The 72089-nt window shown below is 39.4% G+C and overlaps 4 protein-coding genes across 4 annotated transcripts in view; all 4 read right to left on the reverse strand.

Annotated features, from left to right (window-relative positions):
- Positions 1–19154: 19154 nt before the first annotated feature.
- On the reverse strand, positions 19155–20096 carry LOC128124246 (vomeronasal type-1 receptor 4-like). Its single transcript, XM_052760424.1, has one exon. The coding sequence runs from the start codon at positions 20085–20087 to the stop codon at positions 19155–19157; it is 933 nt and encodes a 310-aa protein (XP_052616384.1). The 5' UTR covers positions 20088–20096.
- An 11856-nt stretch (positions 20097–31952) lies between these two features.
- LOC128124247 (zinc finger and SCAN domain-containing protein 4-like) lies at positions 31953–35590 on the reverse strand. The gene is made up of 3 exons (XM_052760425.1): positions 35195–35590; positions 32731–32890; positions 31953–32644 (listed from the first exon to the last, which is right to left on the reverse strand). The coding sequence occupies exons 1-3, from the start codon at positions 35588–35590 to the stop codon at positions 31953–31955; spliced, it is 1248 nt and encodes a 415-aa protein (XP_052616385.1).
- Positions 35591–54977: 19387 nt separating this feature from the next.
- LOC128094521 (vomeronasal type-1 receptor 3-like) lies at positions 54978–55919 on the reverse strand. Its single transcript, XM_052712933.1, has one exon. The coding sequence runs from the start codon at positions 55896–55898 to the stop codon at positions 54978–54980; it is 921 nt and encodes a 306-aa protein (XP_052568893.1). The 5' UTR covers positions 55899–55919.
- A 13005-nt stretch (positions 55920–68924) lies between these two features.
- Positions 68925–72089, reverse strand: part of LOC128124248 (zinc finger and SCAN domain containing protein 4C-like) — a 4804-nt gene continuing 1639 nt past the window's right edge. Inside the window, exons 2-3 of the mRNA XM_052760426.1 lie at positions 69988–70147; positions 68925–69904 (exon numbers count right to left, since the gene is read on the reverse strand). Coding sequence (XP_052616386.1) covers positions 68925–69904; positions 69988–70147 — 1140 coding nt within the window. The remainder of the gene's footprint in view (positions 69905–69987; positions 70148–72089) is intronic.

The raw sequence follows: 72089 nt of genomic DNA on the forward strand, positions 1-72089 counted from the left end.
CATCTCCATTGCAGAAAAAATGGCAATGTGCCAACTGATACGGATCCAGAGTGGCAGCTGAAAATTCTACATCTTAAGCCACAGGCAACGGAAAATGAACTGAGTCCCACAATTGGTATAGCTTGAGAATAGAAAACCTCAAAGCTCAACTCCACACTGACACTCTTCCTCCAAAAGTCCACCCATACTCCAACAATGCCACTCCCTGTAGTCCAGGCATTCAAATACATGTATCTCTGGAGAACATACCTACCTATGCTAACCCACACAACAATCAAAGTAATTTTTTTGTGTCACTGAAGAAATTTGAAATTTACAATCCAGCAATATTCTTAGACCATCACCTGCACATCATCCAGAAGTGCTCACTAACAACCTATTTTCAATTAATCAGAAGACACATAATAGATTTCTATATGCATGGAGAATATTGAAAATCTTACACTATTGCTTTTTCCTATACCTACTGGTTTCCAAGTATGTTTCACTTGGGAAATTGCTGTGAAATGTATAACCTTTATAACCATGAATTTTAGTCCTTAAAATGAAACAGTAAGAATCACAAACAAAAGAAGAAAATGATTGTGGGTTTAGTTTGTTTGTTTAATGGGAGCTGACATTTGTGCATGAAACTCATGCAGTCAGTGTTTAATAACAATATTCCAACAAACACCATCTGATATTTGTGAACATTAATATTGACTCATATCGTAATTCATTCCAATGTTGATCATAACAGTATCACAAACATGCTCTTTATACATGCTTTTGCTGCTTCATATGATAATCATATATACAGGAAATCTGACATTTTTAGAGAGTTCAACAGTAGACACATGAATAAATAACATCCATGGATGCTTTTCAAAGTTCTACATACCTGACATTTTTTCCTTGATAAAAATGGACCTACCCTGATGCATCTGTGAGGACAGAAAAATTAAAAATGTCAGCAAGATGCTTTATCCTAAGACCATTTATATATAGTCTTGGAGACACGTTGAATGAAAATGACCAAGAAATATCTCTACCATATCTAAGACAATTGAGTATTTCAGGTTCTACCTTCATTAAGTGTACTGAAGTAAGAAGAAATGTTAAAGAAAGGAAATAATGACCAATGACCACCACTGTATGAAAACATTCCATGCCCAAATCTGTAAGGTCACTCTGCACAATTATGGTAAGGAATATTTGCCTTCAAAGCCACAGTATTCTGCACATGAAGACATAGAAGGTACAGGTCACATCTAATGAACGCCAATATTCTCACTAGTAAATAATCACTGAGTTTATTTGTTAAGAATTGAGCATGTAAGGACACTTAATTTTTATGATTTAAGTGCATATATTGAGAAAGCAGTGACAATTGATGAGTCACTGATATCTTGTATGTTTGACACCTTCCTTGATTTTTCTAACTGAATAATGTAGACACTGTCATGCCAAGACCATGGAAACACTGAGGATACACGACTCTCTAAATCCAACGTGTATACAGGAAATTAATGAACTTGGATAGTGTGACACAAACACAGTCACCTCAGTCTGTGAACACAAAGTCATGAGAGATGTTCTCAAACACATTTACAGTTTAGGTTCCGAACCTGATATTTTCATTTGTTGGTGTGTAACTGTATGCATTTTGGTGAAAGCATTCAATTGAGGGGACTAAGGAGATGGCTCAGTAATAAAGAATGCTTACTGCTTTTGCCTACGACCTGGGTTTGGTCCCCAACACACACTTGGTGGCCCACATTTAACTGCAATTCCAAGTCAGTAGATACTGACACACTCTTATGGCCACTGTAGGCACCGAATTACCATATTGCACATATATGCATACAGGCAAAACATTCATACACACAATATGAAAATAAAAAAAAAAACTACATCTTTTTAAAAATAAGTTTCTACTTCAACATGAACATTCCCTCTACAGGAAAATGCAAAGTGCAAATAAGACTTTCAAGATTTAATTAAATACAGTGTTCTGAGTGTTAGACATAATGGAAAATTGCCCCAACTCTCAGGTTAATTTCTCAAGTATGAGATACACTAGGAGTTTATGATTCCACAGGAAATATGCATTGCTATTACTACAGAGATAAAGGCTATAGTCGTAACTAATGAGGAATTACTATTACTTTTACTCTGTACCAAATGAATGTGATATACTAACATGTGAATAACAAATAATTGCATGAGAAGAAAATTGAGTGACTAAAACAATTGACTTAAAATTCTGCATGTATTTGATAATAATTTGTTGTTGTTGTTGTTTGCAAGCCAGGGTGTTATTATATAGCTCTGGCTAATCTGGAACTCACTATGTAGATCATGTTGCTCTCAAATTCATAGAGACCTTGCTATGCTTGCTTTACAAATGAGGAGATAAAGTCATGCACGTCGACAACTGGATTATTTTATTATGGTTATATTGATTTATCTACTATAATGAAATTCATGATGATTTAAAATTAACATAGTGTATGTTAGATTATAAAGAAAAATTAAAATAATGATTCCTTAAATATTGTCCAATGTAATATAGCACTAGTATAGATAAATAGTAGCCAAGTGGTAGAGCCCAGGACTGCAAATCACAAAGCCCTTTGTTTTATTAGCAACAACAATAAGCAGCAAGGAAAGGCATGGTATCAGGTTCTGCTTAAATTTGGAGTAAGAATAATACAGGGGAGATATCTGGAAATGGAAATAAGGGGTTAAAAACTGATTCAAGGAACAGAAAGAGAAGACACAAAATAGTTCCATAACTTAGGTGTGACTGAGAAATACAGAAGTGTTCCTAACCTTGTGTCAGTCCCTGAGGTTCTTAATGTAATTTAAGTTCCACACTGTGGGTGACTGTGGATATAGCAGGATAATGCAGGTCATCTGTAAGGGTGCTAAAGTACTATTGTAATAAGTCAATATGAAAATTCATCCTACCCTCCATACTGTATTGATTAGCTTGGAAATATTATGGTCCTGGTTGTCATTGCCCAATAGTTACAATCTACCTTCCATTCCATGTTACCTATCCAAGTTCAAGAGAAAGAGTTTTCAAACCAATTATTTTACCACTGGCCATTCAACACAAAGTCACTACAGCCTGTATAACCAGATGATAAATGAAGTGTCACATAATAATACTTTTTTACTCTAGAAACATATTCATATTTGGAATATTCCCAGGGTTGTGTGCTTCTTATAGTCACATTTTATTGTCCACCATGGGAACGAAACCATGATAAGTTCACTCATAATAATAATACTTCAAAGATAATCAACACTCATGGAAGGTAAGCAGAATTATCACATTGACTTATTACAATTGTCCTTCAGCACCTTTGCAGATGTCCTACATTATCCCTTTCCACCCACAGTCACTCTTGGTGGGGACCTTACATTGCAGTAAGAACCAACAAGGAGGGGTACAAGGTTAGGAACACTTCTGTATTTCTCAGTCACTCTTTAGTTAATGAATTAGGCCTGTGCCTTCTCTCTCTGTTCCACAGACCTGTTTCTACCGCAGAATCCCATTACCAGACATGAGCACTTATGCAGGTCTCGCCCTTTTGCTGGATCTTACACTCCACCTGAAATACAAAGTACTCACCACGTTTCATCATCTGCAGGATGGTGGGGTAATTGCTGATCCTGACTCTTAAGAAGCAATTGCAAGAGAGTCAGCTTAAACCTGAAGGAGAGGTCTGTGACCTCACCTCCCTCCAGAACTGCAATTTTCATTTCTTCTCCAGTGACAATGACAGTGTTGGCTTTGGGAGACAAAATAATTCATGAAACTTTTCCAGATGCTCATTAACAAAGACACTTATGATTTTCTTATTATTATCTCTCCAGAGGCAAAGTGTTGTTAGGAGGCATTGAGTTTTCATAATCTCTCAAGGCTGAATAAGTCTTCTGCGAATGACATTAAAAACTTTAAGGTCTATTTCAAAAAAGTTAGTGAAGTCTCTGACTCCTTGAATAGAGGTTTCACTGACTTCTTGAGCACAAATCAAATTTGTTTAAAGAAAGATTTATAAAATTTATTACTTAAAATGTTTCTTTCAGTATTTCATCCATGTATATAAGTTTTAGGGCAGTGCACTCCCATTATCTCTTTTCCATATTATTTTTCATACCCTCCACCAGCATTCTCTCCAAATCTCATGTCTTCAAAACAAACACTGAGTCTACTTACTGAATCTAGTGTGTGCCTAATCCAGGGACACACATGGAAACACTGTTAGCCTCTTAAAAGTTGAACACTCAAAGAAATCTGACACTTTGTCTCCCAGAAGTCATCTGTGGCCAATAGATATTCAGCCAGAAGTTGTACTTCCAGACCTCCTCCCCTAACAAAAGCTTTAAGGATTCTGTCCCCAAAGCTTTCTCCCTGTGTCCAGGAAGACTCTACAAACAGCTAGAAAACTCTACTTATCTGAGGGTATGAATAAATGTATGCACACCGTGCTCTTTCAGTCCATCCATTTTATTGTTTCAAGTAAGCTTCTGATCTCTCTGTTGTTCTCTCTTTGTTCTACTGTTTCTCAACATCTTCTTTTCAGCTCTTATTCGTAGCTCCAATCTTGTCTATCCATCCTTTCATTTATAACAGGAGACTCCGTGCAATCCTGAGAAAAGTTTTTCAAAAGCTCAAGTTCATTGCACTTTCCAGATTAGATCATAAACTGCACAGTTGTTACCATGGTAATCCAAGGTTCCAAGGTCTAAGGACAGAGGGAGCGGGTGCATTGCCCAGGACGACAAAAGCAGAGACATAGCCTTTCATCAGCATACTTGGCAAGCAAAGAATTTGCAGGGTTTTCTTAGGGTGTTTTGTGTTAATATCCTTGGTAAGACCACTGAAAATCTGACCTTGGTCATAGCTGTACATTTTTAAACTTATGATCTACATACAGAGGTATTTAGTCTAGTTTGAACATGTTCTGATGTACAAGTGAGCTAGCTGCATGCAGTTTGTGTTAGACTGATCAGAGATTATTATGTTCTGTTAGTCTGAGGGAAAGGAACAGAGCAGGTTTAAGTGTCTACAGTCTTGTGGGACAATGGATCTGTCCATGAGGTATATCCTAGTATATTCCCTATATATCAACAATATACAGCTACAAGAAATGTCATCTTCCTGACCACCCACAGATATATGTGCCCGTAAGATTGACACGGAATCATGAGATTACATATACACATTGCATGAAGATGCAAGGTAATGGGAAGATATCATAGCTGTAATTGCATAAAAAAATCTACAACAAGAAACAGCCAGTTCATTCAAAAGGTAATAAGTCAAACACACAATGAGTGAAGGCTTTGTCTCCTACCAGAACCTTTGGTTCTGATTGGTTAACATTTTGAACACTAGTCATCACCTGCTGTATATGCCCATGGCCTTTTGCTACCAGCATCTCTCAATACTTCACTGTGCTGGGATTTTGTCTGGCTTGATTTTGTGCAGGTTTTGTACATACTGTCCTAACAAGTAAATTCATAAATGTAAGTGCCCTGTTGAGTCTGAACAAAACCAGTTTCCTTGGAATCATCTGCCACCTCTGATTCTTAGACTCTTTCTGCCTCTTCTTCCATGACGATCCCTGAGACTTTTGAGGAAAGGGGGTGATATAGATTCACCATTTTAATCTGAACCCTCCAGAATCTTTTATTCTCATAACCTAGAATAATTGTGAATCTATGTGATAATTACCATGGAGTGCAAATGAAGCTTTTCTGATGAAAGTTGAGAGTTCTACCAATCTCTTTGTATGAACATAAGAGTATAGAAAGCAGATTGTTACTATAAAAACTTATCAGAATAATACTATTATTTGCTTCCCCAGCGTCTATGTACTCTCTACGCACTTATTCTTATCTCTGGTAGTGGTGCCAGGCATAGGTTCCATCTTATGAACTTGGTCTTCAAATCAATTATAAAATGGTTTGGATACTCCCATGATGTTCATGACCCTATTACAACAGGTTTGTTGTTATAGCTCTCAGGATTTACTCATGGGTAAAATTTATGATTACTTCAAGCACTATGAAAACTAGCAAGTAGGGATGAAACTTTCAGTTCACCATCAGTATGATTCTTCATGGTTTATGGCTCAAGTATATGGTATCTTCAGCAACAGGGACATGCCATCTAAGTACCATAGACCCCTAAACCTTATAGGATATTGACATTGTTCTTGGTTGTCTTCAATTTATTTTTGATTCTCAAATGTCTAATCAGACACATTTTAGAGGACTCAGGAAAAGAACATAGTCAGTTAAATTTGAGAAGACGATCTACTAAAGTAGAAGTAAAAGGAAAAGCATGATATCACAATTAGAGAGCACAGCATTAAAATACTTATTATTATGTAGTACAAATTAATTTTATAATGATGGCATGAAAATATTCTGGGAAAAGTAAAAAAATGTGGATTTTGTCATGAAGCACACAATTTAAATATTAAGATTTATCTCTTTTATTTATGAAATTTAAGCATAACTGATTATGCTCTAATCAGTTCCCACTCTCTTTACTGCCTCTAATCCATAACATGGAAACCACATGATTTTTTTCAACATTAATCTGCACACCTATAAAAACATGATTTTTTGACAAAGAAGCCAAAACTGTACCATGGGGGCAAAAAGCGTCTTCAAAAAATAGTACTGTCATAACTGGATGTCAACATGTATAAGATTGTAAATAGATCAGTATCTGTGGCCATGAACAAAACTCAAGTCCAAGTGGATCAAAGACCTCAACATAAATCCAGTTACAATGAACTTAAGTGAAGAGAAATTAGGAAATAATCTTGAATGCAATGGCACAGGAGACCAATTCCTAAATATAACACCAGTTACACAGTAACTGGTAACACAGACACTGAGAGCAGCCATTAATAAATGGGACATCCTCAAACTGGGCAGTTTTTGTTGGGCAGAGGACACAGTCAGTATGATAAAATGACAGCCTACAGAATGGGAAAATATCTTCACCAACTCTACATCTGACAAATGGCTGATCTCCAAAATATATAAAAATTCAAAAAACTAGACATCAAAATACCAAACAATTCAATTAAAAATGGGCTACAGAGCTAAACAGAGAATTCTCATCAGAAGAATCACAAATGGCTAAAAGACATTTAAGGAATAACTCAACATCCTTAGTCATCAGGGAAATGCAAACCAAACAACTCTGAGGTACTACCTTACACCTGTCAGAATGACTATGATCAAAAACACTGATAACAGTTTATGTTGGAGAGGATGCGGAGCAAGAGGAACATTCCTCCACTGTAGATGAGAATGCAAACTTGTACAGCCAATCTGGAAATTAGTATGTTGGTTTCTTAGAAAATTGGAAATCAATCTACCTCAAGACCCAGCTATACCACTCTTGAGCATATACCCAAGGAATGCTCAATCATTCCACAAGGACACTTGCACAATTATATTCATAGCAGCATTATTCATAATAACCAGAACCTGTAAACAGCCTAGATGCCTCTCAACCACGTTCCTTTGATGAAGTGTGAAGCCTATATTATTCTCTGTGTATAAAAATAGACATCTAGAATGCAGTAAGCAATTATTCTAGTTTAGTAAAAATGACAATACAAACTCTCCTCTAAAATCGATGAACTGACTAGTTCTGGGTTCAAGCACCAAGGGTGATTTCCCTCCATAAAGCAGTAACATTTCAAAATTCCATTTACACATCCATTATTTTCAATGAAATGAAAACCAGATAGAGATCCAACAAAAATGGATTGTATATACTCCATAGTTTTCTTCTCAACCATTAACTGGGGCAAATTTATATTGCTCTTGCAAAATTGATGTAAACATTAAGCAAATACAGACCGTCATAGATAAAGCAATTACAGCATAGGTATGACAGCACATACCTTTAACATATGTATTCAGGAGACAAGGTTGGCATATTGGTGAGTTCAAGGCCACCATGGTTTATGTAGTGATTTCCTGAATAGCAAATAAATGTAGAGAGACACTGACACAAAAAAAAATGAAGGAAAGAAAACAGAAAGGAAAAGAAATAAATGAAAAGAAAAGCCAGTCACACATATTCTTTTCCTGTTTATGGTGCATAGATGTTATATAGATACATATATATGTATGCATGTATATGCAAAATTGTCCAGGGGAACAATGCAGACCTACAGAAGGAGCAAGAATATGGCAGCTGAAGAATGTGAGGGAAATGTGTTCAGTGAAATATATTTTTGTATGAAAAGCTCTACTGTAACATGGATTCATGTACAATGAACATTGATAAAGCCAAAATCAAATAATATAAAGTTAAATAAAATAAAGTGGTGTTTGTTTCCTCATCCTAACAAAACTCCAGTTATCAAGGGTTTCTGTAGATGTAACCAAACATTTTATTAAATAAGAAACACAGAGCCGATTCCGAGAAGAAAGCCAAGAGGTCAGGACTAAGAGCCTTACCCTTCCTGCTTCAGCTAAGAGAGCTCTCCGAAAGGGAGCTACTTCCTGTGTGTTTGTCTTTATAAAGACTTTAGGTTCTGCCTTCTCATTGGTTGTAAACCCATGCCTCGTCACTGCCTGTCTGTAAAGACTTCCAGGTCTTCTATGGTTGGGATTGAGATTAAAGACGCTTGGTTACATCTACAAATGGCATCCAACGTGGTGGCAAGATTTTCCACCTAGAAACTGAGAAGAAAGATTCTTGAGAGAGATTTGTCCTGACTATGGACCAAGCTCGAGCTACAGGTTTCATTGTCTTTTGCTCATTTTGCTGCTGTGACAAAAAGTTTTGCCTTCTGTGCAGAATCACTGAGTTGGACTGGCATAGTTACCTTGACAGGAATGCATTATAGCTATTTCAGAGTAGAGTCCATGGCCCCTGTGGCACTGGGTGCCTTTCATGTCCTGAGAAACCAAGGCAAAGTCCTTCAGACTTTGAAGCATTCAGTCCACATGAGTATCTCTGTGTTCACTAGAAGTCAGGGAAAACTGTAGAAATATGTCTGAACACTAATCCTGTGCACCCCAAATAGCTTGCCACCGTCATAGTATCCTGGTGACCCATGTAACATTCAGTGTTGATGTATGTATAAAAGGTCTGATGGCTTGGAAGGAGAAGCAACATTTGTTGGCAGAAGTTCTGTGAACTTGGGTGCCAGCAGAAGGAGTTTAAGCAGAAAAACATCAGTTTATAGAATCTGTAGTTCAAGAGTGGTCCTCATTCTTCTTTTCCTGAAAAGAAATCTCTGGGGACCAGGACTTGGTCCTGGATAGAAAGAGTAATTCAGGGGAATTTAGAGCAAAGGAGAGGTGAGGGGAGAGGAGAGGAAAACAGGAGTAGGGAGGAGTTATGACGCTAGGGGAGAGGATGGAAGAGACAGGAAACATTACTAGATGAAATGTAGAAGAGCATTGAACCCACGACAAATCTGTGATATTAAGCTTCTCCTGGAGAATAACCTTGGCTATTACTTGTAACCAAATTTTGTCGGAGTACTGCTATTTTTCTTACACTGTTCTCCTGTTGCTTTAAATATCCCCTGCATTATTTCAGAAAATAAAAATGTTCAATTAAAAGTCTCTTTGCATAAGCAATTTCATTCTCCTTCTGCACCTCTGGGCATTGATTTCTTGTTTCCACGGACATGAGGAGCCATAGGAAGTGGAAGCCCTCTGTGTTGTTTCAGTGATTTATGTATAAACCTGAGTGTGGAAAAGATACAACCTAATGGTTTCCAGAAATACCTTAGAGCTATTTATTTATGGTTTAACTAACACTCCTCCTTTACCTCCTGACATAGCTGATTTTGTGTAAGTTTATTTCAGGTTTCTCTTCCACAGAATTTTAAATCATTTCCCTCATCTTTTTGAGGTTTCTTTATCCAGTGTGGGCCAAACACTTTATTTCACCATATTTTTAAATGCTCATTCTTAACGATTTAGAACCCTACAGATCTATCAATTTCACAGTGCAACACATGCTAAACATTCAATTTGACCATATAGTAAAAGAATGAACATGTTGGCCTCTGAGATTTTGGTCTCTGCGAATTGCAATTTACATACAGAAGTACGATAATTTACTTACAGAAGTAGATTCTTGCTGGTGTACAGGTCCAGATGAGGGATGGGTGAATGCAAAACTGGCAGCAGACAAATCAGACATGGTATACTTCTGAGTTTCATTTTACAAGAGATTGACAGAGAGAAAGCACATCTCAGTATGACTCTTCCTACTCTGTCTGGCAACCCGTCTCTCTCGCAGGCTTTACTTATACAAAGAATCATTACCTCTTGCACATCTTTTAGTCATCATTGATAAACCATAGGAGAACAATTATCTTTTCCAAAAATTTTCCCTCAAGTTTTAACATCACTGATAAACAGAGTTATCATTTTTATTCATTAACTCCATAACCCAATTTTTAAGAAATATAGAGGCATATGACAGTCCTTTCTCAGGCTGTTATCTCTGGTTGCTTCAAGACACTAGACCAAAACAAAATTCTCAAGCCGGCCCAGGCATACTGCTATGTCCCAAGACATGTATTATTAACTTTTAATGGTCAGAGTGCCCAGGAAAAAAATCCTCAGGCCAAAGCAACCGCAGTTATTATTCAAATTCTGGCCTGTACTATGTTCACATTTCTATCTTTGTAAATTTTGTTTATATGTCTAATCCTGGCGTTCTGTTCTTCCTTGGTCATGTGTCACCATAGAGGTGCTGCATGAGCTAACTTTTCTAAGAAAGAGAGATCCTGATGTTTCATACTTTTATCATCATTCTGCATCATTCCTTGTCCATAAGTATAAGTCTCTGTGTATGGCAGAGATAACCTAAATTGTTACTACCACATAATTGTCTGAGTGTAGACTGGGAAGAGGCTTGTAATCTGATCTGTAGGCAACTCCTCTAGCCCACCAAATCTCATTGACACAACCTCCAAGGCATAAGGAAGACCTTCAAGTAGATAAGGATATCTTCTTTAAAGCAGGGACAATAGTATGTTCAAGACTCTTCTGGGAAAGCTTAGAAGCAGCATTCTTGGGAGAAGGCATAAATGATTTATAAGAAATTTTCCATCAATCCAATATTCCCAATTGTACAAATATTAAAAGTGCCTCAAGTATGCAACAGGTAGAGATGAAAATAGGTGGCATGGCAGCCATCATGGGGCTCAGCATTCCTGGATCATTGTCAAGCAGCTGTGCTGGCTTTATGACTTTTTCTGTTCTCATCAGATATGGCCATGCCAGGTTCTCATTCAATACATTTAAGGTTTCAATTACTATGCTAAAGATGCATATATGAAACTAAAATATCCATAAATTGTAGAACCTTTTTTAACAGCTCATTCCCATTTTTCCAGACATAGAAACCTATTTTTAAAATAGATTGAGCTTATAAAATCTCATGTTCTTATGAGAAAATAGATCATAAGACTAATGGATACTTCTACTTTTGTAATCAAACTTCCTTACTCTACTCAGAGAAATGACTAGGACATATACAAGAAAAGATTTTGAAATAAGCCTCTATCTACACAGAAGCAGAGTATATGTCTTGTGAGTTTTGCCTTTACAATGTCTGGATGGATAGGGTTAGTTCTGTATTTTAGCAGAGCTCTCAGGTGCAGACCAGGCCCCCAATCACTCCAGAAACTATATAAAAAGCTTCTACTTATTAACATTTATTCATAGTCAGGGTGAATCTCTGAGCAATCCTAACCCATAACAGAAGCAAGCTATGCTACGTGGTTTTCATTTTCATAGGGAATACTGAAATTGTCAAATAGAATAAGAATATATTCCCTAGGTTGTGACAGAACTTGAAGAAAGTGGCATTGTGTAATCCCATCTTGTTCCTATAAAAAATTGTTGTGGGTGGTGTTTGGCATCCTGGGAAAATATTTTGGTTTGATATTCTGTTTGTGTGGGGGAGGTGGCCACTTTCTATTGGTTTGTTCAGTTATTTTGGTGAGATTGGCTCTACATTTCAAAACCCATCCACTGCTTCCCTTTTCACCATCACTCACTCCTCCTCAAAATCCATCCCTATTCTCCAGCTCCCTGGTTTGCCTTTGTGTCCTAACACCCAGCAGAGCAGATTGCAGACAATCCTCAGCATGTCCCTCTGCAGATCAATAACATGTGAATCTTTCTAAGTGTTTGTGATGGAAATAAGTTTTATTCAGGGGTGACATCAATTCCCTCAGAGGGCAATGCCATGGTTACCTTCTATGACCTCATCTTGACCAGAAAGGACATGAGTTCATGACATAACGACATATCAGTCACACTCTATCAGGAAATTCCACCTATATGGAGACAGGCTGTTTGTAGCTAGAGTTTTCCTGCCTGGCCCACAGTCAGGACAAATCTCTCTCACCCGCCAGTCCCACAGCTGCTCAGAACCGACCAAGCAAACACAGAGACTTATATTGGTTACAAACTGTATGGCCGTGTACCAGGCTTCTTGCTAACTGTTCTTACAGCTTAAATTAATCCATTTTTATAAATCTATACCTTGCCACATGGCTCGTGGATTACCGGCATTTTCACATGCTGTTTGTCATGGCGATGGCTGGCAGTGTCTCACTATCACCTTTCCACTTCCCAGAATTCTTCTCCTCCTTGTCCCGCCTATACTTCCTCCTGTCTGACTACTGGCCAATCAGTGTTTTATCTACTAACCAATCAGAGCAACACATTTGCCATATAGAACATCCCACAGCAGGCTGTCTGTCCTGTGACCACTGAGGTCCTATGCAGGCAGCATCAGCCATCACAGAAATCTGCTTTCACAAGTAAGTCTTAAATTCTTCCCTCAGAATTATAGAAGCTAGGACAGTCCGGTGCATGCTACGTGAGTGCAGCTCTGAACTGGTCTTTTCCTTTCCCTAGAGACACAGCAAAAGGCAGATTGTAAGCAGAGGGAATGATCCCACATGTGCTTCAGAATAATAAGGGTTAAAGAAACCTGTACATGAGATGCTCTTACAGTCCTATTCAGCTCTTCTTGAAACTATTTGCTATAGTTTTAGCTATAGGTCTGTACTAGAAAGAGGGAAGTAAGACCTTTATGAGTAAAACAAAGTGTGACAGTGCTTATGGGTTCACATCGTCTCCCTTTCCCTTTGAAGAAATATCAGTTGGTATTCAGAAAGATACTACAATGCACAGCAGCAACAGTGAGTTAAAGGAGGAGATTCGTACAGACTTGAGCCACCCCTGCTTAAATGTACAAACTCTGGCTTCCAGAAGTTGATGGTTTTCTTTTTCCTAGTGCAAAGCTGAGTGTCCAGTAGGAATTGAGGACTGTGTTCACATTGTAAAGGAAAGCAATAGTAACAAGGATCTAATGTCATATTTTTATATATATATATATATATATATATATATATATATATATATGTATGTATATATATGTGTGTGTGTATATATGTATGTATATATATACATACATATATATATATATATATAATGTAAAAAAGGCAGACATTGGTAGAAACCAATAGCAAGTAATTCTAATGGGGTTTCTCTCTCTGTACCAAATTCACATTTTCATAGCTGAAGCTGACCATTCACAGCAATGCTACTGTTTGAGTTTCTAAATGCTAGATATTATTTTGTCTTCTGTGTACTTCCTTGGACATATATACAGAAAAGAACATATTGTTGTCCCTTTTAATATGAAATATTCTATATTGTGAATATGTATGTTTAATTTAATTTGCAACATGTTTAGACAACTGTAGTATTTTACTTATCGTTTTTTAGGTGTGAACAATGGTACCTTAGTTATAAAAATATAGGTAAATTTCACAAGACTGCAATTCTGACTATGAGACTATTTTTACCTTTAATTATTTCAGTTTGTATATAAAATTTATCTTCACATGACCAACATTGTTGTCCTGGGGTTATTTTATTTTATACCTTCATAATACAGGTCTAAAAATATTTTAGGTTTCAATAGGATTGTTTGGTAACACAGGGAAGGAATTTATAAAATGGAACAAAGAAAGAAAAGCCAGATGAACAATTTTTTTTATATTCAAACAAGAAATGTTTTAAAAGGTGATGAATGGTAGTGTTGCATGTATTCCAAACACTGTAATCTCATTTGCTGCAGCTGTTCTCAGTCCAGTTTAGTCTTCTACCCTTGTTGGGATCTGGTGAATCTGGAGTTAGAATGATGGTGCAGTGAGTAAAATGCATGCCTCCAATGCTGAGAATTCCAGAGACATACATGGTTGATAGGGAGACATGACTCCTGTGAGCTGTTCACTAACTGTATCCATCTATCAGTGCTGCAACAAATTCAAATCAAATATTGAAATGAGGCACTGTGCAACATGCCAACTCAAAGTGAAGGACACTATAGGGATGCCCGTTCACCACAGTCTGCACACTTTTAAACTCAGGAAGCTCCTTCTGAAAATGAGACACTTGCTAATTCCTCTAGATTGGAATGTACTGGTTGAAGGTGAACACAGTATTTAGAATGGCATGAAGAGAGTAGTCCTGCATGTCTATCAAGTGTTCTCTGGATCTCACATTAAGTGATAGTCACAGTAATATAACAGAATGTCATCCACAGACACGGCCACGGGGATCCTCTTCCTGTCTCAGAATGCACTGGGGATGCTGTTTAACTCAGCCTTGCTTTGCTGTTTCATCAATGATGTATTCTCTGAAATAAGAGCCAGGCCCACCGAACTAATTGTCAAACACCTGACCGCGGTGAACTTCATGGTTCTTCTCTGTAAAGGAATCATTCAGAAAATGGCTGCTTTTGGTGAGACATATTTTCTAGATAACATTGCATGTAAACTGCTTTTTATAGAGTTGCCAGAGGAGTATCCCTTGGATCCAAATCAATCTTAAATTTATTCCAGTTTATCTTGATCACCTCGTGGACTGCCAAATACAGTTCAAAGACAGAGACTCATCGTTAGAAGTTCTGACTGCCTGTGCTGGCCCTGAGATTAATGGTAAATGGGTTGATTGTTGTGCTTGTGACAGACAAGAGGGATGGAAGAAACTGCACTGGGATTAGAAAATTTCTATATTGTGGTATGGACACAGCTTAAAAATCTAATCTACACGTTATTTGTCATCTTATTCAGATCTTTGGATGTTATGTGTTTGGTAATCATGATACGGTCCAGTGGTTCCCTGGTGCTTTTCTTGCTGAAGCACAAGCAGAGGGTCCAAAACTTTTCAGAATTCTGTGTCGTTGGCCATCTCCTGTGACTAGAGCCACCTAAACCATCCTTGTCCTGGTGAGCAGTTTTGTGGTCTTTGTACAACTCCTGGCATCTTAACCATGTTTATGCTTTGTAAATGGAAACGCCAGGTGGCTGGTCAATGCCAGTGCACCAACAACTGCATGCTTCCCAACATTTTGACCCTTTCTTGTCATCAGACACCAAACCTCAATTTCCAGCCTCTGATGGACTTGCTAATATCAAACAACAAATGTCAGAATTCAGCGTTCTCACATTTACACTGCAAATCCTATTCCCATTCTTTTGGTTCTGTCCATTTATTGTGCTTATAATGTAAGATTTAAGCTATAAGCTTACATTTTCTAAAATTTCAACAGGAAAATGCCTATTGTCGGGTTAAAATGTGAAAAGTGTTAGCAATTCTTTCTGGTAAGATCATTACCAGTAGAAAAATGTCAACACCAGGACTACGTGTATCACACCAATATATAATTCTCATGAGAGTGCAACTTATTTGATGATACATCATGTATGAGTGATGAATTTATACTCAAGAAAAAAGAAAAAAATCACCATGAAAAAAGATGAATAGAAACAAAAGAAAAAAAGTAAAGCCACAGGTAATTAATGAGCTCAGAAAGAGGGAGAATTAGTCTTCCCTGGGGATGAATCCATTAAATGTTAATCCAATACCAAGTCCTCAGCTTTAAAAATATAAACATATGATCAACACTATGTGGACTTGTAAGATTATAATTATCCATATATATATATATATATATATATATATATATATATATATATACATATGTACATATGTGTGTGTATATATATATATATATATATATATATATATATATATATATATATAAATTAAAAGAGTCTATGAATTTGGGAGGAAGCAGAGGGGACCAAGGGAAAGTTGGAGTAGAGAATGGGAGGAAAGGAGGTAAATACAGTCTGCATATATAAAATATTCAATATAACAGGGTGCCTATTTGATATAATAAAAGATGGAAAGTTAGAGAATGTAACATATCAAAATCCAAATATAATAGAACATAGTGTAATAGAACTTAGCAAAGAAGTAGAAACAAGGAGATAATGTTTGAATCTTAGATGGTCTTTTAATAAAAGACCCAGAGCCAGATATCAGGGTGACAGCTAAACGATCAGAGAAGCAGAACAGCCAGCCACTAGTGCTTACCTCTACAAAATCCCCAGCCTAAAGAGAGTGAGTTCCTGTTTCCTCATGCCTTATATACCTTTCTTTGCCCTGCCATATTACTTCCTAGGATTAAAGAAGTGTGTGCCTCCCAAGCGAAGGCATGAGATCTCAAGTGCTGGCATTAAAGGTGTGTGTCACCACTGCCTGGCTCTGTTTCTCTCCTAAACTGGATCAATTTCATGTAGCCCACTGTGGCCTTGAACTCAGAGAGAACCAGAAGGATCTATCTTTTGATGTGTTCCAAACTTACATGCATTATATATCTTTAGTGAGTTTCTTTTCTGAATATGTTGACAAGGATAACAATAACTATAACTATCTAATATTCTATTCCCTATTGCCTCAGAGATCCAAGAAGAAAATAATGGTACCTAAGAAAGCAAAGAGCAAGCAAGCAACTTCCAAAAAATTGTGAGTTATGACAAATAACTGGCTGCCTGGACAGTCACCCAAGAACACTCTGCAATGTTGGAGTATTCATCTTTGGCCTACAGACCTAGCATATCTGACAGAGTCCTGTGAAATAGGATTTTTTAATGGGCCTTCCTACCTTGTCTTGGCAAGGACTGGCAGTCCTTCAATTTTTGTCCTGCTTGTCCATTTTCGACAGCATACTGTCAGGCGTTGAGGCAAGGACACATTCTCGCCCCATGGCTAACATGCCACAAAGAAAGTAAACTCCATATGGAGTTTCTTTGATGCTCATCATCTTCTCTGAAGTAGATTGGTGCTGCCGGGAGAAGATATGTCTCATTTTCATAAACAAAAAAGAATCTACATTATTAAAACATCTTAAATGCCATATTCTGTAGATCTCTGAAGTGTTTGAAGATGACTTGTTTATCTAAAATACATTTCTGTTTGACTTTGAAACATACCTAATGTCACTTCAGTTGTAATAGGTGAGTGACTAAATACAACTTGCATTTCTTTATATCCTAATTAGTAGGTAATAATAATTTTTGAGTTCTAGCAATTTGCATTACATTTTTAATTGTGCTGTATAGGTCCAATACCTTGAACAAGATTAGAAGTATGTGTACAGTATTTTCTAGCAAAATCAACTCCATTTTGTATCAATATACATAATTTGTATACAATATACAAAAATCTATTCCAATGTAAAATATTAAAAACTAGTAACTGCTTTCTAGAAGTAGATTCAATAACATACCTTTTTATCTTGTCATATCTATATGATAAGTGACCTGGCTGAATATTATCCCTTATAATTCCATCAATTTTCCTGCACATTTTGTAATTTCATCTTCACTATAGTCAAATAATATTCCATTTTGTATATGGACACAAATGTAATTATCAATTTGTCCATGTATGGATATGTAAGTGGCCCACATTTCCTTTTGATAATAAATAGAGCAGTAATGAAAATAGAATTGCAAATGTCTCTAGGGAATGATATGGAGTTCTCTGGGTATATGCCCAGGAGCAGAATGCTGGGACAAATAGTTGTTCCTTTTTATGTTTATTTGAGAAACAACAAAATGTTTTCTATCATGGATGTTTTAAATTCTATCAAACTCTTTTGGTGAAGCCAGCAATACACTGATGCCTGTAGATGTAGCCAACCGTCTTATTAAATAAGAAACACAGAGCCGATTCAGAGAAGAAAGCCAAGAGGTCAGAGCTAAGAGCCTTACCCTTCCTGCTTCAGGGGTCCTCTTCAGCCAAGTGAGCTCTCCAAAATGGGGCCTAATTCCTGTGTGTTTGTCTTTATATAGTCTTTGTGTTCTGCCTTCTCATTGGTTGCAAACCCAAACACATGACTGCCTCATCACTGCCTGTCTGTAGAGACTTCCAGGTCTTCTATGGTTGGGATTGAGATTAAAGGCGTGTGTCTCCAGTGCTGGCTGTATCCTTTTACATACAGAGATCTACCTAGCTCTGTCTACCAAGTGCTGGGGTTAAAGGCATGCACCACCACTGCCACATACTTGCTATGGCTCTAATAGCTCTGACCCCCAGGCAACTTTATTTATTAACATACAATTAAAATCACATTTCAGTACAAATAAAATACCACCATAGATGCCAAAACAGATGAAGACAGAACAGCAGCAAAGGACTTACAAGTCAATATCTCTGATAATTATAAAATTCTCTATGAAATACTAGCAAACCAAATTCAGAATTACCCCAAAACCATCAGTCATTTTGAATTGATTTTTGTATAGATGAAAGATATTAATCCTATTTTCTTCTTATGTTGGTGCAGACCACAGCAGCTGTGATGGGACAAGGGCACCCTGTCCCAAGTTCATGGCCATGCCCTATTTCCATCCTGGTGCAGTAAGAATATAGAAAAGAGACCTACCTGTGAAATCACCAAGCAGCCAAGATTCCCAGACAGAATGAAAGCCACATAAAAGATATTCTATTGGCATCTTTTTGCTGGCTCTTTAGTGTATCAGGTGGGCAAAAGGAAGACTGTCAGCCCTTCAAGTGGAAGAGTACAATGCACCTCACACATTAGGATTTGATCCTGCAGGCTGCTATTTAATCACCTAACAAATGGACATAATCAATTCAGCTACTCCTAAAAACACAAAAATCTACCAATTTAACTTCCTGTATTGACCTTTTGAGTGTGAAAGGTGTGTAAACAACTAAATACCAAGCAAAACATATCATTTCAACAGTTAAAATGAGATTATATTCTTTTTATTCCTTATCCATACCAAACAATGTTTGGATACAATAGAATAATGATACATGAGAAAAAAGGGTACAAAAGATGGAAAACAGAGAGAAGTTAAGCGATTGATGTTTATCAGCCACCAATTTTGATAATACAAAAGACTAATGAAGCCTCTTAAGATGGAGAAGAAAGTATAAAAAGCCAGAAAGGTAGATACTAGGATCAGAATGTTCTGGGTAACTCTGGATTCAGGGGAATTTCTGCTGGAACCATGAGTGCTACGGATGTGTTGGACCCTCTGTTTATGTCTGTAAAGAATGACAATCATGGATCCACTGGACCAGGCCATGAGCACAGAAAAGAAGACTTCAGGGAGCACCACCAGTGCTGCATAGAGATATTCAGAAATTTCATATTGAACTACAATGGAACAGTATGCAAAGTCTCGTCTTCTTGTCACATTTTTGCTGTTCCTGTTGACAAAAGTGTATGCAATAGGAATGAAACGTATCAACATGTACATGACCCAGAGGAGGAAAATGTGACAGCCAACGTTCTTCTCAACTTTGACTTTTTGATCCTTCCAACAGGACTTCCTGGGACTAATGGTCAAGGCCTGAAACACACTCAAGAGGCAGATGATGCCAATGGACACACTCCTAACAAATGCTTGAATGTACAATAGGAGCGTGCATCCAAAGTCATCCAAGAAATGTTTAAATCCCCATACTGCCATTGTTTGGGGCACTCCTGCAGAGAGAATGATGAAGGCATTGGCTGCCATTAGGTGCATGAGAATCAAATCTGTGGGTTTTAATGTGCATTCTCTACAGTAAAGGAGCAGATAGTAGAAAATTAGAGAGGAATTTCCCAATATTCCAGTTGAAATTTTTGATAAGAAAAGAATTCTCATTGCCAGATTCCAGAAGTCCATTATGTGATTTGGTACAATTACCTTCAGAATATGGACAACAATTCATCTGGTCAGAGAAATACAAATATTTACAACCTGCAGTGGAGGAAAGCCTTAAGTTGATTGGACTACTGGAAGACTGAAACAAAAGTTCTATGAAGCTAAGGTGTTCAAGGCCAGTCTGAACATATAAAAAAAAAACCTCCTCCTCAAAAGTTTAACAAGTTTAGTTACTTTCCGTGTATATCAATCACTATGAGAATGAGCAATAACTCAGGATGTCCATAATGATGGAATGAGAGCCCACAAGTTTCATAGAAAATGAAACATTCACAATGATGTGACATGGGCCCATAAGAGACAGTGAAAATGACAGCCCTTCCAACAAATACAATGCAAGATTTCCAGAATATTTTGATATTTTCTAGTCATGGCATAAACGAAAACAATTTCAATAATGTTTACACAAATTAAATATATCAATGCTTAATGTTTATCTCATCTAAAAATAGAAGATAATGGAGTGAGGAAACTATAATACCACAAAGAATATGTCTATGGTCTTTTGACGTGGCCAGAGTTCCCTCAGCTCATCCTGACTTGGGTGGAGTTATCTTTTGTTTAAGCTGAAACTAACTCTCCCTTTTCTACTTCCTCTATGAAAAGTCTCTTGGAAATTACTCAACTCTGTTCTACAAAATGGGAGTCAAAATGCCCCACAAAACTGCATGTTTTTAGCTTCTTTTAAGTGCTTGGTTGCTTTATCCACACAAATCCCTGACAACTGCAAATCAGTTATAAGTGTTCTGATATGTTTGCCTTTAAAACATCTGAAAAATTAATTTCAATCTTCACTGTGTGAAGTGTTTTTCCTCCATGTAGTAACCAAATCCACTTAATACAGACTCTCATTTTGGACTTTGTTCATGCTTGGGCCTTTACCCTACAATACTCTTAGATAAGGAAAAATTATTAAAAGCACAAAATGCTTAAGAATGAGTCTTTAAGTGACAACTGACATCATTTTCAGACATGGATTCATAAAATTCATAAAATATAGACTAACACATGTGTTCACACACTTTCTGTGTTGCTAGAGAGAAGTGGGTATCAGATGGGGTGAAATCTCAAAAAATACACAACACCATAGTGTAAGGCAAAAAAAGACTACCATAAATGGCAAGGTGAAGTACAAAATATGATGAATGATGGCTACTGGAATAATATTCTGTGCCTCAGTTGAAACTGTATGGGATAATCATGTACCCCTCCATTGGCTGAGAGAGAAAATGATAGGAAAAAAAGCAATATGTTAGACAGTCCATCAGTGAAGCGATGTCAGAGTAAACTCTCAGCACACCGTACTGTCTTCCAACAGGAGAAGGTGTCTGAAATCCTCTTAGGTAGCTGAGATTACCTTGAAGAAATAGACAGAAATAGCTGTAAATCAATACCAGGCTGAACCATACAGTCCCAGATAAGGGACAATTGCTCCACGTAATCATTAGCCATGCCATGACACTCAACTGAACAATCAAGAACTGGAATAAAATTGGGTAAGATTCTTGGGACCTGAAAAAGTTAAAATAAATTGGATATAAGAGCTATAACATTAAGAACTGCTAGATACTACCAGTCCACACTTTCCATTCACTGGTATTGTGGAACACCCTAGGGGATGGCTACAGCAGAATATAGAAAATATTCTATTCAGTGATGTAGGACAGTCCCAATAAGATAACTGGCATATATTCTGTCTCAACGTGGTGTTATTAGTTATAGGTGTTAGAAATACATGGTTATGTGGAACAAAAGTATGTGGGTCCCAAGAAACTAGAATTGGGCCATAAGAGAGTTAAAAAGAGTCTGTATGAGAGTGGCTGTGGAAGGAAAGAAAGCAAAAAAAGGTCTGAGAATAGAAGGAACATAATGCTCATGCAATGGATAAGATGGAATAGGAGCAGTGAGATGAGGAAATGAAGGATTGGTTCAACTAAAACATTAAAAATGAAGAAGCCTTAAAAAACTGGGTACATTTAAGCTAATTAAAAATAAAAGAAAATAAAATAAACAAAAAATGATAAAAAGAGAATGAAATACCAAGCTTGGGCTTGTTTGTAGATAAACCTCTTATTATGGCAATGTGCCTAAATGTAACACCCAATGCTGTGCAAAACTGATCACATCTACTTAAGAAGAAGAAATACAAATTTGCATGTCAATAACTCCAGGCTAAAGAATAACTACTGTCTTAGTTATAGTTTCAATTGCTTTGAAGACACACTATGACCCTGATAAAGGAAAATATTTATTTGAGGCTGTCTTACAGTTTCAGAGTTTGAGTCCATTATTTCCATGGTGGGAAACATGTCAGAGTCCTGGCACATATGGAGCCAGAGAGGTAGCTGAGATTTCTTCATCAGGATCCACAGGCAATAGGAAGTGAACTCAGTCCCACACTGGGCATAACTTGAGCATATAGAACTCAAAGCCTGACCCACAATGACACTCTTCTTCCAACAAGACCACACTTGCTCCAACAATGCCACACCTCCTAACAGTGTCACTACCTATAGTCCAAAATTTCAAACACATGGGTTTGTGGGGAATATACCTACCTATTCAAACCAACACAACAGCAAAGTAAATTTCTTTGGGTTACTGAAGAAATTTGAAGTGTATAATACAGTAGTAGTCTTAGGAGCATCACCATGAAAATCACCCACATGATCAATTAACAGCCCATGATTAAATAAACAATATATACACAATAGACTTTTACACATGGACACCACTTAAAATCTTACACTATTAGATTTTGCTATATACCACTGAGTTCCCAGTGATGCGTTCCCTGAGAAATCCCATGCAATTCATGGTTATTAGTTTTAAGTCTTAAAAAGTATAACTCACAAACAAAAATGAGAATGGTTTAATTTTGTTGGTTGAATGGCAGCTGACATATGCACATGAAAATCATGGAATAACAATTTGATACCAATTTTCTAACGAACACCATGCAATATTTGTGAACACTGATACTGACTGACCTGGGAATTCATTGAAATGTTTGTCAGAACAGTGTTATAAGTATGTTGTCTATTTATGCATTGGCTGGCTCATATGATGATCGTGTATATATAGGACACTTGACATTATTTAGGATACACACCATCCAACACTGGACACATAAAAACACAACATCCCAGGATGCTTTTCAAAGGTCTACCTTCCTGGCACTGTTTCCTTGCAGAGATGCCAGGCCCATTTCCAGGAAATTGATGCCAATGTACCTACCCTGCTGCATCTGTGAGGATGGAGAAGTATCAACAAGATGCTCCGTGCTAAGACCTGCTGTGGCCTTGGAAACTCCTTGAATAATAGTGACTAGGAAATGTCTGTACCACATCTTTTAGAATTGAGTATTTCAGTGTCCACCTGCATTCATTTGTTCCCTGTAAATAAGGACCAAAGACCATGACTGTTTGTGACTACTCCTATGCACAGATCTGTAAGGTCACTCTGCCCAATTCTGGTAATGAATATTTGTTTTCACAGGCATAGTACATTGCACACAAGGTAAGACGTTACTGGTCACATCCACTGAACCCCAATATTCTCACTAATAAATAGTCACTGTGTTTATTTGTTAAGGATTGAGTGTATAAAGGCAAATGAAAGTTTTCTGAATTAAGTGTATATATGGCAGATAGCCGTGGAAATATTTGAGTCCCTGTTATCCTCTTAGTTTGACACTTTCCTTGTTTTTTTTTCTTTTCTTTTTTCTTTTTCTTTCTTTTTTCTTTGCTGTATTACGTGGATATTGTCATGATCTGATCTGAGAAACATCGAGGATAAATGCCTCTTTAATCCAACAGCTGTTTTGTTGCAAAGTGGATACAAAAAGGTCATGAAAGTGGCAAGTGTATCACAAACACAGTGACCTCAGTCTGTGATTATAAGGCCGTGATACACGTTGTCAAACACATTTACTTCTTACACGGTTGTGTCTCCCACCTGATATTTTTATTTTGTTGTTATGTACTTGCATGCTCTTTGGTGTTAATTTTCATCTGAGAAGACTAGAGAGATGCCTCAGTGGTAAAGAACTCTTGCTGCCCTTGCTGACGACCTGGGTTTGGTCCCCAGCACCCACTTGGTGGCCCACAATTAACTGCAATGGCAGTGACAGTGAACACTGACACCTTCATATGACCACTGTAAGCACTGAATTCATACATTGCACACATATACATGCAGGCAAAACATTCATATACACAAAATAAAAAGAGAAAAATAAAAACATCTTTTTAAAATTTAGTTTTCATTTCAACATGAATGTTCCCTCCATAAAAAAGTGCAAGGTGCAAAGAAGGCTTTCAAGATTGTAAATAAATACAGTGTTCTAAGTGTGATTTGACATAATAGAATACTGCCCCAGCTCTCAGTTTAATTTCACAAGTATGAGATACACCACGAGTTTATGATTCTACCCGAAATATGCATTGTTATCATTACACATATAAAAGCTACAGTGGAAACTAATGAGGAATTACTAACACTATTACTCTGTAAAATGCAATATAAAATGCACATGTGAAAAACAAATAACAGCATGAGAATAAAACTAAAAGACTAAAGAAAATGACTGAAAATTCTGCACTTATTTGCTAATACCTTCCTGTTTTTATTTTAAAGTCAGTGTGCCACTATGTACCTCTGCCTATCCTGGAACTAACTTTGTAGATCATGTTGCTCTCAAACTCACAGAGACCTTCTTACCCATGCTTTAAAAATGATGAGATAAAAGTTAGGCACCTCAATAACAGGAATATTTTATTATTATTATTATTATTATTATTATTATTATTATTATTATTATATTGATTTATACAGTATAAAGAAATTCATGATGATTTAAAATTCAGATAGTGTATGTTAGATTATAAAGAATAATCAGAGTAAAGAGATTCCTTAAATATTCTCCAATGGTATATAGGATGAGTGTGTACAGAAGTAGCTGAGTGGTAGAGCCCAGGCTTGCAAAGCACAAAGCCCTATGTTCTAAAATCAATAACAATAAACAGTAACAAAAGGCATGGTGTCACATTCTGCTTAACATTAAAGTAAGACTAATACGCGGGAGATAACTGGAATTGGAAATAATGGGTAAAAACTGATGTGTGAAACAGAGAGAGATGACACAAGAATAACACCATAACTTAGCAGTGACTGAGAAATATGGGTGTGTACCTAACTTTTTGCAGTCCCTGTGATTTTTACTGTAATATAAGTCCCCCACTCAGTGACTGTGGATACCCCAGGATAACGCAGGCCATCTGTGAGGGTGCTAAAATACTATTGTAATAAGTCAATAGGAAAATTCATCCTACCCTCCATACCGTGTTGATTAGCTTGTAATTATTATAATCCTGTTTGTCATTGCCCAATAATTACATTCTACCTTAATTTCCACGTTACCTTTCCAAGTTCAAGAGAAAGAGTTTTCAAACCAGATATTTTACCACTGGCCATTCAACACAAAGTTACCACTGCCTGTATAACCAGATGATAAATACAGTGTCACATAAGAAGAATTTTTAACTCAAGAAACATTCACATCTGGGACCTTTCCATGGTTGTGTGCTTCTTATAGTCACATTATATTGTCCACTATCAGAAAAAATCATGATATGTTCACTCATAATAATAATACTTCAAAAATAATCAACACTCATGGAAGGTAGGCCGAATTATCACATTGACGTATTACAATTGTCCTTCAGGACCCTCACAGTTGGCCTGCATTATCCTACTCTACCCACAGTTATCTTTAGTGGGGACCTTACATAGTAGTAAGAACCAACAAGGAGGAAACAATGTTAAAAAATGTGTATATTTCTCAGTCCCTCTTTAGTTAATGAATTATACCTGTGCTTTCTCTCTGTTCAACAGACCTGGTTCTACCACAGATTCCCATTACCAGACATGAGCACTTATGCATACCTTGCCTTTGGATGGATATTCCACCAAACCTGAAATACAAAGTACTCACCAGGCTTCATCATCTGCAGGAAGGTAGGGTCATAGGAGAGACACTGAGGATTAAGAAGCACTTGTAAGAGAGTCATGTCAAACCTGAGATAGAAGTCTGCGACCTCACCTCCCTCCAGAACTGCAATTTTCATTTCATCTGCAGTGACAATGACAGTGTTGGCTTTGGGAGACAAAATAATTCATGAAACTTTTCCAGATGCTCATTAACAAAGATACTTAAGAGGTTCTGGTGAATATCTCCACAGAGGCAAAGTGTTGTTAGGAGGCATTGAGTTTCCATAATTCCTCAAGTCTAAGTCCCTTGTGGATGGCGTTAGAAACCCTGTGGTCTGTTTCACAAGAAAGTTAGTGAAGTTTCTCTATCTCAGTGAATACAGGTTTCACTGACTTCTTGAGCGCAACTCAAATTAGTTTTAAAAAGATTTATAAAATTTATTACTTAAAATGAGTATTTCATAGATGTGTATGCCTCTTAGTTCAGTGCACTCCCTTTGCCTCCTTTTCAGTTTACTTTTCATACCCTCCACCAACATTCTCTCCAAATCTCATGTCTTCAAAACAAACACTGAGTCTACTTACTGAATCTAGTATATGACTAATTCAGGGAAACATATGGAAACACTGTTAGCCTCTTAAAGTTGAATACTCAAAGAAATCTGACACTTTGTCTCCCAGAAGTCATCTGTGACCAATAGCTATTCAGCCAGTAGTGGGAACTCCTGACCCCCTTCACTAACAACATCTTTCAAGGTCCTGAACCCAAAAGCTTTCTCCTGGTGTGCAAGGAAGAACCTACAACCAGCTAGGAAACTAGTTATCTGAGGTTATGAATAAATCTATGCACACCATCCTCTTTCAGTCCACTCATTTTATTGTTTTATGTAAGCTTCTGATCTCTCTGCTCATCTCTCTATGTTCTACTGCTTCTCTACATCTTCTTTTCAGCTCTCATTCTAAGCTCCTCTCTTGTCTGACTATCCATACATTTCTAACAGAAGACTCCTTGCAATGATGAGAAAAGTTTCAATACTCTAAAATTCACAGCACAGTCTTAGAATAGATGATAAAGAGCATAGCCTTTAACATGGTAATCCAAGCATCCAATGTCTGAAATCAGAGGGAGGGGGTGCAATGCTCAGAGTGACAAATGCCCTGAGACATGGCCATTTTTCAGGATACTTGGCAAGTGAAGAAATTGCAGGGTTTTCTTTGGGTGCTTTGTGATACTATCCTTTGAAAAACAACTGCAACTCTGACCTTGGGCATATCTGTAAAGTTTTAAACTCATGATTTACATACAGAGGTCTTTAGTCTAGTTATAATACTAGTTTTAATTCTATGCATATGTGGAGCAGAAGTTCTTCAGGTCCAATGCCTCACTGATAAGCTATTGGCAGTTGACAGCTACTGGATAAGGGAAATCATTATCTTTGGAGTTTGTAGTCACTGGTAGGTTTCCTACACTTGGTGGATGATCCTACACTCATGCTTGTTTAGGAAGCACTAAATAGTCTTATACGCTATGAAAAAGAATGATAAGATTTTAGAGATGGGTCATATGAAAAGCTATACAAGAAGGATTGGAGTGAACGAATAGAGGATATATAAAGGCTCATATTTCATTATATACCTGACTGAAGTTTCCAAGACATTTTTTAAAAAGCATTTGAAAAAACCACTGTGGATAATGATATAACAATTACATATAATATTTTTAAAAATGGTGAGATGTATATCATTTATTTGTTGGGTGCATTTCTTCTGGGTATGTGTAAGTTCCTCTGTGTGTTCCTTTGGGAATTGGACAAGCAAGTCATTCATCAGTGTCAGAGTCTTGGGAGAAGTGACCAGGGGGTCAGAAGATAAGGTGATAGGAGGACAAGGAATATAATGTTTGGACCTAGGTCGCTTTACAGATGAACCTCTGTGAGGTCAAAGTCACCCTGGAATTTATGATATAGAGTCAGTCTAGGGGAGAAACAGAGCCAGGCAGTAGCGGCACACCTTTAATCCCAGTACTTGGGAAGCATACACACCCTTAATGATTGGGAGAGAATGAGATATAAGCTATGATGAGACAGGAAATAAAGACTTTCTTTGCTGGAGAGTTTTGAGTGAGGACTTAGAACTTTTTATACTGAAGAGTTCTAGAGGTAAGATGTGATAGTAGCTTGTTCCTTTGTCTCTCTGGTCTTTCAGAATTTACTCCAATATCTGGCCTGGGCTTTTTATTAAAAGACCTTTTAAGATTCGTGCAACACATGTCTAAGTGGCTATGCATACAGCATCATCACTGTGATTAAAAATCTCACAGATTGTTGTTGATGGTTAGTCTTGATCATCAGCCTGATAGATTTCAGGCTTTATATCTATATATCCATATATTATAAATATATTTATATTTATATATATGACAAATCATAAGTGTAATATAATATTCGTTTAATTAATAAAAAGAAAAATATTGTTTTCCTTAATTCTTGAGTAAATGATTTCTAATTTATATTATATATTAGATATAGATGTAGATATAGATATATTATGATACAGTAACAGTTGTAATTTATTATTATTATTATTTATTTATTAGATTGCTTTACACCATATGGGCTTTGCCACTATAACAATGCTAGTGGGGACACATGCCCTAATCCTGTCTAATCAAAAAAAAAAAAAGCTCTTGGTCTAGTCAATGCTGATGAACTTTTTGTCTCAGGGATCAGCTCTTAGTCCAACTGGCGCTAGTGGGCTCTGTCTCAGGGAGCAGCTGCAGTCTTACCATGTGGTAGATGGTGGTAGTGTGACCTGAATGCAGGATATCTGCCTGTCAACTGGACTCTTAGTCCAGTTGGGTGCTGGCAGGCTCTATCTCAGAAAACAGTTGCAGTCTCAGAGGGTGGGTGGGATTTGGGGAGGTGGGGCTTGGGTTACAGGGTCTGATGAGGGATGGGAGTAGTCTGACCTATGTGCAGGAGGTCTGCCTGCCAACTGTCCTGAAACTGGAACTCCAATGAGTGAGGGTGTAGGGGCATAGGGTTGTGCCCCTCGGCCCAAAGCCTAAGGGGTGGGACGTGTTTTCGGATATGAGGATAAAGACTCACCTCTTAGTCCAGTCGGGTGCTGGCAGGCTCTGTCTCAGGAAAAAGTTGCAGTCTCGGAGGGTGGGTCCTGACTGTTTTCTTAAGGTGACCCCTTTCCATCCGTATTTCCACAACATTGTCAGACCAGCCACGTCACTTGAATTGTAGTGTCTACATATGAGAGGCAATAAACTACACCTTGCTCTCTGAGATCCAATGGAATTTCATCAATATTTGATACTTCATGTCTCTGAGAGTTAAGATTTACTTACAAAATGAAGAACTAAGTCTTCCTTCTGAATCCCAGTTTGTGGAATCAGCATGGTTTTTCTGATACACTTTATGTTACAAAGAAGTTCTCATGTGATTTATCTTCAAGAAATTTTACATCTGTTTCCCTTTAAATGTTCTTATGATTACAGGCACTTGTGGCAGAAAAAAATGGCCAGATTAATGAGTTTGATTTTTCACCCTAAAAAGGTATTTCTGAGATAGCCGTATTGTCCCCATGTGTATTTCTTTACAAACATTACTGTTGGCTTGATTACACAGGATTAGGGCATATGTCCCCACTAGCATTGTGATTTGGATCCTTCTGCCTCAACTGCTTGAACACTGATTCTCTATCTTACTCATAATACACTAACTTGTTATTGCAATTACTCATGTTGTGGTAACAGCCAAATATAAAATTATTTTTGTTGCATCTTCATTATTGTAATTTTGATACTTTGATGAATTGTAATATAAATAGCTTATTGCAGGATATAGGATGCCTGTGTAAGGGTCACTTGGCCTCCAAAGCAGTTGAGACCCACAGGTTGAGAACAAGTGCATTTGAATGTTGGATTACACACATATGCCACAATGGGCATCAAAAACTGAACCTTTGATTTTACTTGGTGTGTGTGATTTTTTTCATTTTGTTGTCTTTAGAAAAGCTCTCATGTAGGCAAGGGTGGCCTGGAACACACTATATAGCAGAGAAGACCTGAACTTATGATCCTCCTGACCACATCTCCTAGGTGCTATGATGCAGAAATGCTCCATGCCATCAGGATATCTCATTGTTATCAGCTGAATTCTGTTTTCTGACACTCACATGTACAAGTCTTAACCACCAAACCTAGGATATGACCTCATTTGGAAACATATGGAAAACTGTGGTTCTATTCCAAAATTCTCTAATCCCACAAAGGCTACAATCTCTAAAGATGAAAAGGCTAAGAAATCCCCACCATCACAATCCAGGAATCTTTAATACTGAAATCTTGAGAGACTAAATCCCCCCAATCTACAAGTCTCATGAGGAAAATAAAAAGACTGGAGAACATATCATAAGGAAAGGGATCAGAAAGCCAAATGCTGGGGAAAGGATCAGCCACAAGGTATGCCAACACTAAGAAATTCAAAGTGGCCAGGTGGAGATGGCATACCCCTTTAATCCCAGCACATCGGGAGGCAGAGCCAGGCAAATCCCTTTGAGTTTGAGGGCAGCCTGGTATACAGAGCAAGATCCATGACAGGCACTAAAACTACATGGAGAAACCCTGTCTTGAAAAAAAACAAAAACAAACAAACAAAAAAAAGAACTTCAGCGTCAAAATGTATAAACTGTATTGGTATTCATGTCAGCTCATTCTGTATTTTAATAAATTGAAGGCTCCTGGTGGCTAGCTGTAAGGCTGTACTACGTACATCAGGGGGATATCATGGTTTGCCACAACATGTCTACAGGTTACTTGAACTCAGCTAGGCTTTAACCTGGAAATCACCAACACATGCACAGATGCCAACATCTCAATCATCCTATGCTTGGCTTCAACTCTGCACAGAACCCTATTTTACAATATACATATTAGTCCTTTTTCCTTTCTGTAAGATACTTTTTAGAGTTCATTCATTGAAAACATTTGCCAATTGCCTTCTATTTGTCATTATGGGAGGTCGGCATCCACACAGCCCCCTCTATTCCACAAGTTTCTAGGGACCTGTGGATAGAGCTATGAAGATTACAGTGGGACTATAAGGGAACTGATAGGGATGGCTCCTTTGAGCCACTGTGAGCAACTGAAGCTTTTTACTCTACATCAGGACCCTGTCCAACCTGTGGGGGCACATTCTTGAACTTTATGTAGTAATCACTCATAGCATGGGAGATGGCTGAGAGGACAATGCATTTACATTGCAAGCCTGAGACTTGGGATTGAAACTTTAACAGGGTACCAAAGTCAGAGGGAATGGCAGGGCACTGACATGAACCTGTAGAGATAAGGGCTGTAGAGCAGAGAATGTTTGGAATCTGTAGTACCAAACATACTTATGTACAAAGCTCCTAACAAGAAAGACACTGTCTCAAACATGGCAAAAATAAAGAGCTGACAACACATTACTCTATTGTCCATTCGTGCTGTGGAACTGAGGCCAAAAAAAAACAGCAGACAAAAACTCACAGAATCACAAGCACAGGCCACACAAAATATACATGAGAGGCAATTTTATTACAATTCCATTCATTTACTTAATATATATCAGGCAGAAATTATAAACTATTTAAGGCTTTAGAAAAAATATTACTTAACATAAAACAGACTCATCTTCTTTATCTACACAGACAGAAGAAACAATCCAGAAGTTACAAATCATGTCTTCAATGGTTATTTGTGGTTTAGAAGCTACATGCTTCCTCATCTACAGATGAAACAGTAAGCTGGAGCCCTGCTATCATCTGGTGAGGAAGGTACTCAGTTCAGTCTGCTTTGTGGCAATTCCTCCGGTGACGGTGGTATGTGGATGACTGGCGGAAGCTACGGTTACACAGGGAGCAGGTGTAGGGCTTCTCTCCTGTGTGAATCCTCTCATGAGCTTTCAGATTTGTTTGATTGCTGAAAGACTTTCCACAAGTACTACATTCGAAAGGTTTATTTTCCTGGTGTATGACCTTATGTACTCTCAGGTCTGAGCGAGTATAGAAGCCCTTATGACATGTTTTACAGACAAATGACTTTTGCTTCTTGTGTATTCTCTGGTGGGCCTCAAGTCTACAGGGATATTTAAAGGTTCTGGGACATTCCTCACATTTGTATGTCTTTGTGTCTCTGAGGGATCTCTTTTGGCGACCCCCACGTGTGGAGCTTGCATCATGATTCTGGCAGTCTTCTGTCTGCTCTGGACTGGAGATAATCTCTGATTGTACCTCCATAGGGACATCTTCAGAAGAAGATCCTCTATGAAATTCTTCCTGGTACCTGGAAGTGACTTGACTTGTTCTGCTTAAATCCAGAGGATTTCCATCAGAAACACTTCTGTCTTTAGGTTCATTAAACTGACCTTGTTGGATAAGGGAAAGGGAGTCCATCTCATTTCCAGGACTACTATCCCCATCATTTACATCACTAGTGCTCCTGCCATTGTTTTGGATATCTTCCCAATCTTCATGTCCTGTGGAAATAAGACCATCTATGAAACTCTGCCCAGAAAAGATCCCGACACAACGCCCTTCCTCTGTGCAGCTTCCTGACACTTACCTGTTGTCAATAACATGTCTTGGGGGATTGGCAAGGGTGTCCTTGCACTCTCTTGTATTGAACTTCTTGCTGATTGCTGCTCTTTCAGAAGGTTGATGGTTTCTTCTAAGGACATGTTCTTAGAAAAGAGGGCTTCCTGCCCCTGCATGGAGACGTGAACCTGTAAACAAAACCAGAGGACCATTGCCAATGAATCTGTGGATTTGTGGATGAGTGAAAACCTGTCCTCTAACTGATTGCATGGGATCACTGAACTATGAGTTAGGTCATTTGTCTATCTCTCATCTCTAATGGTGCTAATCTGTCATTCACAAGTTATGTTTTCTAAAGTCCTTATTCACAATGTATTTGCAAGTCTTGAGTCACTGTACCAAGGGAAAAGGTAAGGTTAGGTTTCTGTAATGTCTAGCCACGACATTTTCTTCACCTGGTCAATGCATTGAACAAGGAAAGGTATTCTTGTTCCAGTCCAGAAAATAGAGACTTACTCCGTCAAAAAAGGCTTCTCATTTTTTTCCCAAGGACTGTCACCATTCTACACAATCTAGGGCAATTATAATGAAATAGTTGGTTTACTGAGAAGACAACAATGCTAGGTAGGACATATCAAGGAGGGAGGTAGTCTGGAGATTGAGAAGACCCAAAGGAGCCTGTAAAAATTCTGACATAGACTTGCCTGTGGGCCTTGCACCTCTAGGGCCTCATCTGTTAATTGATGGGTGTTATCTGTTCTAATATTTTTTTTTCTGTTTAACAAAGAGTTGTATGGCTAGTGTTTATATGTACGTCCTTAATTTGTAGCTCCTTATTTTTCCTCATTCTCTTGCACCCAGGTTCTATAGTTATTAATCAGTGCCCAGAACCCTTAATGTTTCTATATTCTTTGTCTGAAAGATGGCTGCTATGCTAGAAGCTCCTTATTCAGCCTTTGATTAGTAATAGTTTTTTTCTGAAATTCTTAGGATGTCTACAGTAACTGTGTAATTGTAGTCCTTTTGGTGTCCTGGTGTCATATTGGCAATTGTAACTTTCTGCTTGCATGCGCATGACTCTGACATTTTCATTCCCAGATAGCTGAGGATTTCCCATCCCCCACTTCCAGCCATTAGTCTGTCAGTGGTCCCTATCTCCTCCACCGTCACTTCACTTTGCTGTGGGAGTGGGTTGTATTTCCAATACCTATATTTTTGGTTGCTAAATTTAAATACTAACTCTAGATAAAAACCCTTGGTTGATGATGCCCTTAGTATCATAGCTCTATTTCTAAGGGGTGTTGTTTTCTATTATTAAGTCCTTAATACAACTCACATCTGACTGAAACACTTCTAACACATATATTGTCTCCACCTAAACATGCTGTCTCTGCTGTTAGGAACATGACAGCATTTTATTTGGAATTCAGTTTCAATCATGAAATGATCAGTTTAAAACAAAATCAAAGGAGTGAAATGTGGGATAAAACAAACTGAAATGACAACGTGTGCATAGAGTAAAAACCTGAAATAAACATCAGGGTGTGGTGGTGGACAGCTTTAATCCAGTACTTGAAGTGCTGGGAAAGTATAATTCCTCTGAATCCTACTCAAGCCAGTTGAACAAAAGTCAGTCCCAAATGGGAAAAAAAAACCCTAACCAAGCAACCAAACAAACCAACTAATATCCAAATTTAACAGTTTAAGGCAATAAGAAGTTATTTCAACCATGACATTTAGAAATGTATGATGGGGTGTTTGAAAAATGTCACCACCTTGACCATTTCTGAGAGTAACTGAGAATTATGCAAACCTAGACATTTGAAGAAGTTTCATTGTAGTTACATCCAAATTAAGAATTTCAGTTCTAAAACTTTGAATTGCAGTCCTTTATTATTCATCAGGACTTTTCTTAGGGGTGTGTTGAGGTTGCACATGCATTTAATAGCCACATTTCAGCATCAGAAATCATATTCTACATTCCTACACATTCAGTTTTATACATAGGAACTTAATGACATGTAGTAGACAATTTAGAAAACCATTAAGCCAATTAGATCCCCAGTTTCCACAGCCCAGGTCCTGGAATAACAGACTAGGTCTGAGAGCCAGAATTTTAAGTGTGTGCTGCAATTCCAACTAAATACTCATAATTACAATATAATCACCTACCTAAATGAGCCATCTTCCAATCCCAACCAGGGTCTCTATTCTAAACCCTTATAAGCTTTGCTCAAATATCATCTCCCAGTCTCCCTATCATCATGAAAGGAATTTAAATATAATTGTATCAGTCAAAAGAGCTATGCCTTCTTGCACTTTTAAGCCCATTAAATTTATATAACATTTATAGTAGTAGATAATCTCCATTGCAAATATTCTATTGGAGTGGGACAGCCTCACATATAAAATAACTACATCTTCTTACGTTTCCCAAATATAAATGACTGTCTTGATTGCTAACTTAACCATCTCTCAACCAAGGTACTCACCATGACGGGAGGCTTCAAGCACTCATCAGTCAGACTCTCCATGAATCTCCCCATGTTTCTGCCATTTGACTCCCACTTCTCTTTCAAGACAGACTTGTCCTTGTGGTGCCCAGTTTTGAGAAACTGAGCCAAGACCAGCTGAGAAATCATCTGCTCCTTGCTATGCTTTTCTGGCTTCAACCAGGAGGTAAACGACTTCAAGATTGCTTGCAGCTCATGCTTTGCACAGGAACCATTTTCATTTGTGGGAAAGTTGAGCTGAGCAATTGAGGAGTTACAGATATCTTCTTCCCACTCTAGAGAAGTATCCTGGCTTGGAATAAAGTTCATGTTGTCTAATACAAGGCCACTTTCTGGTGACTGGGGTTTAAAGGAGTTGTTGTGCTGTGAAGCCATTCTGTTGAGACTCCTCAAAAAATTCAACTTTCTCAGTCAAGTATCTCTCTTGTGACTTTAAGATCTATTTAAGAAATTTGTGAATATGTTAAAGCTATAAATTAAAATGGACATAATTAAATAATAACAACTAAGAGTCTTATTCACAGATGGTTTCTATCTTATTGAGGATTTATTATTGCTGTGAAAGAAACCATAATCACAGCAACTCTAATAAAGGAAACATTTCATTTTGGTGACTAACTTTGGGGAGCATGGCCTCAGAAAGTCAGAGGTGGTGCTAGAGCTGAGACTGATACATGGTACATCAACAGATATAATCTTACACATTAACTGAAGCTTGAGAAAAAGACCTCAAATCCAACCCCAATAGTGACTCAATTACTCCAGTTGGTGTGGTACAGATTAAAGGTGTGCCCTCCACATCAAGGTCTGGATTAAAGGCATGTTTCATTCAGTCTTCTATAACAAGGCCACACCTCCTAAGTGTGCCACTCCCTATGAGTTTATGGGTCCCAGATACATTCCAATAAACACAGTTCCATTTTTTCTTGACACTAAATACTTAAACAGAGTCCTACACAATTTATTCTAGAGACCAGAACAAAGAGATGTGAGTGTAACAGTACATGACTCATCAGAGAGAAACATCCTAGGTTGAGGATGGGAAGACCTGAAGGAAGAGAACAGCAAGGTGTTCAGTAGCACAGGGCCATCTGTTCCTTCCCTATAAAAGGTGAAGTTGTAGATGCTGAACCTCAAATATTAAGATTCACTATTGTCTCCCATTCTAAAGATCCACAAAGCTAAACTTTCATAAGAAAAACTTTGAAACTGGATGACCAACAACCTTTAACTCACATCACAGCCAAGACAAGTCTATGAAAAAAGCATATTGCTATCCTTCAGAATTTTAATGGTTAAACCCTTGATCAGAAAGGTTCAAATGACCACACAACATCTTTGAGATCTCCCAAAATTGTGAAGCAGCATCTCCCAAACCCCACAAATATTCACAAAACACACATACTCAAACAACAAAGAAGTCAAATGTTCCTATTCTACCGTTACTTGTCTCTACAGTGAATTTCTCCAGTAATTCCAGCTGGCACTAGGAGCTGAGGGGTCTCCAGGTCATTGATCTTCTTCATCTGAGGTTCTGTTCAAGTTCACGTCCTTTTATAGTGCCTGGCTTCAGTGATTCAATCTGAGATGCCAATCACTTGATAATAGGATTGGATCACACCTCCTGTGTGTGGGTGTGGCAGTCAACACTTTCATCCTATCAATCATAAAGTGGACTGGAGGGTCTCCAGTCCCAGAACAGCCTGGTAGTGTAGGAAGACCAGTGAAAAGCCTCACTAGAGCAGAAAAAAACAAGCTAACCAAACGGGAAAGACACTTGCCCCTCTGATTGAATTACACATGGAATCCTCCCTCAGCCCCCAGCTCTGCATCTCTATGCAATCCTGGAATATTTCATGGAAGGAGAACATATCCAAAGCAAGCATAGTCAGTCACTGCAGTGAAAGGGGACAGTAACATGCTGAAAGGAATATAAATATTGTCATTCACCTACTATGACTTCTGACATGTAGCTCATTCCAAACTGGTTACAAATTTCTGATATTCAGAGGGTTTGGAATTCAAATGCTGCAGTGAGCAAGGTAAAGCTTTGGCAGTGGAATGAGACACACAGAGAGAAGAGCCCAGGAGGTGTGTGAAGCACAACATAGAAAAGACAGCCTTTCCTGGCCTCATCTCTTTGGACAAAGTGAAGGTGTTTGACTTGTTTTACATGATGTATGATAGATATGTGAGGAGGATTGTAGTTTAGGGTGCACTTAAAATGTATATACAACATGTGGATTTCCCTGAGATGATACTTTAATTGTGCTGAAAAGTGATTTCTATTTGTATGTTAATAGATAAAGTTTGCATGGAGATCAGAGGTCATAGGGAGCCTGGAACAGAAATCAGGCAGTTTTTTCCAATCCTTTAATCCGATGACCTTGCAGGCAGAGTATTTGTGTGGTCAAGGACACAGTCAAGCCTGCTGACACAAGCCTTTAATCCCAGTACCAACCATAGAGACCTGGATGTCGGTATAGACAGGCAGTGACTAGGAAGACATGTGGCTGGTCTTAGAGTCAATGAGAAAGCAGAACAGGAAAGTAATAAAAGCGCAGGTTAGGCAGGATGACACTCTCTGTTGTAGGAAACTACAACTTGATGGTAAGCTAAAGGGTAGTCAGTGGCTCTTCACTAATTCTCTGATCTCTTCGGCTATTACTCCTATATTTGGCTCTGTGTTTTATTTACTAAGACCGTTTAGAAATTTGTCTACATTTTCCTGTCTTTCATTCTTTGCTTTTCTAATTTTTTGGTGTTTGCTTGTTTTTTCAAATGGCTGCTTTGTTAGCCAGGTCTACTCACAAATTCATTAGGTTGTAGACAATGATCTTGCACTACAATTCTGTGGCTTCAAAGTACTCAGTGCTGGGGGCCCAGAGCTGTCTCACTACTTCAAGAATCCATTTTGGTTTTCTGTCTGTTCTTTACAGTCTTGTTGTTGCTGCTGTTCTGTTTTTTAAAACATTGTCTCACTATGTATCCCTGGCTGTACTGTAACTATTATATAGTCTAGTTTAATTTCAAACTCACAAATGCTTACTCTGGGATTAAAGTGCAGGAATTAAAGGCTTGTGTCATTATGAATGAATTTCTCCAAGCATGCTGATTGTTGAATTGTTTCCCCTGATATCCATATGTTGAGGTCTTATGCCCAAAGACTGTGGTCTTATATCAAAATGTGCTGAATCCCAACAAATTGACAGAACAACAAATGCAATCCTCCCAAAGAAGCGTTAAAGCTCAGTGACTAATAACTCTGAAGTCTGAAGTCCTTTAAAACCATAATACTATAATTTTGAATGTTGAAACCTCAAGTCTCAGTTCTTCTGGGAGAATGAAAAATCCACATAATAGGAAAAAATGATCAAAGTTTGCAAATGGATTAACCAGAAGTTGTGAATATGATTGAATCTTCAGTTTGTTGATGATATTCTGGGTTTTAAGTAATTAAAGCAATGTTGGCCAGAAGAAACACTCCTATGTAAACATTGGTTTCCAGAGAATCATAAACATACCTCTGTGTTTCACTATTCACTTCCTTTATGAGAATTGCAGGGGACACAATTCAGCCTTACAATTCCAATGCTTGGACAAAGTCAGTTTCCTTTAATCCCTACACACACCTTTAATCGCAGCACTAAATAAACACAAGCAAGAACATATCTGAGTTGAGGCCATCCCAGACTACAGAGTGAATTCCAGCTGGGGTTTCAGAGATAGAAATTCTCTCAAACCAGAATGAAAGAGAAAAAAAAAGGATGCCTGAAGGAGGGAGGCAATCTTCAACCCCTGATCCGAGGTGTAGAAGCCACAGAATTGTAGTGAAAGGCCATCCACAATGACTTTGTGAATTTATAAGAAGAATGGACTGAAAGTAAACATATTGCAACAACAAAATCAAAGATAGTAAGCAAAGGAAAGAAAAAAAGTAATCAATGGAATAATGAAGAGAGACCAAAAATCACCTTGCTCTTTTGGGCCACCCAATTTTAATTCCTCCACAGATCACAGTCTTCATCTCATGTCTGTCAAACCTCATGTTTTCCAAAGAGAAAATACACGCCCCTCTCTCTGCCAACAGAAATGAACCTGCTACAACCTCTGGTTTTTCTATGTTGTGTCTCAGACTCTCCTGCTTGCCTCCTGCCTTCTGTCACATTCCAGTGCCAATGGTCCACTAGATTGAAGACAATTGATTTGACCTCTCCTGGCAACAATCAATCACAAATAGGTCCTTGGTTACTGATGGAAATTTAACAACTCTTATCAAAAGTATATTGAAAATGGAAGGAAGAATGAAGGATTAAATAAATAAAAAAGGAAAGAAAGAAGAAATGAAGAGAAGATTAGAAGATTGTACTTTAAGGTGCAAAGGTATTAAAGATTACTTTTGGGATCTGGTGGAAATAATTAGATTTTCACCAGAAGGGATGAATACAGTTCATTCTACATCTAGTAGTAAATACCCGACAGTTCCTGTTAAAATATTTTTAAACTCAATTCTAGTCACAGCAATATAGTCAATTCACCCTACCCTGGAAAATCTCAAGTTTATCTTTATCTCTATGTACATATGAAAGTAATTCTCACCTGCATACTGTGTGAGGCCACAGTAAAAATTGCTGAGCTGAACCGATGAGTCTGTCCTGTGTTGAGATGACACTCTGGCCCTGATATATTGCTTTCTTATTCCCTGGTCCCCTTTCCTACTACAGAAGTGGATTTCAACTCAACTCTCAATCCATAATATCATGTACATAAAGAAATGAAGAAATTTTAAATGACTCTCCACTAATTAGGTGTCAGTTCAAATGTGTCCAAATCAAAAGAGCAAATCCAGTGAAGCAATTAGGAGGACTTCAGGAGAAAACATCTCTGTGAGCCAGCAGTTTCTCAAGGGATGCAGAACATGCAAAGAGCCTATGTGAAGAATATGAAGTTACTGAATATAGTGTTGTACCCAGAATCCCCAAAGACCACCAAGAGACCAAATCTGATAAAAAATAAAAAAGAAAGCAAAGTTGTTTTACTGTTGTTGGGTATACCCTGGTGTCACTGTCTGTCTTATGCAGCAGAGCAGGAGAGACCCAGAGTAGCAATGGCGCAGGGTTTTCATAGGGGCAAAGCAAGGGGTTCTTCTGTCTTCAGACTACAAAGGAACAGACTTGGGATTGGTTTATGTGAGTGACAGTTATGCTAGTAACTTTAACTGACTAGGGTTATTTTGGGGTTACAGTTACCCATTTCTGGGCAGACATGGACCAGTCCCATGTTTTGTCCCTGAGCTGCTGTGGAGACTGGCTGGCTTAGCAAGTGCTGACTGTAGGGGCTGGCTCAGTGGCACAGACTTGGTGTGTCCTAACTCCTGGTCCTGCTGGCAGGGGCATCAGTGATTAACTGTCCTTTTTCATGGCCCTCCCAGAAACTAATAGTTCAGTTCATGAAACTGACATTGAGGCCTGATCTCTGAGAGAAGACTATGGTGGTATTGTGTTCCCCCAAATATTGTGTACCCTAATACACATATCTGAGGTCAGAGAATAGAAAAGCCACTAGATGCTTAGGATAGGCAGTGGTAGCACACACCTTTAATCCTAGTATTCCAGAGACAGAAATCCATGTGTTCAAGGATACAGCCAAGCATGTTGACACACGCCTTTAATCCCAGAAAGCGAATCTTTAATCCCAGGGAGTAATGGAAGAAAGCAGAAAGGTGTATAAGGCATGAGGACCAGAAACTAGAAGCATTTGGCTGGTTAAGCTTTCAGGCTTTGGAGCAGCACAGTTCCGCTGAGAGCCATTCAGATATGAGGACTCAGACGCTTCCAGTCTGAGGAAACAGGATCAGCAAAGGAACTGGTGAGAACTTTTAAGATTCCTGCTACATCTGGCGGCCAACGTTTGTGCTTCAAATTCACGAAAAGCCTCTTGCTGTGGCCTTGTGGGCCCCAGCTCAGACCTGAGCTACACTCTGCCACTTGTGGTGGCACACGCCGGTAGGATTTACTGAAGAAGGCAGAGGGAGGAGGATCCTGAGTTTGAGGCCAACCTAGGAGAAAATTTGGCTGGCTCTGAGCCACAAACAGTGGTGGGACCATGGAGGCAGTGGCTGCTGCTCCGAGTTGCTGGCTCCTTCTCATCTTATTGCTGAATGTGGTGATGCTGCTACCTGGGACAAAGGGTTTACTGATGCTTGTTCAGAGAATTGCCAGGACCATCCTGTTACAAGAAAACATCGACAAAGGTCAGTTTGGGAAAGTTGGCAAGACAATTGCTGTGAAGATTTTCTCTTCTAGAGAAGAACGTTCATGGTTCCGAGAAACAGACATTTATGAGACTGTGTTTGCTCCAAACCACAGAGGACGGATAAAAAAAAATTCTAAAGGGAACCATGACCACACCTAACAGCGACTTTGGAATCTTTAAAGGATGATAGGATTCCACAATAATGATTCCACATGGACTTTGGTAAAGCCATTAAGCTGATTAACACCAAGGAAAGATCGGCTTTGGACTACAAACTGCTCAGGACACTTTTGAGATGGCTAGCTGAGATGATTCAGCCTGACAGACTACTGGAGTAAGGACTTGAGACAAGCCCTGAACTTTCCCACTATGCAGCGACTGGACAAATGATACAGGACTTGACAATTAACCCAAAAATTTTCTTTTCAGTATTCCCTAAAGATATCTTCACACCTAGAAAGCAGGAAGTAATTTTAAGAAAACAACGCCCACATTCCCAAGCGGTGGGATGGGAGGTTTTTGGTTGTTTTATGAGTTATGAATATTGTCATTGTTTATGATGATTGGTTACAAGTTGTTAATTGTTAATGGTCAGGAAAAAAGCTGATCATGGAGATTAGATTCAGAGGTTTTGTTTAAAAAAACAAGGAAAAATAAAGAAGAGAATATAGATATGAGGTAGATCACTGAATCTACCATGAGAAAAAAAGATAAAGAAGTAATAAGTTAAATGGGTTGATAATTGAATCTACTCTAAAAGGAAAAAGGGAAAGATATAAAATGACAAAAGGTAGATTACTGAATCTATTATGAAAAGAAAAATACTTTTAAAAAGGAACTATTGTTTTACATAGAATAAGTAATGAAAAATTTTTTGTCTGAGTTTATCAAATGGTATTGGACTGGACATGGTTAATATATATAATGGAGTTTTTACTGTATATATTGTATAGACTTATTAGATAGTTTTTCTTGTATTAGTTATAAGCTTTTTTAATTTTATACAAAAAGAGAGGAAATGTGGTGGTATTGGGTTCCCCACAATATTGTGTACCCTAATAAACTTATCTGGGGTCAGAGAACAGAAAAGCCACTAGATACTTAGGATAGGCAGTGGTAGGTAGCACATGCCTTTAATCCTAGCATTCCAAAGGCAGAAATCCATCTGTTCAAGGATACAGCCAAGCATGGTGACTCACACCTTTAATCCCAGAAAGCACGCTTTTAATCCCAGGGAGTGATGGTAGAAAGTGGAAAGGTATATGAGGCATGAGAACCAGAAACTAGAAGCATTTGGCTGGTTAAGCTTTCAGGCTTTGGAGCAGAAGTTCAGCTTAGAGTCATTCAGATATGAGGACTCAGAGGCTTCCAGTCTGAGGAAACAGGATCGGCAAAGGAACTGGAGAGAACATTTAAGATTCCTGCTACAGAAGACTGAGCAGCAAACTATGGCATCTGCTTGGTCTTTTCAATAGGACAAGTTGAGAGCCTTTTCTAATGCCCAGACATCCTTAACAGATAATTTTAAACTCTGAAGAACAACTGAACGAATAGGTGTAAAGAAAGGAGAGGCAATGGATAATCTTTATGTCCCTCTCTTCAAGAGACTTTTGCTAAAAGTTAGATTAATTTCACTATGCAAATGTCATTCATCACTTTTGAACTATGCTGTACTCTATTTCACGCATGTAGTAATTTATATGGATAGGCAATGCATGACTCTTTATTTAGGGTTATTTTGCTCTGAACTTCCTTTAAATTAATTGTTTGTCTGCATGTTTTTCTGCACATACTAAGGGAGAATAATGATTATTGTTGTAGTTTTTTAACAAAGCATTTTTATGAAATCTTTGAGATTACCATATATGAATACAATATACTTTGAATACATTCACCATTTACTTGTCCTCTGAAGTCCTCTAAATCCACCCTCACATTCCCAAGCCCTTGCGACTGCATGTCCTCTACTTTAATAACCAACCACATTGTGTTGTTCTTTAGAAATGCCCTAAAGTAGGCCAGGGTTGCCTTGAACACACTTTGTAGCAGAGAATAGTTCAACATCTTATCCCCGGCTCACACTTCCCAGGTGCTGAGATGGCGGGAGTGCATCATGCCATCAGGATACCTCATTGCTATCAGCTGAGTTCTGTCCTCTGGTGTTCAGATGTATAGGAGTTAACCACCGTCTTTAGGCTGTGACTTTATTTGGATACATAAGGTATATTATGACCCTTATCCAAAATTCTGTAATCACCAAAAGGCTAGGATCTTGAAAGATTACGAAGAGTGAAATATTCGCACAACCACAACCTATGAAACTTTACTGTTGAAATCTTGCAGCCTAAATCACCCAACTTACAAAGTCTCACAGGGAAAGAAAGACTAGAGAACACAACACCATAAGCAGAGGGTTTGAAGGCAAATGCTGGGTGAGAAATCAGCCACAAGGACACCAACAATAAAAACTTCAATGTGAAAATGCATAAATTATGTTGGAATTTATGTCAGCTGAATAAATTCTGGATTTTAACAATTGAAGCCTCCTGGTTTACTACTCAAAGGCTGAACCAGGGACATCAGGGGAAAGTCATAATTCATCCTTAATATTTCTACATGACACTGGAACTCAGCTCAGCTTCCTCAATGAAATCAGCCACATAAAGGTGCCATCAACTCAGTGACTCTATGCATGCCGGGTTCAACGATGCACAGAGTTCCAGTTTCTCATTAGAGCTATTATTCCCTTTTCCTTTCTTGACTGCAGTTTTTAGAGTTTATTCATGGAAAAACCTCTGCATTTTGTAATCTATTTGTCCTCCTGTCTGGCCAGCTTCCATATAACCAATCTACTCCCTATATTCTAGGTGTCATGTGGATAAAGCTATGAAAAGTACAGTGTTACAACATTGGAATAAGTATGGCAGTCTCCTCTGAACCATTGTGATTGACTGGTAGAAAAAGTCAGAGGAGATGTCTGAAAGAGTGATGCACTTACCATGCAAGCCTAAGACATGAGTCTGATATCTTCACAGTGTAGAAAAAAATTAGAAGGAATGGCAGGGTGCTGACTTGAACCCCTCTTACATGGACAGCAGGAGACCAGAGAATGTTTGCAATCTGTAGTACCAGATATACTGGGGTACAAAGCTCCTGATAAGAAGGACCCTGTTCAAACAAGGCAAAAATGAAGAAATGAAAACTAAGTCCTCTGTTGAACTCTCATGCTGTGTAACTGAGGCAAAAACAGACAAATACTCACAAAATCACAAACACTCCACACAAAATATACGTAAGAGACAATTTTATTTAGGAAACTGGCTTCAGATTCCATACCTTTTTTTTTCTTCAGAGCTGAGAACCTAACCCAGGGCCTTGTGATTGTTAGGCAAGTGCTCTTCCTCTGAGCTATATCCCCAGCCCCTATCTCTGATGGGAAGACATGCAGAAATGACCAGCCACACTGGTGGATAACCATAAACTGTAGACTAGTGGCTATCGAGCCCCCATAGGACTGGACTAGCCCCTCTGGATAAGGGAGACAGTTGTTTAGCCTGAACATTTTGGGGTACAATTGGGCCGGGGGGATTGGGATCCATCCCTGGTGCATGGGCAGACTTTTGGGAGCCTGGTGCCTGCTGTGTGGCACCTTGTGTAGCCTTGGTGCAGCAGGGGGTGCCTTGGAACTGCCTAGGCTGTGTGTGCCTGTCTCTACTGTTCCCCATGGGAACCCTTGATTCCGAGGATGTGGGGATGGGGGGTGTCTTGGTGGGGAGGACTGGGGGATGGGAGGAGGAAGGAGGGGGGATCTGTGGGTGGTATATAGGATGAGTAGAAAATTTCTTTAAAATAATAAAAAAGAGCCAATTGTATCACAGTTCCATCTTTTTATTTGATATATATCAGTAACAAATTGCAAGCTAACTTAAGTCATTAGAAAAATGTTACTGAGCAGAAAACAGACTCATCTTCTTTACACACATGGCACTGGAATGTGACAACAGGTAGATGGACCAATCCAGAAGTTACATGTCACAACTTCAATCGCTATTTGCTGTCTTGAAACTACATGCTTCTTCATGTGCACATGAGACACTGAGCTGGAGCCTTGCTAATCTCTGGAGAGGAGAGACACAGTTCAGTCTGACTTGTGGCAATTCCTCAGGTGAAGGTGTTATGTGGATAACTGGTGGAGGCTATGGTTACACAGGGAGCAGGTGTTGGGCTTCTCTCCTGTGTGAATCCTCTCATGAGCCTTCAGATTTGTTTGATTGCTGAAAGACTTTCCACATGTACTACATTGGAAAGGCTTATTTTCCATGTGTATGAGCTAATGTACTCTCAGGTCTGAGTGCCTACACAAACCTTTACCACACTCAGCATGGAAAACTGATCTCTTCTTTTTGTGTACTTTCTGGTGGACTGCAAGATTACAGGGATATTTGAAGGTTCTTTGACATTCCTCACATTTCTATGTCTTTGGGTCTCTATGGCTTTTCTCTTTATGACCCACACATGTGGAGCTTGCATCATGACCCCAGCAGTCTTCAGTCTGCTCTGGCCTGGAGATAATCTCTGGTTGTACCTCCATAGGGACATCTATCTTCAGAAGAAGTTGCCTTCTGAGATTCTTCCTGGTAACTGCAGTTGACTTGACTTGGTCTTCTGGAATTCTGAGGGTTTCCATCAGAAACACTTCTGTCTTTAGGCTCAGAAAAGTGACCTTTTTGGATAATGGAAAGGGAGTCCATCTCATTTCCAGGACTACTAACACTATCATTTACTTCACTAGTGTTCCAGGGATTGTTTGGGATATCTTCACTGTTTTCCTGTCGTGTAGAAATAAGACAGTGTATGAAACTGTGCCCAAGAAGGAATCCCTACACAATACTCCTCCTCTATGCTGCTTCCTGAACTCAACTGTTGCCAATAACATGTCTGGGAGATTGGAAAAGCTGTCATTGCATTCTCTTGTGTTGAAGTTCTTGCTGATTGCTGCTCTTTCAGAAGGCTAATGACTTCTTTTAAGGACATATTCTCAGAAAAATGGGCTTCCTGCCCTGCATGTGGACTTGAACCTATAAAAAAAATCCAGATGACTATTGTCAATGAATCTGTGGATCTATGGGTAACAAAAAAATGTGCCTTCTAACTTATTGCACTGGACTATGGCTTAGGTCATCTGTTTCTCTCTCATCTCTAATGGTGTTATTCTATTATTCATAAGTTATGTTCTCTAAAGTCAATTGCAAGTCCTGGGTCACTCTTCCCAGGGGAAATATAAGATTAGTTTTCTAATTGCCATGTGTTGAGCCAAACTTGCATTCCTGAGACGAGTTCCATGGGGACATGGTACCTGGTCCTTCCAAGCAAATGTGGTTTCTTACAACATGAATAGCTTTTGTGTTTAGGTGTCCAAGGCCTACAGTTTTTCTCCAAATGTCTGCTGCTTCTTCTACTGTCAGAATAATACCAGCTTCACAGAATGTGGTGGTTAATACTGTCAGCTTCTGGGTACATCCTGGAAAGACTGTCAAGGTTAGGTTAGCCTCTGGGCATGTCTGTGATCAGTCTTTTGATTATGTTAATTGGAATGGGAAGCTTCAGCCTGAATGTGGAGGAACCTTTCATTGGTGACCCAGATAGAAGGAAGTGTAGAAAAGTCTTTTTTTTTTTGGCCTTCTTGCTGATAGCTGCTCTGCTGTTGCTGTGACTACTGCCAGCCTGACTTCTGAACCTTTTGATGACACCAGAACAGCTCCTTGGCCTTCCAATGTTGACTGAAGAGCAGTGGGTCTCCAGAATCCTCCAGGCCTCCAGCATCCCAATGGGACTGCTGAGGCATTCAGCCTTGTGGACTGATCACTTAGAGGGTTCTTAGCCTCTTCAGTGTGAAGATGTCTATGTTTGGACTACCCAGACCACGGTGTGTATGCCAAATCTGAAAAATACTGTTTTTCTTTCATTGGTTCTGTTCTCCTAAAGAACTTTGACTGACGCAGAGCACGTTATACTAGTGGTTTCAACATGTCCATGTTCCCAAGACTTTGAAGACAATTGGTTCCAATTCTCTGAAGATTTGGTGATTCACTAGAAAAATCATGGCCTGGGACTTTTTTGTCTGTTTGTTTGTTTGTTTGTTTTTTGAGACAAGGTTTCTCTGTGTACCTTTGGAGCCTTTTCTTGAACTCACTCTGTAACCCAGCCTAGCCTCAAACTCACAGAGATCCTCCTGCCTCCGCCTCCCAAGTGCTGTGATTAAAGGCATGTGCCACTGTTGCCTGGCATCCTGGGACTTTGAGCTCATCAGTTCTCTCATTCTTCTTGCTATTCTTCACCTCAGATTGGTTATTTATGTCTTCCTGTGGATGTCAGTGTCCTTTTCAGACATCTCCAGACAGTTGTCTGCAATGTTCTCTTTAACCCTCTCGATGTCTCTAAGTTGGACACACCTGCTCCTGTTCCTGATGTGATGGTTTGAGCCTTCTGCCTTTCCTCTCCTGCCCCATCCCTGGTTTCTATTATATACCAACTTCAGGTTAGCCAACTTCACTCTTTGTCTACTTCCTTTCTTTCTTCTGCTAAATTTGGATGTGGTCTGCTCTTGTCTTCCTAGCATGGTCAGAAGCCTACCACTGTTTGGATAGCTCAATTACAGGTGATACATATACATAATAATACTGGCCATGTGTACCTGTCAACTTGCAAAGCTGAAACTTTCACCTGTGGTTCTCCCATATTAGCAGAGCCAGCTGCAGATCCTCAGTGCACATCTAGGCTGCAGGGAGACAATGATGCCAAGACACAAAGGAGGTGCCAGGCTGCAAGAAGGCTTCACACAACAGCTTTTTGCTGCTTTTCTGCTCACAACTCAGAGACACCAGGGGACCTTCTTGAAACTGCACAGGTGCATTAAGAGTTTGCACATTTCCAAAATGCCAAATCTTGATTGTGTCCCCCAGTGTTCACGCTGAAAACTTAATCCCACATTTTATGGTAAGCCATGGAAGTTCTGTCATGAGAACTGCATTCTCATCAACAGATTTGTGCTGCCAGTAAATGTTCTGGAAGAGGGAGTTTTCTCATGTTAGAACATAGCACCTTCGCTTCTGAGAGACCTTGACTGAAGCTGCATAGGCCATGGCTGGACTTTATCTTCTAGACCTAGTCCACACAAGCAGCCCGGGCTTGCACGGTGCCTGTAATCTTTCTCTTTCTGCATGCACAGCATGCAGTCCGCCTGGCGATTCTCCTCCTTGGCTGGCTGCTGCCCAAGTCTAGGTTCACAATCTCACAGGTTCCAGCGGCCCGCTGACCTTCTTTAAGGAACTGTGCATGACCAGGAAGCAGCAGAGCGCGGCCCCTTTGAATGCCCAGAGAGCCTTGAGGAGCTGCATATCAGAATGCCAATTGGGCCTATGCCGCAGAAGTAGCTCAGTGAAGGTCCAGGCGCTGCATCAGTACTTCTTTGAGTGAAGCCACCAAGACCGCCAGATGGCGCAAACCATCCGCCACCAGTGAGCGCTCCGCTGCGACTGGAGGCGCCAGTCAGGGAAGCTATCTGGGTCTTTTGGGCAGAGGGAGGGGACAGCGCGAGGGAGGACGCCGGGGGTGAGGGCGGAAACCGGCAAGGAGGTTAGCAGAAAGTTTCAGGCCCAGAAAACTACCGCTCTGGCAAGTGGGCCAACATCGCGCGCTGCGGGGCGCCATGGGGCTGGGAAGCGGGGGACTGGCCGCGGACTGCGCAAAGGCTCGACGGGCTTGTGGGCTCAGGAGCGGCCCCGGCGCTGGTCGCCTGTCGCCCCACGCCAGAAATTCGCGTCGCCTTCCTCCGCTACTCTGCCGCCACGCCTTCTCAGGCTCCTCCACCGCCTCTGCCCCCTCTTGCTCCACCTGGGGCCTTAGGGAGCTTCTTCGCCACCACTGCCACCGCCCCGCAGGCCAGCATCAGGGCTGGGGCTTCGCTCCGCTCTTGGATCTGCAACACCATCGCCGCGCTGGGGTCCGAACGGTCCAGCCGAGTCTGCCACAGCCCAACTTGCACGTCCCGGATCCCCCCGGGAAGGTCCCCTCGCCCGGGAGGTTGAGGACCTCCTTCTCAGCCGGCAGAGCGCGGGCATCCGTTGCCACCAGGGCAGCTGCAAGCCACCGGTGCTGTATGGGGACGCCAGGGGCGATGCCAAGGGCGGCTGTGCCCACAGGTGAGACAGGAGACTTGGCGCGCCTCGCGGACCTCCGCTGCTCTGGTGCCAGTCGTGCCTGCCCGCTGCTAGGCTCCCCATCTTTGTGAGCTGCGGCGGGAACCTGAGTGCGGCATGGGTCTCTGTCGGCCCAGGCAGCCAGGCCGCGCTACCTTGGACTCTGGCCCTTGGACTCTTGGACTGCTTGGTGTGCAGCGTCCAGGCCGCCAAGCTGCTGGTGCACACTGGCCTGAATTTCCTTTTCAACTAATTGCAGTGTACACATGCATGCTTGTCTGTACAGACTGAAGACAGAATTATGCTTGTGGGTGTAGTTTTGAAATACAGTATTTTTTATTAATTCTTTGAGAATTTCATATATGCATAAATGCGATTTGATCATGTTCACCCCCTTATTTGTCCTCCTAAATCCTTTATATCCACCTCCACATTCCTAAGCTCTTGCAACTTCATGTCCAGTAGTTTCCATAAACTGCCAATTTCAATTTCTGCTGTCCATATACACATAGTTGTGCGAAGCCATCCACTGGAGCTTGGTTGACCTACTGGGGCCTATATCCCTAAGGAAAACTGAGCCTCCTTTTCTAGAATACTTGAAATGTCAGTAGCTCCTCAGTCATGGCTGGGGTCTCATGAACTCCTCCCTCATGCTAGAATATTGAGAAGCCTGACCATGTACAGGTCTTATGCATGCATCCAAGTTGTGAGTTCATGAGTGCACTGCTCCTGTCATAGAGAACAGATACTGTTTTTCTCTGATTCTCCCTGATATCTGTCCCTTACAATCTTTCCATCCCCTTTTCCATGATGATATCTGACCCTTGGGGTGAGGAGGAAGATACAGATATCCTACTTGTGACAGATCATTACAGAGTCACTTATTCTCTGCACTTTGGTCAGTGTGAGAACCACCCTTCACAGCACAAAGAAACTTCTCTGATGAGATTGGAATGTTGCAATAATCTAGAGGTAAAGATGTATGATTGTAGAGGGTTGTTTGACACTCTGTCCATTTAGCAAAGTAATAGCAGTAATTTCACTCATGGGATCTGTATATCCTCAATCATGGATTCCTGGCCAGATATGCATCACCAGGCTTCCTTTGGAGGGAGCCCTAAGTCCAACCAGAAAGTTGCTGGTTACCCCAATAATAATTTTGCCACCACTGTACCAATGTCAGTGTCTTCCTATGCCAATCATTACTGTAGTTCACAGTGTTCACAGCTGGGTAGGTCCACTGGTGACTTTCTTCCTCCAGCACCCTCATGCATCTTTGGTGCTTTGAAAGACACTCAACACAGGTGAAGCTGCTTGGTCAATATGAATATGATTTCTCATGTCACCTTCCCAAAGTGTGTGGTGTCTTCAGCAAGACTGTCTTGTCATCCAGTTCTGGTGGGTAATCAAGAGCAATGGCAATAATATTTACATTTGGGGGGGTTCTCCTGGACACTCTGAACAACAAGGAAAGGAGAGTCATCTTACATGTGGCGTTTTAGTTGGTAACCTATGGTTTCTGAAGTGAACATCATCCTCTGTATGGCGTAATAACTCCAATTGAATACACACACACACACACACACACACACACACTTATATTTGTGTTCTCTAAGCATGTTTAGTGTTATTTATCCCTTCTCCCAGCTTCTCTACCCTCATATATTTCCCAACTTAATTTAATGGTGTTCAGCTTTCTGAAATGTTAAAAATATATCATGAGCATAAACATTTGGTAGTTCCAATACACATACATATCCATATATATCCTTGTTGATTCTGTGTTGGGATTTTTATGTCAGTTGTTGTATATATGCATTTATCTCCTTATGGTTAAGTATGCATTTTAAAGTTAGGCATCCTCTGACATTTTGACCATTCTAAATGTGGAATTTTGTTAAATGATTATTTTTTTAATGTTAAAAGGCAAGCATATGAGTGTCAAGTTGGTATTTGGACTCCTGATGGTTGTTCTTCATTGTTGATATAACTGTGAGGGTGTTTCAGAGAGGCTGAACTGAGGACAGAAGACCCACTATGAATCAAGGTGACACCATCACATAGGCTGGTGTAGAGTCTTAATCAAAAGGGCCAAAGAGAAAAGTGAAATGAACACAGACATTCCTTTTTCTACTCACTTACTGTGAACTCAGCATTAATATGCTCTCTCATCACAACTCCATCTTCCCTCACTGCTACTCCCTTACCATGATGGACTGTGCCTTCAGAATGTGCTGTGAACAAACCTCTCCTTATTTGATTTTCCTTAGTCAGGCATTTTGCCAGTAACAAGAAAGAGAAATAACACATCTATCAAATGCTTTGCCATATTTCCTAGGTTAATTTGCCTTCCTGAATGCTAAGATATGTAGTGTGTGTGTGTGTGTGTGTGTGTGTGTGTGTGTGTGTGTGTGTGTGTGTGTGTGTTTACAGGTAACTTTTTTCCATTCCACATTTTGAAAATGCTTTCCCTAAATTTGTAAGCAGTATTTCAGTATTTTCTAAGGAACAAAATGTGAGACATTGTATTACTTTTGCTATTATTTTTTAAATGTTATGGTGTGAGATCATTCAAGCTGATAGAAAACTTGCAATAGTTAATAAAAGGTTTTCTCATCCAACTTTACTAAGGCTTCCATGCTTGATAAGACTGTTTTCTGGGTGTGGATATTCTGGAGGTAGAATGCTTGTCTTTCAAATGCATTGCCCAGGGATCCATGCCTGGCACTGTTCACATCATATGTCATACAGACCCTACTATACATTTCCTACCAGAAACAGCATTACACCACATAACCACAGTTAAATTGTCAACCCCTGAATATTTATATCTATGTAGCAATGTTATCTCATCTCTTAACACTTTTCACATTTTCCCAATAATCACAAAGTTTCTTTTTGTGGCAGAAGAAAATCAAGCACTCTTGTGAAAAATCTAAGCCAAGATTAACTGTAGCATTTAGCAACCTCCCTTCTTTAGAGCAGGTTTACATCCAAACTGTATTTTATGAAAATAAGATACAGTAATAAGATAAGACAAATTACTGAACAGAAGAAACAACAAAATGAGACTAAAATCCTAAGATGTTTTGGAGCTGGAGGGCCAAGTGACAATTTCTGTAATATGCAGAGAAAGCTCACAGAGAATGTATTAGATAAGAGGCTGATATTTAAATGAGAGAATATTTTCAAAATGCTCAGACTCACACAAACATAAATAAGGAAAATTGTCCTGTTTTGTGGAATGGGCAAATATTAATAAAACTAAATATCAGATACCTGAATGAACCAAACTTTAAAATGTAGATACAGACCCTCTGAACAGACTCAAAGATGGCACTCAAAGTTTGCTGATGCATTAGTTATTAGGCACTCTGCATATGTATTACAGTTGTGTAGCTTGGTTCTCTTATGGGACTCCTAGCAGTGGAAACTGAAGCTGTCTCTGATTCTTTTGCTGGCTTTTGGGACCCTGCTCCTCATACTGGGTTGCCTGGCCCACTTACTACAACTTGATATGCCATGTTTTGTTGATAATCACAGGAGACCTGTCCTTTCTTAAACAGAAATGAAGGAAGAGTGGATGGGAACACAGGAGAGGAGAGAGGAGAAATTGTGGGAAAGATTAAAATAAATAACTTTATTTACTTAAATAAAAAACTATGTGTCGATACCTGTTAATAATGGCACAAAATTCAGAATTGAAGGTCTCCTATCCAAGTTCATGTGTTCACATGTAGTCCCTCACATCATGGAGAAGATAGAACATTTATCCTCCAGTGGGAAGGACTTGGGTTATTGGGATGTGCATTCTCTAGGGAGCCGATAGCCCCTGGCTAGACCCATTTCTTCTTTGCAGGAAAGGAGAAATTTTCTCCTAGGAAAATTTATTATAAATAAAGTATGTTATTAATGTAACTCCTCAGGAGAAAGCAGGAATCCAGAAGTTTACTTTTTGAAGAAATAAATATATGTAGAGAATAGAATTATACACAATTAAAACATTTTGATGAGTCTCCTAGAAGGCAGATGTTACAGCACCTGCCCTGTTGGAGCCAGAGTCATGGAGGTAGACATGTGAGTAAAATGAACTTAATGGGCCACAGCACTCTGGTGACAGGTTTTAATTACATTTTATTTTAAAGCATATATTAATTGAATAAAATAGGTGATAGCATCGTGACACTTTCACACATGTGCATCATGGGCTTGTGACATATTTATCCTCATTATTTCATCTATGTCCCCCTTTCCTGCTCTCTGTCCTCTTCTCACTAGTTCATATTTTACTCTGATTCCTTTTTGTCCCTTGATTTCACATGAAGGAAAATGGAACGTTTGCCTTTCTGAGGCGGACTAATTTTCTAATGGAAAATTCTCTTTCCATCATTTTCCTACAATATTTCCAGATCAGTGATGACACTTGAAGAACTGTAGTGCCTGGGTATGAGAGACAATAAACCATGGCTTGACACTGGACAGCTGGCTCAGTGGGTAAAGCAGGTAGTGAACTTCCAGAAGAACTGAGTTCAGTTCCCACCAACCACACTGAGTGGCTCACAATCGCCTGTAACTCCAGTTGCAGAGCATCCAATATGGTCTTCTTGCCTCTGTGGGCAGCAGGCTGTGTGTGGTATACTTATACACACTGAGGCACACACACCTACACAAAATTAAAAAAAAAAAAAACCATAAAACCTGATCAAACATCTGATAAAACAGGTCTTGGTGGTTAAGAGCACTGACTGCTCATCAGAACATCTAGGCTTTAATTTGAGTGGTCAACAGTGCCAAAAATCCACCTATAACTCCAGTCCTTAGAGGTTTAACAGCCTCTTCTGACCTCTGTAGGATGCATATGGTGCAAAGACATACATGTAGGAAAAATACCCATACATATAAAATGAAAACAATTCACAAGACCTGGAAGTCTTTTCTTGATTCTCCAGATAAGGTTTGGTCTCCTGAACATATTTTCTCAATTTCACCATTACTTTGCCTTTTGTCATATTTGATGATTTTAATTCATTTTAAATGAATGCTCACTATTAAATAGAAAATTTCTGCAAAAAATTTGTCACATATGATGATTCTACATATTTGAAATGAATGCTCAGTATTAAATAGAAAATTTCTGCAAAAATGCTATAAAAATGTCTAGTGATTAGACCATATGAAGCAGGAGTCAGTTATGGGTTGCTTGATATATTTTAAATATGGTCTTAGCATTATACAACAGATAAAAGAATATGCCAATATATATATAAAAAAACATAGACAACCAGGATTCCTATCAAACATAGAGAGAGCTATCTCTTACCACAGCAGGGTAAAAACAGGCAAGAAATAGACTTGATATTGCTGATGAGAACAAAGGGGCAAACTATGGGAAAGCATGTTTCTAGAAATAGAAATACACTTACTCCCCATAGCATTGGACCTTTGGAGGAGGTCCTAAAAGCAAGCCGGATGGATGACACTGAGTAAGAGATGACAAATGTGCACACCAGGATGAGGATAGTTTGGGTGGCTCTGTCCTCAGGTGAGACTTTCAGAAAGTGGTGAGAACTGTGGATATGCTTGACTTGTCTTTTATGTCTGTAGAGGAGACTCACCATGGAGACACTAGAACAGGCCATGAGACCCAGACACAGGCCATCAGAGAAGCACAGTAAGAACATGTACAGCTTGATTGTCACATTGCTGGAAGCAAACCATGAGCAATACCCATAATTCACCCAGTTAGTCACATTTTTGTTGTAAACGGGGCCTGACACTCTTGCTGGAGTCAAGATGTTTAACAGCATGTGAACAAGCCAACTTAGAGAGCAGGAGGGACCAATGTACTTGGTGGCTCTGTGTTTAAACTTGTGCCACCTAGAGTTGCTGGGGCTGATTGTGATTGCTTGGTAGCTACTCAATAGCCACATGGCATACAGGGACATCCCTCTCATTACTCGGTAAATATACATTATCAATTTACATCCAATGTCATCCAGGAAATCCTTGAATCCAAAGTGTGCCATTGTCTGTGGAATGCCTTTTGTGATGAGAGACAAACAGTTGGCAAAAGTCAAGTGCTCTAAGATCAGGTCTTTGGGCATTAAATGCTTTCCAGTGAATATCAAAATGACATAGTAAAATAGTATTGAGGAATTGCCAAGCATGCCCACTGTAATCGGAGAGAAGAGGAAAATTCCCATTGCCAAGTTGTCAGAGGCCATTTTCATTTCTATTAAAAACGTAAATAAATTTATTCCTGTCAAAGACCCTGGAGAAATATGAGTGTGCATTATTTCGTGGAATTAGCTTGAATAAAATATTCATCACTTTATTGTATTTATATAGCTCTATCATTGGAAATGATGTTTTAAAGATTTTGTTTTTGTTATTTTTTTTCAAGAGAAGGTTTCTCTGTGTAGCTTTGGAACTTGTCCTGGATCTTGCTCTGTAGGCCAGGCTAGCCTCAAATTGACAGAGGTCCACCTGTCTCTGATTCCCAAGTGCTGGGATTAAAGGCATGTGCCACCACCAGGCTTAAAATTATTTTTTTTATAAAAGTAGATAATCTCTGCTCTTTCAATGTAAAATATTGTATATGTTTACTAAAGGTTAAAGTTTTCCCCAGACATGGTGGTGGCACCTTTTATTTCAGGACTCAAGAGACAAACCAGAGGCAGACAGAACTGTGAATTTACAGCTAATCTGGTCTACAGAGGCAGTTCCAAGATAGTGAGGACTTCACATAGAGAAACACATCCAAAAAAAACCAAAAAAACAAAAACAAGATAAATGAATGAATGAATCGATGATGGATGAATGAATAAAAAGATCAACGTATTCATTGCTTTTGACTAAACACAATGATTTGCAGTCAGTTTTCAAAGAAAGAATTTTAAGAACATGCCATTATTTATGAAGTTTGCATGAAACAGATTTCAAAAATCATTAAGACAAAGAAAATTAAAAGTCATTAAAAGAAAGAAAAGTCATTATCAAAAAAAAAAACCTATATAAATACTTTTAAGATTTATCTTGTTTTTAATTGAGTGTGTGTTTGGGAGCCTGGATATGAGTATGAGCGACAACAGAGGCCAGAGGCTTAGCATCTCCTACAGCTGCATTTGTAGACAACTGTGAGCCACTGGTAGGAGCTAGGAATGGAACTCAGATCCAAAGTAACAGCAGAAAGCACTCTTACCCAAAGATTCCTCATTCTATGCTAAAAAGAATATTTAAAACTAAATTAGTAAAAATTAAAATATAAAGCAAATGAGAGATGGATTCCAGACTTGGCTAAAATTTCTAAATCAATTCAGAAAAGTCCAAAACAAGGCTCAACATTACCAGTAATTAAGGGAATACAATGAAAGGATGCAATTCAAAGTTTCAGTGAGAGATCATCACATACCATATAAACAGGTATTAATTAAAAGAAATTAACCTACACAAAAGCAGGAGTTAAAGGTACTGAACACATGGAAGAAATGGATCCTATTGCAGACTCTACAGGAAAATAAAATGTAGAAGTTTTACAAATTAGAAATATTTCTTCAACAAAATTGAAAAATAACTACCAAGTTCCAATTGGAGTGTTACTGCATCTCGGACGTGTTGAGCCATCAACTCTTGTTATTCACAATGCCAAATGCTAAAGGAGGATCTGAGAACAAGAGAGGATACAAAGTCACACAGGGAATGACCAGCATTGAGAAAGAAGGATAAAGGAGGAGACCAGCTTTACCTAAGATTGCCCTGATGAATCTTAGCAGTTCTCAGGAAGAATTTCCAAAGTCATAACCATTTCTTTTCTGATATTTGGTGTGACTTAGTGGTCAGACCTTCTGACCCTTGAATGACTTTCTGTAAAATTGATATCTACCTGAAAAGAATGGGTTTATGTCTATATCCCCTCACCTTGCACAAAAGTCAAGGTTAAATTATTCTAAAGCTGAACTGCTAAAACTCTCAGAGGAAAATGTTAGTAATACAAGATGGAGGTAGAGGCCACAAGAGTAATAGCACAGGAAATGCACTAAGAATTAATGCACAGAATTGCATGAATAATTTCTTCACATTAAAGGAGACTACCAGCCATGTGGAGATACAACCTACAGAATAGGAGAAAATCATAAGCTTCTGTATTTCACTCAGTAGCCTAAAACCAGGAATGTATAAAGGAAAATAAGGATTAGACAGCCTCTTCACAAATCTTCTAGTCAACAAAAAGGCTAATGAAATGGACAGGCATTTCTTTAAAGAAAAACCACACAAAGGAAGCAATGCTTTTTAAAAGTGTTCAATACATTTAGCTATTAGGGAAATGCAAATTACAAATACTTTGAGGCTATGTCGCACTCCTTACAATGATTGACAATAAGAGAATAGACAACAATAAACGTTGATAATGATGTGGAAAAGGAATCCTCACTCTCTAAGTGTAGGAGGGTAAAGTACTACATTCATTATAGAGATAAATACAAAGATTTTTCAATAAAATAAAAATAGGACTATAATGTAACACAGCTGTGTAATTTCTGGGCATATACCCAAAGGACTCTATGTCCTACCACAGAGATGCTTGCACATTCATGCAAGCTGCTGCTGTACTCACAATAGTAAGGAAATGATGTCCATCCTAGATGTTCCTCTGCAGATAATAGAACTGTGGTATTAACACCCAGTGTAATTTTGTTCATCTGTAAAGGAAAAGGAAATCATGAAATTTTCAGGAACTACACAGACTTGCAAAATTAGCCAGGTGACATAGACTCAGGGGGAAAATATCACCATGTTCTTTCTCAAACAGAGACATTGATCACAATGTCCCTAATATATCCAAGTGTCGAGATAAAGTGGTTATGGGCTATGAAACGAGAAAGGAGATCAAAAGATGAGGGGAAACGAGGTATTGGGAAACCAAGGGGAGAGGAGTAGGATCGATGTGCTGTTAAAGTGAAAAAGATAATAATAAATATGTAGAGGGGTGAGAGGGTACCAGGGGAGTGGAGGAGAAAAGTGGAAGAGGAGAATCCAAAATAAATTGGTTTGAAAATGCCACAAAGAAATCCAGTACTATGTAAGCCAATTAAAACTTTTCTAAAACCAAATCAAATAAAAAAAAGATTACGGTTTCATAGTAAAGTTTGCTATTTAACAATGCCAGTTGTTATAGTCAATGCAGTGTTACAACTCAATACTTAAAATTGCCATGGTCACTCTTGTCTTACTTCTCGTCTATAGAAATTTTATAATATTTGAAGGACTGGGCATCGAACCCAGCATCTCCTGAATGAATGGCAAGTACTCCACCACTGAGCTACAGTCCTTCTCTTTTTATATGAAATTCAGATCCGTATGTCAATTTGTATGAGAATGGTATTTGTAATCCTTAGATCTTTGTGGTGAAGTGGCTGTGCTGTCATTTTGTGCATGGAATCATTTGAGGAGAAAAGTCTATATTTATGTCCCTGCAGTATTCTTCAAAGGACATGCCATAAATGTGCTTTATAGAATATATTTTAAACTGTAATCATTTCCCTCCTAAAAGCAATGCATTTCGAAGACATTTCTTTTTTTTCAGCTTCTTGGTTTTTAGTTAATTCCAGATGTAATCAAGTTCACAACCAAGAAGAGCCATCACAGTGGCTGAGGCTAGCTTTGAACTCCTGTTCCTGCTGAGTCCACCTCCCAGATTCTGGGATTATAGTATGTGTGCCCCTGTGCCTGGCTTAATTCATAAAGAAATTTTTTTTCTGTAATACTGGGGTTTGAGCCCAAGGCTTCTTACATGCTAGGCAAGTATACACTCTTCAATCAAGGAGTACTGTGATGTCATGCTAACCTGGCCTCCGCAGGAGCAGCTCAGAGACTTGCTACTAAAGCCACTATGGCACAGAGATGAGGAACCATTGTGGTTTGTGGTCCCAGCTCATAGGAAATGCTGGTCTATTGGTTTGGTTGGGGATCACTTTGATTTGCCTTCTTCTAAACAGGAACTGAGCTCAAGGCAGGGAAGTCCTCAAAAACTATACATGCAAATCCTTTGGCATGGTGTGCAATTTGGCAGAGTATGGTAACACTGTTGACTGAAGCCCGGCCGTGACTGAGAGTCCAGCTCCTGCTGCTGTAGCAGTCACATGGCGGATGTAGATGCCCCCGGTCACTGAGCCAGCAATGTCAGGAAGGATACATAGTCACCTGTTTGTCCACTTCATCCTGAAATTCCATTTCTTCACCTCCCTGATTGAAGCTTTGATTGCTTTTGGAGCTCAGTTCCATCCCCAGGCTAACCCTGGCTAGTCTGGGTTCTTCCTCCTTCTCCTGGCAGTTGGGGACTCCCAAGCCAGGCCCAGCACCTGGAGCTGGGGTGCTCTTTAGGCTCAAACTCCTATAGCAGCTACCCAGGTTCTAGTCTCAGACTCTACCCCTTCCTGTAAATCCCTGAGCTTCCTAGGCTCTGCTAAGACATTTCTTATGCTTTATTAATTCTGTTGTTGTTATAAATACATTCATGAATGAAGCTCTCATAGTGTACATTCCATATGCATATAAACTGCTATTTCATATGAAACCAGAATTACTATTTCATCTTCCAATTCCACTTCTTAGTATGAGCAAAAGAAAAAAAAAGAATTAAAATCAGGGTTTTGAGAAGATAACTCATTAGTCACTTCACTAGCAGAATCATTCAAAATAACTGAAAGTGCAATCATTCCACATGTCCATCAAGAAACAAACACATAAAGACAACATAGTGTATCCATAAAATGTTATAACATTTATCTCATAACATGAAAGTTGACACATGCTACAAGGATAACTACCACAGAGCCTCTGTTAAGTGTTATGGCCAGTTTACTACTGCATGATTCCTTCTAGCTGTTGAAACTACAGTGATCCACTACAAATACAAAGAAACTAAAATGATGAGACCTGGGAAGACTGTGTAGCAGTTAAATGTGCTTTCTGCCAAGCCCAATGAGGAGAGTCCAATCAACTTGTGGAAGGAAAAAAAACAGCACCCCAAATGTATCTTCTAACTTCCACATATGTATGCTGTCTAAGGTACCATGTTGTCCTCAACAACAACTGAATCATGAAAATTTAAAATTTCATGGGCACAGAGTTTTGGGTTTGTAATGAAAAGATTCTGGAGATCAGCTACAGAATAATAGGATCATTTTTTCACATGACTTCATTGTACACTTACAATGGCTAACATGAGAAATGTTTGTAATTTGTATTTGTTTCTAATTAAAATAATAATAACATTACGATTACTAAGTGAGATGTTCTTTCAATGTTGTATGGTACAGAGCTACAGTGATGACAGCCAACTAAACACTTGGCTTGTACATTAGTGATATAGAATTTAGGGTCACAATGATGAGTTTGTATTTTTGTCTGTAAGGAAAAACTAGAAGCATAATAGGTAAGAGTATAACATAGTAGACTTTTGTTGCCGATGTCTTGGTTTTGATTTCATTTATTCACAGCAATCCCTGACATCAGGTAGATTATATGACAGCTTCTGAAACTCTAGACAGTGACAAGACAACAGGAACAGAGAAAACCAAACATACCTGTGTGTATTCCCCAGAAGTTTGGGGTATGTTCAGTGAAGCATAGAAATAGAATCAGAAAAACATATCACATTGAAAAATAGCTGAAGTACCAAGAAATAAAACATACTCCTGTTATGCTTTTACTCTTTACTTGTAATTCATTCAGTTAAGTCTTAATCTTCAAGCTTCTATAAATCCAGTTTTCCCAGTAGAAAACCACCCCATAATACTATCATTGATAAAACAATTTTAATTACTAGTATCAATATTCTAAATCATCCATTACTATATTCCAACTATTCAAACACAATAAGAGATTGTAATATTTTCCAGAAGTATATAAATTGTTGAGTAAGAGGAATGAAAAGAATAAAAGTACTTGAAGATATTTAGGACATAATTTGAGACTATAGCTCATGGCTTGTGTATGCTTTGTAAGGCCCTGGATGTGATCCCTAGTGTCATCGGTAATAAAAAATGAAAAATCAAAATAAATCTCCCTTTTAAAAACTAAAAACTAGAAAGAAACGTGCAGAAGGGCATGATGGTTGTGCATCCCTTTAATCTCATCACTTGGGAGGCAGAGGCAGGCAGGTCTCTGCGAATTTTAGACCATCCTGGTCTACAGAGATAGTTCCAGGACATCCAAGTCTACCCAGAGAAACCCTACCTCAAAAAACAAAAACTAAAAAACTAAAAACTAGGAAGAGACACGCAAAAAGAGGTAGAGAAAGAATGGGAGATGGAGATGGAGACAGAGACTGAGACAGAGGCTGACTAAGTAAAGACAGAAGCTTGGAAGGAGGTGATATCAGGGTAAGAGAGGCTTGGTAACAGCCTGTGGAAGAAAAGGGTTGACACATCCTAGGGAGAATTAGAGACCATCTACTTTCCCTGAGTTGAAAATAGCTCCAATTTATCCAAAAGCCTTTTCAAGTTCCCACTTCCAAAACTAATACCAGAGTCCCTTTTCCCTACCCTGTCTACTCCTTGAATCATCTTTGTTTGTTTGATTTTTACTTCCTTCCTCCCCTCCCATCTTCCTTCCTTTCAGCAGAGTGGTTGAAATAATTCTTAATGTAGATATTAAGTACAACTAAGATAAAGAAGGGCACTAGTGAAGAAAGTAAGGTGATTTCAAGAAGATGAGCGTGGCGTCTCCGAGGAGTGCTTTCTAATGTCTTTAGTTCTGGTCACTCACCTCAGTGCTGGATGGTAGCACGATGGTATGCATCACCGTGAGAGTGAGACTCTGCAGTAACTATGATGAGACACTCTTCCTCATTTAAACTTCATGATCTGTTGGTGTTCTTTCTCAGTAGGCTAGTGATTTTCAGCTCAACTCTAGACACATGACAGCATCTCTACAAGGGTCTGAAGTAATTATTTGACACTTTGGTCCTGAGTTCCTGTAAAAAAAAAAAGATACAAACTACATGAGCATCTCCAAGGAAGCAATTAAGAATCAGGATGTGAACTTTCATGTCATTCTTTGGAGTACAAAGGGTATGGCAGAGAGTCATGCAGAAGGAACTTTGTTGCTATTAAAGTATAAGCAAGTGGCATGGTCTTGCCCCTGGAGGGCCTTTCCCTATCACCTAGCATGCTAGACAGATTCAACAGCTCAAAACTGTATGTCCCAAAGAAACTTAGGACAAATGGCTCACTGGGATGCCTAACAACACGTCGAAGTGAATGCTGGCTGCCATAATCACACAGCATTGCAAGTACCTCTTACAGAGTCCTGGCTCCTCTCAGAACGTCTCACCCTGGTCCCCTAACCTAAACCTCTCTAGCCCCTGAACTTTCCTTCCCTTCCCCCAGCTTCTCTTTCATATAAAACCCAGAAATTTCGAACATTCACTCTTGGTCTCTTGGTTCTTCTCTTGGTTTCCTCGACACTCTCTCTTCTCTCTTTTCTTTTCACACTCTCCCTTTCTCTCATCTTATTGCCTGGTTAAGTCTACTGGACATGTCTAGTGTACTATTTTCTCTCCCTGATCTGGACTCTGGACATGTCTAGTGTACTATTTTCTCTCCCTGATCTGGACTCTTCCAGACGCCTCTGACTGTTCTCTCCCCAACATCTACAATAAAAACCTTTTTCTCATTGATACTTTGTATCAGTCTTTTCTACATTTTCATTCTAAATGTCCAAGTATTAAGGTGTATGGAAGAAGAGAGAGGTGATAGATCTGTGTGTATCACATCCTTCAGGTCAAGGTTGCCAAATGACTAGTCTGTGTTGTGTGTGACACCCTTTGTTGACTTTCATGCTGTTGAAAACTCCACTGTATGTAAATAAAACAATTTAAATTGATAATTGTTTGGTAGATCCTTTTAGTGTGAGCTATCATGAAGCAGGCTGCTGTGAGCTTTGTTTTAATTAAATCCAATGCATTTAGATATGCATTTCAAAGGAACAGCTTTCATTAAGTATCACTATATATTGGGACTTGCTTCTTTCAATATAATGGCAGAAGAATTAAATTATAATTACTACAGTAGCAATACTTCGAGTAGCCATATCAGGAGTTATTCTTTTGATCTTGTTGAATCTTGATGGTGGCAGAATTTTGAATTGTTTTCTTTTTTATATTATTTATTTTTTATTTAAAATTTTTTTAAATTTTACATACCAACCCCAATTCCCCCTCCCTCCCTTTCTCCTGCCTCCTCCCATCCCCCCAACCCCACCCTCCATCTGCTCCTCAGAAGGGGTAAGTCCTCCCTTGGGTAGTCAATGATGTCTGGCATACCAAGATGAGGCAGAGCCTAGCCCTTCCCCTCTGCAGCAAAGCTGAGCAAGGTATCCCACCATAGGGAATGGGCTCCAAAAAGCCAGTTCATGAACCTGGGATAAGGCTTGGTCCCACTGTCAGGGGCCCCACAAACAGATCAAGCCACACAACTGTTACCCACATTCAGAGGGTCTAGTTCAGTCCCCTGCAGCTTCCCCAGCTGTCAGTCCAGAGTCTGTGAGCTCACACTAGCTCGGGTCAGCTGTCTCTGTGGGTTTCCCCATCATGATCCTGACCTCCCTTGCTCATATGATCCCTTCTCCCTTTCTTCAACTGATCTCCAGGAGCTCAGTCAAGTGCTTGGCTGTGGATCACTGCATCTGATTCCATCAGTTACTGGATGTAGGTTCTATGATGACAATTATGGTAGTCACTAATCTGATTACAGGGGAAGGCCAGTTCAGGTACCCTCTCTACAGCTGCTAGGAGTCTTAGCTGGCATCATCCTTGTGTATTCCCGGGAATTTCCCTAGCACCAGGTTTCTCCCTTACCCCTTAATGGCTCCTTCTGTCAAGATATCAATTTTATTTCTCTCCCTCTCCTGCCCTCCCCCAACTCCAAAATTCTATTCATATATATATTCCTAAAACATGATGAAATTGAAATTTTTTCTTTTTTTCTCTTTTTTCCCCCCAGAGCTGAGGACCGAACTCAGGGCCTTATGCTTGCTAGGGAAGCGCTCTACCACTGAGCTAAATCCCCAACCCCTGAAAACTTTTCTTAATGATCTTTGTCCATGAAAAAAAAGTATATTTTCCTAAAAATAGCTACCTGGGGAATAGAGAAGTTTCTCAGGAATCAAAGGAGCTTGTTGCTCTTGCAGAGAATCCAGTTGAATTCCCAGCACCCACGTAGAGGATAACAGCCATCCCAGGTGATCCTATGCCTTCTTCTGACTTCCATGGACACTAGGCTCATATGTGATGTACATACATGTACATAGGAAAAATATTCATACACATAAAAGAAAATATTTATAAAAACCAATAACTACATAGTCAAAAGACAGCTTTCAATTACATTCAGGATTCTGATGCATGTGAGTTGTTTAAATCACAGAAATTTCTTTTTGCTGTGCTATCTGCTCAGGGAGAAGGAAGATGAGTGTGCCTATAAACTGCACCATGAAGAAATTCCTCCTTTAAGAAAATTTCACATGGATTCTTCTGCATTAAAGAAAGAATTAAAAAAAAGATATCCATATGAGCATTTCTTACTTATGCACATAAAAAGCTTTCTTTATACACTTCAAATTTTCCTTTAGGTTAACATTGTTATTATTGAATTAAACTATTTTAAGAATTGAGAATGTCTCTACTTAGGATTTGAAGCCCAAGGTTTTAATGAACATGATGGATGGAAAAAAAAAAGAAAGAGAAACAGATATTATAGCCTTAACAATGTGTACGATAAAGGGGAAAGTCTGGCTATGTAAGAAATCATATTTTAAAAGTCTATAGAGAATGTGGGCTTTCCACCTAGCAGGAAGCAGCCTCCACATGCAATGAGCTGCCTCCTTATATCAGGAAGCAGCCTCCACATAGCAGGAAGTGGAGCCTATTGCACATGAATGTCTTTCTAGGGTCTCACTTTAAAAACTAGAAAGAGAACCAATGTGCCCTACCCATCTATTTCTTCACTCCGTTGTTTCCAGTATCTTGATACGAAAGGAAAAATCCTCAACTGGTGTAGACTGAAACACCATTTTGTGTCCTGTGTAGCTAGAGTTTTCCTGACTGGCCCACAGTCAGGACAAATCTCTGACACCCGCCAGTCCCACAGCTGCTCAGACCCAACCAAGTAAACACAGAGACTTATATTGGTTACAAACTGTATGGCCATGGCAGGCTTCTTGCTAACTGTTCTTACAGCTTAAATTAATCCATTTCCATTAATCTATACCTTACCACATGGCTCATGGCTTACCGGCATCTTTACATGCTGTTTCTCATCATGGTGGCTGGCAGTGTCTCTCCCACTCAGCCTTCCACTTCCCAGCTCTATTCTCCTCCTTGTCCTGCCTGTACTTCCTGCCTGGCCACGGGCCAATCAGTGATTTATTTATTGACCAATCAGCAACACACTTGACATACAGACCATCCCACAGCAGTCCTGTGCTGAATGGCTCAGTCTATCCTGTGATTGTGGTGTGGAAGACCAGCTGGGAGACTGGCTCCCACATTTTACCCCAGGGTACACTTGAGGAGTGAGGGATAAGAGACATAGATAGAAGGGTAGAGGGGAGAGAAACAGATAGAAACACATGATAGCCTCGGGAGGGCCTGGATTCTTATCCATTGGCTCCTTCTGTCTCTTCTAAAGGGCTATTTATAGGAATGCCAAGGGGTGGAGCAAAAGACTTCCCCTCAGCACAGCCAAGGACAGACCCTTTCCAATCACCTGGTAACCATGCACATGGTCAAGCCACCCTCTAATGCAGCTGTACCAGGTAAAGCAAGCTCAGATCTCACTAGGGGCCTCCACATTGTGATCAGATTCTGCATAGCTACTTAATAAATTTATTGTTTTCTCGCCTCTTTCCAAAAGACCAGTTGTTATTTTCATAGCAAATTTGTGTCCTTAACACCATCTACTTGAAGGATTGAGAATTACTTTCAAATCAATTTTACTCGATATTATCTTGGAGTAAAAATAAGAACAAGTTACACAAACAAATTCACAAAAGCAATTAGGAAGAGTGGAGAGAAACCTTTTTACCATGAGTCCTTGGAGGGCTCAGTTTATTCCAGGAACAAGCATGATTGACACCCATGTTCAATGAAAGCAATGCCCTAGCCTGTGTTGGAGAACACATGGACATTCAAGACTGTGTTGCTAATGGTGGTTGGTTTAGTGAGTAAATCCAAACCACAAATTGACAACTACATATACACATGCAGGTAAATCATTCATGCTGTGAAAGAAAAGCCAAACACTGCAGAACAGTTTCCAAAAGGAAAAAAAAAAAGATCCCTCCTGTTTGCCGAGATGTTTTTATATCATTGTGAAAAACAGCAAAACATGGTAATAGTCTAGAATAAGCAACTTCTTCCGGCAACAAGAACTGCACAGAGCATAGATACCATAACTTGTAGTTTTCAAGTTGTGGGGGAGTCACACGGCAGATATCAGGATATTCCTATGCCATCACTTAAGCATTTCTACATGGATACCCTCCTCCTTAGCTGTTTAGTACCACTATACTGTAGAAGTGAACTGATAGTGAATCCAAGGCAACCAGTCTAAGCCCATGACCTCCATCTTCACAGTATTCCTTTTCTCTAACTTTCTTCTTCAGTATAGGCTCCTTCCCTTCTTACTGTCACTGTGCAATCACTTACGGGAAAACGTTTGCCCTTTTGGTATATCTCCCTGTGGACAACATTGCATCTCACAGCTTCCATCCCTAGGCATTTCCACCTACTTACTTGCTAGTATTTGGAGTATATTTAAAAAAAATCTTAAAGGAGCCACAGAAATGGCTCAGCATGTAACAGCCCTTGCCCCCTAACGTGAGATCTCAATTCTGTCAGAAAGATCCTCAAAGGGAAAAGGAGAAAATCAATTCGCAAACAGTGAACTGGGTAAAGGGAAACCTCTATAGAACACTCTCAGCTTCTGATCTTTGTTTCTTCCAAAACGAATGCACTGTCCTCTTCCATAACCTACGTTCTTGAATTTTAATAAATATTTAATGAATGGGAAGCTATTTCAGTGGATAAGGGTACTTAATGCAGAAATCCAACGTTCCAAGTTTAAAACTCAGATCCAAGGGTTGGACAGATGGCTCAGAGGTTAAGAGCCTTTATCACTTTTGCAGATAACTGAGGTTCAGTTTCAAGTGCCTACATACCAGCTCACAATTGTTGTAGGTCCAGATCCAGGGAATCTGATGCCCTCCAACCCCAGTTTATGAGGGCTCCTTCACACATGTATTGTACATATTTACATTCAGGCACACACACATAAAACAAATTTTTTGAAGAGCAGATCCTGTAGCCTTAAGTTTTCTCAGGTCCCTCACGGCCCCACATTCCCACATTCCTTCAGTCCCACCCAGCCCTGCGGTCCCTCAGCTGCTTATAAAATAATCATTCAGAGGTTTAATATTAATTACCAATTGTATGGCCTATGGCAGGTTTCTTGCTAGCTAGCTCTTATAACATAACTCATTTCTATTCATCTATAAATTGCCATGTGGCTATGGCATTACTGGTCTGCTGGCATCTTGCTGCTCCTTCAGCGGTGGCAGATGGTGTCTCTCTCCTCTTCTCTCTGTATATCTGCTTGGAAATCCCACCTGCCTCTAAGCTGCCTTGGCATAGGCCAATGCAGTTTTATTTATCAACCAATCAGAGAAACACAGCATACAGAAAGATATCCCATAGCAAGATCCAGTAGCAGAGACATCTGTATCATCTTGCTAAGAAGTTTGGAGAATGAAGACAAAAGGATCTCTATGAGATTCGGGCCACTTAACCTGTGGTTCAAGCTTTTGAAAAAGAGAGACTCTGTTTCAAATATGGTTGAAAGTAAGGCCCAAAATCCCTACAAAGAGGCGCCAACATAGGACACACACTCACACACACAAAACATAACACACAGGAGAAACGCAGAAGCATCAACATTTATTTGCTAACGGGAAATAGGACATCAGCCAATATTTAGGCATCTGGAAAACAGTGAACAAACTGACCAACTACTCATCTTCTTTACCCTCTAAAGAAAGCAGGATAGAGACAGAACAATAGGTGGAAAGAACAATCCTTCAAGATAAATGAACCATCTGCACTGGCTAAGTGCTATTTAGAAGCTACATGATTCTTCATGTGCAGATGAAACACTGAGGCAGAAGCCCTGCTAGCTTCTGTTGAGGAAGGTAACGGTTTAGTCATATTTGTGGTAATTCCTCAGGTGACGGTGGTATGTGGATGACTGGCGGAAGCGATGGTAACACAGGGAGCAGGTGTAGGGCTTCTCTCCTGTGTGAATCCTCTCATGAGCCTGCAGGTTGGTCTTGTGGCTGAAGGACCTCCCACATGTGCTACATGTGAAAGGTTTCTCTGGCATGTGGATGACCTCATGATTTCGGAGGTCTGAGACTTGGTAGAAGGCTTTCAGACAGTGGGTACAGACAAATGACCTCTCCTTCCTGTGCTTTTTCTGGTGGACCGAGAGGTTACAAGGATATTTGAAGGCCCTGGAACATTCCTCACATTTGTATGGTTTAAGGTCAATGTGGAGTCTTTCCCGGTGACCCTCACCTACAGAATTTGCCTGGTTATTCTGGTAAAGAGAAACAGGCTCAGAAGTACACTGCTCTGGCCTGGAGAGGAACCCTGGTACCCCCATATGGATATTTTCAGGAGAATGGGGTATTGGGGACATTTCCTGGGACCTACAAGTGCCCCAAATTGCTCTTCCAGAATCCCAGAGAACTCCATAAGAAACACCTCCCTCTTTAGGCTCAGGATACTGTCCTCTCTGAATAATGAGAAGGGAATCCATCTCATTTTTGAGATTGCTAATACCACTATTTACATCAGTGGTGATCAAGAATGTATTTCGGCCATCTCCACTGTCTTCAGACTGGTCTGTTCCGGAGAGAGACACTGCTTGTACCTCCATAGGGATATGTTTATAAGCAGGTGCCCTCAGGGGCTCTGCCTGGTACCTGGAGGTGCCTTGACTTGCTCTTCCAGAATCCTGAGGAACTCCATAAGAAACATCTCCCTCTTCAGGCTCAAGATACTGCCCTGTCTGGATAATGAGAAGGGAGTCCATCTCATTTCTGGGACTACTAACACCATTATTTACTTCAGGATTATTCAAGAAAGTGTTTCGGCCATCTTCACTATTTTCATATCCTGTGGAAATAAGAGTCTATGAAACTGTGCCCAGAAAGAGGTCCTCACACAACACCCCTCTTCTCTCCAGGTTCCCTACTAACCTGTTGCCAGCAACATGTCTTGGGGGATAGGCAAGGGTGTTCCTGCATTTGCTTGTGTTGTAGTTGTTGCTGATTGCTGCTGTTTCAAAAGCTTGATAACTTCTTTTAAGGTCATGCTCTCTGAAAAGAGGGCTTCCTGCCCATGCATGGAGACATGAACCTGTAAACAAAGTCAGATGACCACTGTCAGTGATTCTGTGGATTACAGAAAAAAACCTCCCCTCCACTTGCTTTCACAGGATCCCTGGACTATTGGTTAGCTCATTTGTGTATTCCACATCTGTTCTCTAAAGTCACTATTTTTGCAAGTGTTTGAGTCACTATCACTAGGGAAAAAACAAAGTTAGGTTCTTGAGGTATGGCTACAACATTTTCTTTAACTGATCATCACACTAAAGGAGGGTCAGATGAAGTTAGGACAATCTGGAAACAGGGACTGGTCCCTTAAAGAAAGGCTGTGCATTCTTCTGGGGATTGTCCCCCAACCTGTATCTCACACCAAGGATATTTCAATTATTACCAAATGGCTGTCTTGGGGGAAAGAAAGTCTAGCCCTAAGTTCCTTGAGTGGTCTCTCATTTCTGAAGACCCTCTTAATTCCCTTAATTAGAGCTGTCTGTCTGTTCCACTGTTCCAATAAAGCCTGCTGTGGGATGTTCTGTATGTCAAGTGTGTTGCTGATTGGTCAATAAATAAATCACTGATTGGCCAGTGGCCAAGCAGGAAGTATAGGCGGGACAAGGAGGAGAATAAAGCTGGGAAGTGGAAGGCTGAGTCAGAGAGACACTGCCAGCCGCCACTATGACAAACAGCATGTGAAGATGCCGGTAAGCCACAAGCCACGTGGCAAGGTATAGATTTATAGAAATGGATTAATTTAAGCTGTAAGAACAGTTAGCAAGAAACCTGCCACGGCCATACAGTTTGTAACCTATATAAGTCTCTGTGTTTACTTGATTGGGTCTCAGTGGCTGTGGGACTGGCAGGTGAGAGAGATTTGCCCTGACCATGGGCCAGGCAGGAAAACTCAAGCTACAAAAGCCAGTCTGGTTTTTTTTTTTTTTTTTTTTTTTGGTAATGGCTGGAATTTCACAGTTCCTCATCAATCTGTAACTCCTTATTTTCAGTCTTTCAGTTGCCCCCAGGACCCTTGCTATCTTCACATTCATTCTCTGGTTCATGGCAAAGCTCTTCCAGAGAAAGCTGCCACTTTAGCCTCCAGCCTCTGATCAGTGGAGGCTTAAGATGAGATGCCATCTTATTATAAGTCAAAAAGAAGTTTGTTGTTTTCTGTAAAACTTGAATTTGACTGTGACTTGACCCATTTTCTGAAATTTGACCTGTTCTGCAGTCTATACTCTGGCCATATCCTGACCTCCACCCTGATAAGATATTCTGCCAAATAATTTTGAAATGTTCAGTCAAATTTCTATGCAAACAAAAAATCCCCCAACCCTTGGATTCCCTCTACTCTTAAAGTTTTTCTAAGCTATATAAACCCCATTGACTCCTGTGTTCACTGCTATTTCAGCCCTGTCTAACAGAAAATAAAGCTTGCTGAATTTAACCAAAAAATTGGGTAACAGTCTTTACACTTGTTCAGTGGGATTAACAATAGGTCATTTTCGATCTAGAATCCTCAGAAACTCAATTGTGATTCAGAGTACCTGCCATTTTGGTGTCCTAGCCTCAGATTGACAATCGTTATGTTCTCTCTTTGAACCTCCTGACTCTTCCATGACCACTCAGAAGGAAGCTGAGGCTTTCACATTCCCCATCTCCAGCCATTAGTCTGCTCTCCCTCTCCCACTGTCACTTCCCTTTGCTATGTTAATGGTCTTTATTTCCAGCAACTACAATTCCTTGTCCCTCCCACTGACTTACTAGCCCTAGGCAACCACCCTTGCCCAAAGACACCCTTTAAAAAAGCTATTAATTTGCGGGCTTTTTGTTTATTTATTAATGAGTCCTTAACAGAACTAACACCTGTCTGAATCAAGTTCAACACATACATTATCTCTATAAGTTGCACATTGCCTCTGCTCTTAGGAACATGACTGTACCATTAGGGCAGCAGTTTACTTGGAATTAAGTTTCAATCA

Source organism: Peromyscus californicus, unplaced genomic scaffold, assembly GCF_007827085.1.
Source record: "Peromyscus californicus insignis strain IS unplaced genomic scaffold, ASM782708v3 Scaffold_4__1_contigs__length_199733344, whole genome shotgun sequence".
Classification (NCBI taxonomy): Eukaryota; Metazoa; Chordata; class Mammalia; order Rodentia; family Cricetidae; genus Peromyscus; species Peromyscus californicus.

Excerpts from the sequence above, each read along its gene's own strand:
- LOC128124246 (XM_052760424.1), bottom strand. The coding sequence starts at position 20,087 with ATGGACTTCTGGAATCTGGCAATGAGAATTCTTTTCTTATCAAAAATT.
- LOC128124247 (XM_052760425.1), bottom strand. The coding sequence starts at position 35,590 with ATGGCTTCACAGCACAACAACTCCTTTAAACCCCAGTCACCAGAAAGT. Across the intron at positions 32,891-35,194 it reads GCTTGAAGCCTCCCGTCATG|GTTCACGTCTCCATGCAGGG; the intron begins GTGAGTACCTTG and ends TTTTGTTTACAG. Across the intron at positions 32,645-32,730 it reads AGACATGTTATTGACAACAG|GACATGAAGATTGGGAAGAT; the intron begins GTAAGTGTCAGG and ends TTATTTCCACAG.
- LOC128094521 (XM_052712933.1), bottom strand. The coding sequence starts at position 55,898 with ATGAAAATGGCCTCTGACAACTTGGCAATGGGAATTTTCCTCTTCTCT.